The sequence below is a fragment of the Tasmannia lanceolata genome, unplaced genomic scaffold (genome assembly GCF_043159265.1).
Source record: "Tasmannia lanceolata isolate RefF3 unplaced genomic scaffold, GAP_Taslan_0.1 ptg000003l, whole genome shotgun sequence".
Taxonomy (NCBI): Eukaryota; Viridiplantae; Streptophyta; class Magnoliopsida; order Canellales; family Winteraceae; genus Tasmannia; species Tasmannia lanceolata.
In genome coordinates, this window is record NW_027518680.1 from 21,489,719 (window position 1) to 21,561,807 (window position 72,089).

At 39.7% G+C, this 72,089-nt stretch overlaps 4 protein-coding genes across 4 annotated transcripts; 2 read left to right on the plus strand and 2 right to left on the minus strand.

The window, feature by feature from the left end:
- Positions 1-2,450: 2,450 nt before the first annotated feature.
- Positions 2,451-3,924, minus strand: LOC143867288 (WRKY DNA-binding transcription factor 70-like). Its single transcript, XM_077376074.1, has 3 exons — positions 3,581-3,924; positions 3,329-3,436; positions 2,451-2,934 (listed from the first exon to the last, which is right to left on the minus strand). Exons 1-3 carry the CDS (start codon positions 3,922-3,924, stop codon positions 2,451-2,453), a joined length of 936 nt encoding a protein of 311 aa, XP_077232189.1.
- A 23,721-nt stretch (positions 3,925-27,645) lies between these two features.
- LOC143867348 (uncharacterized) lies at positions 27,646-41,479 on the minus strand. The gene is made up of 7 exons (XM_077376081.1): positions 41,391-41,479; positions 36,950-37,092; positions 32,560-32,802; positions 31,243-31,509; positions 30,530-30,670; positions 30,110-30,427; positions 27,646-27,686 (listed from the first exon to the last, which is right to left on the minus strand). The coding sequence occupies exons 1-7, from the start codon at positions 41,477-41,479 to the stop codon at positions 27,646-27,648; spliced, it is 1,242 nt and encodes a 413-aa protein (XP_077232196.1).
- Positions 41,480-46,788: 5,309 nt separating this feature from the next.
- On the plus strand, positions 46,789-48,618 carry LOC143867362 (uncharacterized). Its single transcript, XM_077376082.1, has one exon. The coding sequence runs from the start codon at positions 46,789-46,791 to the stop codon at positions 48,616-48,618; it is 1,830 nt and encodes a 609-aa protein (XP_077232197.1).
- A 5,907-nt stretch (positions 48,619-54,525) lies between these two features.
- Positions 54,526-57,459, plus strand: LOC143867378 (uncharacterized). Its single transcript, XM_077376083.1, has one exon. It carries the CDS (start codon positions 54,526-54,528, stop codon positions 57,457-57,459), a length of 2,934 nt encoding a protein of 977 aa, XP_077232198.1.
- Positions 57,460-72,089: the final 14,630 nt, after the last annotated feature.

Genomic DNA, 72,089 nt, shown 5'->3' on the forward strand with positions numbered 1-72,089 from the left:
GGTTAGAACTAACTAGGTTAATTTCACAAGTTCATGCTTTTGAATAGAAAATTTTTAAAACACCCAATTCTCCCCCTCTTGTGTGTTGCCCTTCGGAATTTCACTTATTCCTTTACCAAATTTCAGCCGAAATTACAGATATTTCGGCCCAAAAAACTTGTTAGTTTACCGAATTTCGGCCGAAATTTCAGGATTCCAGCTAAAATTTCGGTTTCGGCTGGGTCGGAAATTTATGCCGAAATCGAAATTTTAAACCATGCTTATGGCCATTCTAAAAAAAATAAAAATACAAACCCACTTATTAAGCTTACGGGTTATTTACCTTCTGTCAGTAATGATTTCTTTCTTTGTTTTGGTTTTTTGCCTCTTTTATATTCTATATTTGGGTGAGTGAATAAAGCTTTGTGAAGATATACATTTTTTCTCTACATATGGAGTTTTTAAACTATCATCTTTATGTTTCAGGTCACAAACTGAATGATGCCGTTCAAATATTTGGAGAAGGCGAGCGAGTATGGACTATGACCACAAGCTATCATATTTTAATCACTTATGTGAAATCTATAGGTTTTGTATAATTCAACCTTGCATTTTGTGGAACAAGAAGGGAATTTTGAGGGGCAGGTTTCATGAGTTGTATGACTTGCACTGTTTCTTTTTTCTTTATGAATTGTGCTAAGGAACAAATACATTGTGTTTTGTAACTCATAAGCGTTTTAGGCATTATTTGCATTTGAAGTACATCATTTTACAAATTCATTTTTTTTAAACTGCGTTAATGCATCTTTTATGATTTGTTTAATTTTTTCGGTCCCCAGTGCATTGCACGGGTACATTGTTTTTCTAATATATATCATATATAAGTTTGGGACAAGGAGATTGAAGGTAAGAAAACCCACGGCTCTGTTCACTTGTCGTCTCAAGAAAAGAAAGGATGGGAAAATAACTCAAATTTTCTTGGGATACCACTTTTTTGTACGTTCGCCTGCTTTCTCAAGAAAGTTGGTAGGAGGACGTGGAAAATGTAATTAACGTCAAAAAATGACGTGGAAAGTCAAATTTTCTCGCCGACTCCTTTGCAATTTTCCCACGAAATAGATGGGGAAAAGGGAGGGATAAACTCTCGAGAAAATCCGTCGGGCTCCCCTCCTCAAAACATTCGTTCTCGCTACAAACCCTCCGACGAAACCCACCGGCTCCGTCACCATCTCCGCCAAGCTCTCTCCTCTGGCGAGGCAAAAAAAAGTTAGATCTCCTCTCCCTCTCTCTCATTTACTCCTTTTTTTCCTCTTTCTTCTTCAAATGTGGAATGCCTTCTTGTTTTTTTCATTTCTGTGGGGTTTGTGCAGAATTGTTTTTAGGTTTTATAAGCTTTTAGGGTTGTTAGGGCTCCGATCTGTAAGCTTTTAGGGTTTATTCCGCTTTAAGGGTTCAATTTTGGGTTTTTTTTTCATTAGGATTTTGGTTTTAACGGGTTTAAATCGATGGTGGTTTAAACCATACTCATTTTTACATTGATTCTGGTTTAAACCAGACTCGTTTTTACATTGATGCTGGTTTAAATTGTTGCTGGTTTAATCCATACTCGTTTTTACATTGTGGCTGGTTTAAACCATACTCGTTTTTACATTGTGGCTTGTTTTTACATTGATGCTGCTTTAAATCGATGGTGGTTTAAACCATACTCGTTTTTTTAGGGGGAAATAGGGCTTGGATCTGTATGTTCCAGCTCCTCTTTTACATTGATGCTGGTTTAAACCATAGTCGTTTAAACCTTACCAGTACAAAGTATCCTGCATATTTTCTCCTGCTTTCTGGGCAAGTGAACAACGAGAAGGCGCGGGAAAATCACAGTTTCTTTTCCTTTCTTTTCCATTTTGCCACATCAGATTCCTTTTCTTTCTTTTCCTTTGCTGCAGGGGAAAACAAGTGAACAGAGCCCAAGAGATAAGTACGGGAGATGGAACTTTTTCTAGGGAACAACGTCATGGAGCTTACAATGAAAGGGATGTATAAGGTACAAAAGGTTAAAGGGGAGTGATAAATCGACTCCCCAAATTGATAAATCGACTCCCCATGTTTCTTTCTCTCTCCTCTAGGATAGACAGAGAAAGAGGAGAGAGATAGACACATGGGGAGTCGATTTATCAAAAGTTAAGTAGTCCAAAATATGACCTAATCATTCATGTCAATCAAGTAAAGAAGATTCCCATAGGCTTGCAAGGCTCTCTCTCTCTCTCTCTCTCTCTCTCTCTCTGTGTGTGTGTGTGTGTGTTGTAGACCATACATGTTGATGGTTAGGGCCGGTGACTACCAAATGTAGTGCAAAGGAAAAAAGTAGAGCGACAATCAAATCGAATGGGCAAATTTGAGAATATGCAAAATCCATCCGTTGGATAAATATGACATTGTCATATGGACAATCTTCTCATCTTATTGTTACATTGAACTTAAAATAAATATCCCTCACCAAAATTGAAAAAGTCATCAAACTGAACTGAATCCACCATAGGATCCAAGTCCAAGTTATTAGGACTGGTAGATGTGTACACAACAAAGGTGACATCACCGGAATCCGATTCCAACGTCTGCCCATACGATTCCAATTCCATTAAATCCGACAACATATGAATTACCGACTCGTTGTTGTGATGGAGATCAATCAGCTTCTCTTGAAAAGTATCCTGTTTAATTGAGGAAGAGGATGAGAAGCAAGGGTTCTCTTGTTTCCTTATGAAGGGTGACTGAAAATTCAGTAAAAATGGTTCCCTTTGAGGAGAATCGAAGACAAATTTAGGGTTTTTATGGAGATCTTTGCATGTATGTTGCCCCATGTAAGTGATCAGATAGGTGTTAGGATCGTCCGCTCTTCTTTGCACATGCTTAATTGCCTGGCATTCTTGGTCATTTTTATGGGTACATCTAAAATAGAACCTGTTATACAATAATAATAATCAAAAGGAATTAATTCATAATTGAGAATAATATGATTTTGAACTTAAGAATGATTTATTTGGAAAATTGAAAGATATTGTAAATTTGCCTTGGTAAAGCATAGATTGAACTGGTCCAGAAAACAAATCTCTAATCCCCCTCTTCAGTTACTACAATACTCTATTTCCCAACTTATTATTATATGTAATACATTTTTATGTAAGGAAATGATATGTCCACCATCTTGAGTTTACTCTTTTGCTTGAAATGATTTCATTATCAGGAAAAGACCTTGGATAGAAAAAGACCTTGGATATTTGACTCCACGGAAGGTGGGGGGAATGATATTTCCCTTTTCTATCCTGCAACAGTAGAAGGGAGTATAGAAAAAGACCTTGGATATTTGACTCCATGAATTTCTTTTTGCCCGTATTTTCTCCAGGCATAGCCATCATCAAGAGCTGCTGCTGAGACCTTTGTCCATGTCTCTGTAGTTGTTCTTCTGCAACCAAGAAAAATTAAATTAATTTTTCGTAAAATACATAAAAATAAATTACAAAAGGTTCCTCTTTTCTCTTTCAAAAATTCTACCAAAAAATGGGCAAATATTCTACCAAAAAATAAACTAAAATCAAAATTTAATCACCTTCTCTTTGTAGGTCTTTTCTGATCTTTCGCCGTCACCGGAATCTTCACGCTCTCATCGGTCAATTTGTTCATGTGTTCATCAGAAAATGACAAACATGCCTGAATATTCGCCGGATTCTGACCACCCACTCGGCCTTCGTCGGAATTCAGCGCGGTGTAGCTTCCTTCTATCGATTGTAAGATTTTCTCGACAAGGGTCTCCATCATCTTCGACTCCGAAACGCCTTGGAGATTTTGGACTATAATTCGAAGCTCCGAGGCGAACTTGTGACTGTTGATCAGCCCATGCTTCACCATTTTCCGGTCCTCGGAAACATATCCCGGCCAAGGTGGAGAATCCATTTGGCTTTTGCCTTAGGACTGTGCTTTTTTTTTTTTGGGTCTTGTAAGAGTTAGGTGTAGGGGACCGTGTTATCCGCTTTTGTGCATTGAGAAGAAAAAGGGATTGAAAATGCAAGGAAATATAAAGGAAAAGGGATTGAAAATGCAAGGAAATATAAAGGAAGCTGATAGGAAGAATTATCTCTTCTAGATTATTATTATGCAAGGTGGTGACGTCATCATATGACATCATATCATATGACATCATAACGTTTGATACCGCTTGCGTAGTTGTAAGTTAGTGGACAAAATGTCGTGAATTAGTGAACAAAATGTCGTGAAATGACGTGATTACCCTCATAGTGAGAAGATGATAGGAAGACGCGCGTGCGTAGTGGTTGTCCCAAACACCTAATTCAATGCCGTCCCGTGTACCTCTAGAGGTACACGGGACAGCAGTTTTTATACTCTTATTTTTAAATTTTTGAACCGTACGTTCATTTTACAGCAAACATATTGGAGATTGGGGCGATAACTGAACCGAACAAATGAATGGTTTAGATCATCCAAATACCCGTGATCAGTGGGCCGGGCCGGGTTGGCCCGGGTGCCCGCATGCTTACCCGTAAGTGTTAAAAATACCTAATAACATAGCAGATTTCTTTATTTTTTTTAAAAACCTTTTATTTGCCGGGTCTAATTTCTTGTACTTTTTCATTCAAAGCCACAAGGGATTTGCTAGGGGCCGCAGAAGGCATTTCGCAGGCCTGCAGTTGCATGAGAGAACAGGTACGTAGGCTCACTTTTCAACAGAGACAACCTAATTTCTTATTCATTAGGTGGCTGCTCTCTTATGCAACACCCTACAGCTAAATTCATTCTACAATGGTCCCTAACAGATCCCAAGCCACACTTTACAAATTCTCCAAAAAAATTGAAAATTCTTCTGGAAATTTTGAACTTCTAATTATCTGTTTTCAAACTTTAAAAACGCCTGAAGAATTTAGAAATATAGTTTTTTAATTAAATGCAAATTTTTAAATAAAACCCATTTTTCCTAATTAAACTTGAATTTGACAACTCCATCAGTTTCACATTTATTATTTGTAAATATGGTGAAAAATTCAAAGTTAAATAAACGACATATTATAGTAAAAATTCATCACAAGTGTTCTTCCATGCTTATTACTGTGCCTTATGTACAAAAATATATCTATAAAGAGTACAAATCTAGGCGGTTTATGACTCGAAAATCTTTAATACCAATAGAAATAAAACAAATGAGAAAGCTTGTGCTATGGTGAGCACATTCTCCTAGATTTTTAACACCCAATACATTTGAATCTCCCTATGTGGTAAATAATGCATACATTTAAACCTAATAAATGTTTCCTTATAGACATTAAACACCCTCTATAACTAAATGTAGAAAATCGACGGACAATGGTCCAATCAAAATCCACTTTCAAAAGCAAGAAAAAATAAACCACAAAATAGCAACCACAAAGAACACATAATCTTTACGTGGTTCGGCAAAGCCTACGTCCATGGGCGATCCAGGAGAAATATTCCACTAATCAAGAAGTGACAAAGATTACAATAGATTGGTTAATCGATCCGACACTTGAAAGATTTTCAAACCCTTCCCTAGTAACCCTTTACAAAACCCCTCTTGACTTTCTCTCTTGTAGTGCACACAAGAGAACAAATCTTTCTCCTACCTCCGTCTCCTTTCTTCTCCACAAGCCAAGAGAATATTTTCACAAACCCTTAGGTTCTCCTTGACTTTTATCCTTCTCCCAAAGAGGCACAAAACAAGAAGTTTTTCTTCACCTTTCTTAGCCAAGGAAATGTTACTTTTCTCTCTCTCCTGGAATCGTGAGATATTTGGAATGTTTTCAACTTTTGGTTTTTCAAAACCCGCAAGCCACTTCTCAGTTTCCTTACCACACGACATTGCTATATTTAATAATAGCAAGCCATGTGAAACAAGGAAACTTTCCACCAATCTCCACCTTTGACTTGTTTTACAGCCACGTGAAGATAACCTATACTGTGTACCCAAAAGATCACAGCTTCGCACCTCCTGCACATGAGGTGCCCCACTCGTTGGGGTGCCCCACCAATCATCAATGTCTGGTGGTATTGGCCAAGTCTGCAATGCTTGAACTTAGTCGTTGTAACTAGCTTAGTCAACATATCCGCTGCATTGTGATTTGTATGTACTTTCTTCAAGTGAATACTTTCATCTGCCACCCACTCTCTTATCTTGTGGTGTCTCACATGAATGTACTTGGTTCTGGCATGACACACTTGATTCTTCGCTAAATAAATAGCACTCTGACTGTCACAATGCAACAACACACTTCCTTGATTCAGTCCCATCTGGCGAACAAGACCACCCAACCAAATACTCTACCTCTGTCATAGACAAAGCAATCGTAGTCTGAAGCGTCACCTTCCATGAAATTGGTCCATCGACTAATGTAAACATATAACCAGTCGTAGACCTCCTCTCATCTAAGTCACCTGCATAATCACCATCCACATATCTTATTAGCTGTGTAGAAGTACAATGCCCATCAAACATGATACCAAGATCCGTCATTCCTTTCAAGTATTTGAGAATCCACTTTACCGCATTCCAATGCTCTTTTCCTAGATTGCTCATATACCGACTAACCACACTGACTGCCTGTGATAAATCTGGCCTACTGCATACCATAGCATACATGAGGCTCCCCCACTACGTTGGCATATCGAACTCGAGACATGTAGTCCAACTCCTCATCTGTAGTAGGACATTGCTCTGCAAACAACCTGAAGTGATTCGCTAGTGGAGTGCTAACTGGCTTAGCATTTGACATGATGAACCTCTCCAACACTTTCTCCACGTACTTCTTCTGCATTACCCATGGCTTCTTTGCTTTCCTGTCCCTATGGATCTCCATCTCATGGATCCATTTTGCAGCCCCTAGATCCTTCATATCAAACTCCTCGCTCAACTTAGACTTCAGAGAAATAAAGTCATGTTTGTTCTTGGCAGTAATCAACATATCATCGACTTATAACATCAAGAGAATAAAAGAAACATCTTTAGTAGCTCTAAAATAAACACAACAATCATACTTACAGCGTTTGTAGCCAATCCGCAACATGTAGGAATCAAAGTGCTTATATCATTGCTGGGAGATTGCTTTAATCCATAAAGCGACCTCTTTAGCTTGCAAACATATTCTTCTTTGCCATGCTCTTTGAACCCTTGTGGTTGCTCCATATATATTTCCTCCTCCAACTCACCGTGAAGGAACGCTGTTTTAACATCGAGCTGCTCTAGCTCTAAATTCGACATAGCTACCATCGCCAATAAAACACGTACGGATGTGTGTTTCACTACCTAAGAGAAGATCTCATTATAATCGACCCCATCTTCCTATGCGTAGACTTTAGCTACCAATCGAGCTTTAAATCTCTCTTCTTCCTTCTTTGATATAGCTTCTTTCTTTCGAAATATCCACTTGCACCCGATCACTTTCTAGTCCTTGGGCTTTTCAACAAGCTCCCAAGTGTTGTTCTTATGGAGTGATTCCATCTCTTCCATTATAGTTGCCATCCACCTATCATGCTGCACACTGCTAATAGCATCCTGAAAAGTAGAAGGGTCACCCATACCAACAACTAATGCAAAAGATAACATATATTCAAAACCATACATGACTGGTACTTTGGTATTTCTCATTGGTTTGCCTGTGGTAAGGCTCTCATGTTGCCACAGTGGCTCCTGGTTACTGTCAGACTGAGGTGTTACAACACCCTCAATTTGCTTATGATCTGTATCACTAAGCTCCACCTCTATCGAGGTTCCATTTGCATGGATTGTCTTCTTCTGAGATTCTTCGCCATTGTTTCCTTTCACCATGTGGCTCACATCAAACACCACATCTCTGCTGATGACCACCTTTTGAGCAACTGGATCACAAATCTTGTAGCCTTTAACTCCATCTTCATAACTGAGAAATATACACGGCTTGGACTTTGGATCCAACTTTGACCGTTGCTCACTCTGAATGTGAACATATGCTGAACAACCAAATATCCTCAACATAGAATGGTCGACTGTCCTCTGTGCAGTGATCTGTTCACTAGAAAACATGCCATATTAACTGCCTCTGCCCAAAAATGCTTTGGAAGGTCTACATTCAATCTCATGCATCTCGCTCTTTCCAAAAGTGTCATGTTCATGCACTCAGCTACACCATTCTGATGTGGACTACCTGGAGTAGTGAAGTGTCTCGTAATTCCTTCGTCCTTGCAAAATTTGTTGAATTCCCTGTTCTTGAATTCCAACCTGTTATTTGTTCTCAAGTACCTTACATGCCTTCCTGTCTGCTTCTCCACTTCCGCTTTCTACTGCTTAAAATTTGTGAATGCCTCTGACTTGTGTTTCATAAAAGACACCCATACTTTTCTGGATTAGTCATCAATGAAAGAAATAAAGTAAACTGCTCCACCTTTAGATGGTTTCTGTATGGGTCCGCATACATCTGAATGTACATAATCCAAAACACCCTTGCCTGTATGTCGCCCTCTCTTGAACCTGACCTTACACTGCTTTCCATACAAACAATATTTGCAGAAGCACAGTTTACACATTCTTACCCCCTTAAGCAATTTTCTCTCGTGAAGAACCTGCAGTCCCTTCTCCCTCATATAGCCTAAACGCATGTGCCATAGAGCCGTGTCATCTGTACCTGAGTCAACTGAGTCAACTGGAGTAGTAACAGCTGCCCCACCTGTCATTGTATTCCCTAGCAACCTGTATAAGTTGCCTTCTTTCTTTCCCTTCATGACAATCATTGCCCCCTTAGTTACTTTAAGGTTTCTCATGTTGCCATAAAACTGCACCCACGTGTATCTAAGACCCCTAAGGAAATAAGATTTTTCTTCAGATCTAGGACATGCCTCACATCAGATAGAGTTCTCACCATCCCATCAAACATCTTGATTTTAATGGTGCCTATGCCGACTGTCTTACATGCTGCATCATTCCCTATCATAACGGTTCCTCCATTATAGGGTTGGTAGGTGTCAAACCAATCCCTATATGGACACATATGATAAGAACATCCTGAATCCAAAATCCAGGTCTCACTCAAGTGATTTACTTGCGTGGAGACTGATAGGACATCTCCATCACCGTCTGAACTCCTAGCTTCAACACTAGCCTGATCAGAAGTTTTATTCTTCTTTTCCTCTATCTCTTGCTTATACTGTTTGTAGTTCCTCCTTATATGGCCTTCCTTGTTACAATGGAAACATCTGATTTTACCACCTTTTTCTCTCGACTTAGATCGAGATCCCTTTCTGACAGGACTTCTATCTTTTCACCTTCCTCTCCTCAGATCACTACTTTTCCCTCTTGCCACCAAGCCTTCACCTTGGGAATCATCCCCACTTGGTTTCTTACGTATATCATTTTCTAATAATACTGCAGTAACATCATCAAAAACTAAAGTCTCTTTCCCAAATAATAAAGTCGTAACTAGGTTATCATACAATAGAGGAAGGGAAGCAAGAAGAAGTAAAGCTTTATCTTCTTCTTCAATCTTCACCTCAACATTGAGTTATAATCTTGTTAAATGTGTTAAGTGGGACATAAGAGGAGTCCCTTCTTCCATTTGGATTTCATACAATTGTTTCTTAAGAAATAATTTATTTGACAAAGATTTAGACTCTCTAATTTCTTCCATAATTCAGATGCAGTTTTAATTCCAAGGACATTGTACATTACCTCATCTGAGAGACATAGCCGGATAGCACTGACTGCTTTCAACTGAAGTTCCTCCCAGTCTTCTTCTTTCATTGTTTCCAGCTTCTTGTTTTTCTCCGACAATGTCTTATATAACCCTTGTTGAACCAAGAAGTCTTGAACTCTTTGTTGCCATAGGCTGAAATTACTCTTGCCATCAAATCGCTCCACCTCAAACTTTGTGTTTGAGCCTTTCACAACCATCTTGGATCAAACCCACAAACTCATCAAGAAAACTCCACCTCGACAAGAATCCACCGCAAACCCCGAACGCTCCACGGTTCTTGCCCGGCTAGATCGATACAACAACTCTGATACTAATTTGTAGAAAATCGACGGACAATGGTCCGATCAAAATCCATGATCAAAAGCAAGAAAAAATAAACCACACAATAGGAACCACAAAGAACACACAATATTTACGTGGTTCGGCAAGGCCTTCGTCCATGGTGATCCAAGAGAAATATTCCACTAATCAAGAAGTAATAAAGATTACACTATATTCCTCAATCGATCCAACACTTGATCGATTCTCAAACCCTTCCCTTGTAACCCTTTACAAAACCCCTCTTCACTTCCTCTCTTGTAGTGCACACAAGAGAACAAATCTTTCTCTTACCACGGTCGCCTTTCTTCTCCACAACCCAAGAGAATATCTTCACAAACCCTTAGGTTCTCCTTGATTTTTCTTCTTCTCCCAAAGAGGCACAAAATAAGAAGTTTTTCTTCACCTTTCTTAGCCAAGGAAATGATACTTTTCTCTCTCTCTTGGAATCGTGAGATATTTGGAATGTTTCCAACTTTTGGTTTTTCAAAACCCGCAAGTGACTTCTCAGTTTCCTTACCACACGGCATTGCTATATTTAATAACAACAAGCCGTGTGAAACAAGGAAACTTTCCAACACTAAACTTTCCAAAATCTATACCCATTTATTATTGATAAAGGATAAGCTTTACCAACACATGGCATACCATTGTATTAAGGAGAAACAGCTTGCTAACGTTCTCAAAAAGATAGGTGATAAGGGATAAGCTTCATTGACACATGGCAGCCTGCTAAAGTTTCTCACAGAGATTCATTTTTGTTGGTCTTTCTTTTATCTTTGCAATTATCTTCTTGTATATTGTACATTTAACAATCTATAATGCGATTTAAATACATGCATAAAAAATGAAGAAGGTGGCTCTAGTTATAAAAGCATAGTAAACCCATTATAAGCCCAACGGTTCAATTGTCACCCATGTTTTGATTGATCACAAATCTAAATTGATTGCAACAAATAATCTAATGGTTTGCCTGTTAGTATTGTGATCAAAGTTCAGGAAATTCACAAGCAACCCACATGGATAATCTAACGGAAAGTGCACTCAAAGGACAACAAAGACTCATGGATGGCAAACGCAAGAGAAAAGCAACCTTGCAAGACCCACCGAACAATCAAGCATGTCGAGAATGAAGGCCAAAAGACTCAAGTGACGTTTTCACAACTCTAGAATGTAAGTCAAACCTTTCAAGGTCCTAATTGTGTCCAAGGCTCATATAAGACCATATACATACATAACACACCCTAAGGATCCATCAAAGGATCTTAAGTTTGACCGAACAAGGGTAAAAATTAATCATAAAAATTTTGCATGTTTAGACGCCCGAAGCCCAAGGATCGGGTGCCCGCATACAAAGATTTTTTTTAACCTGAGAGATCCAAATTCTCAGAGACGCCCGAAGGATTATCCGGGTGCTCGGAGCGGACGCCTGAAAAGACTTCCAGACGCCCGAAGCTAGTAAATTTTAAATTGTTTTTCAAAATGGCTATTTTCCGGGCTTCCGAGAGACTTCCGAACTAACCGTTGGAAAGTCCAAAAATGCTTGTTTTTGGGTCATTCTATATAAATGAGACACACTCCTCATTTATTCCTTCTTCCCCAAATTGATTATGAATTATTGATCTTGAAAACCACTTGTTAATCTATTCTCCAGCATTAAAGACTAAACAAACCCTCTTGAGCCTTGAGATTCCAACTTTGACTTTTGAGAGGATTTGATTTAGGTTTAGGTTATTTGTATTCTTATGAGATTGTGAGGGAGTGTTCTTCATTGTAAATCAAGCCTATAAGAGGCCATATCAAAGTTTATAGTCTTCTTCAACATTGTAAGAGTTTTCCAACTAGCTCAAAGAGTGTCTACGATTCGGCCCAGTAAGAAAGGAGAATCAAGCTTGTAAGAGGGCTCTTTGATTCGGCCCGATAAGAAAGGAGGATCGTTTAGTGGAAGTGCCAAAGAGCTCTTGGCAAGTGGACGTAGACCTTAGCAAGTGCTAAGGTTGAACCACTATAAAAATCACCGTGTTCATTCTTCTTCTTCAACATCCTTCTACATTGTGCTTGGTAACCTCTTTTCTTTACTTTTAAATATTAAGTTTCAAAGTAACAAAGGTTAGTTATCTAAATCATATAAAAATTAGAAAAGAAACCCAATTCAACCCCCCTTTTGGGTTGCCTAGTGTAATTTCATTTGGTATCAGAGCTCAAGGCTTTTATATATATAGTGGAATTCTCAAATATCTACAAGAGAAAAGATCCATAGCAACCAATCCCTCATAGCCACTCCTATGCCCATTGTCTCTTACGGCGGTACCGAAGGACGATCGACCTCTAGACCTCCATTTTTCAATGGACTTAACTATAGCTATTGGAAGACCCGTATGGTCTTTTATTTAAAATCCATTGATTATGAAATGTGGGAATTAATTGAAGATGGCTATACCATTCCCACAAAAGATAGAAAAGAATGGAGTGTTGCCGAAAAGAAGATAGCCGCATTGGATGCTAAGGGAGTGAACACATTGTTTTGTGCATTATCTCCTAAAGAGTTCAATTAGGTCTCTTCTTGTAAAACGGCAAGGGAAATTTGGACAACTCTCCAAACTACCCATGAAGGGACAACTCAAGTCAAAGAATCAAAATTAAACATGTTAGTTAGTTATTTTGAAGCATTTGACATGAAGGATGATGAATCCATCTCCGACATGTACACTAGATTCACTAACATTGTAAATGAGTTGCAAGCCATAGGTAAAACCTGCACAAACCTTGAGTTGGTGAACAAGCTTCTTCAGGGATTTCCGGATAAATGGGATGCCAAGATCACCGCCATTGAAGAATCAAAGGATCTTGAAAATCTTAAGCTAGATGAACTTGTGGGATCACTCATTACCCGTGAAATGAAGATGAAGAAGAGGAAAAGTAAGAAACTATTCAAGAAGGAAGAAGCAATGGAGCAAGGAATAGCCTTCAAGGCCAAGGAGGATAGTTACAAAGATGAAAGTGACAAAGAAGGAATCATACAAGACTTGACTCATGAAGTTTCTCTCCACACCAAGAATATTAGGAAGCTAGGAAGGTTCAATCGAAAGAAAGGGAGAAGCTATAGAAGAAGCAAGTCACCGAGATAAGAGAGGAATAAGCATGAGAAGGACGATGATCCAATGTGATGTTATGAATGTGGAAAGGTTGGACACATCCGCCCCGATTGTCCAAACTTGAAGAAAGAAAGAGAGCAAAGAAGAAAGAAGAAAGAAAAGAAGAAGAGCTTGAGTGGAAATTGGAATGGGCTTAGTTGCTCATCTGGAAGTGAATCAAGCGAAAGAGAAGAAGCCAACATTTGTCTTATTGCATTTGAATCACAACAATCTGAAGTAAGTACAAATTTAAATGCTCTTGATAATTGTTATAGTGATAGTGATATAGAACGTCCTACTATTGAAGATTTGATTGAAACATGTCAAAAAGTGAAAGAAGTATTGCTTCTTGAAGTTTCAAAAAATAAAAAACATAGAAAATCTCGTGAAAAACTCTCTTTAAAATATTTGTGTGGAAAGAACAAGCTAGATGAAATCTTGAAAAGACAAATCCATTATGGAATGAATGGAATTGGCTATAATAATTTCCAAAAGAAATATATTCATAAAAAGAAATCTTTTGGAACCACTCACCATTCACATGCTAGCACTTCATATGTTCATTATTATGCTAGGACATTGTCATTCACTCCTACATGTTATTATTGTGGTATAATTGGTCATTATAACTATGCATGTAAAATTAGAAATTCACCTTGTTATGTTTGGGTTAGAAAAGATAGATTATATGAAACTAACATTGAAGGACCCAAAAGGTTTGGGCACCTAAAGTTAAGAATTAAAAATCTTTTTTGAAGGTGTGCTTGAGGTCAAAGTCCCAATTGAGTAAATGGTACTTGGATAGTGGTGATCAATCAAAGTTTAGAAGCCTAACAATGGGAGAGCAAGGAACCGTGACTTTTGGTGACAATACCAAAGGAAGGATTATCGGTGAAGGTACAATTTCCATAAAAGACATTGCTATTAATAATGTTTATCTAGTTAGAGGACTTGTTCACAACCTAATTAGCATTAGTCAACTCCTTGATGTAGGCTATAAAGTTCTACTTGAAAATAATCAATGTATTCTCAAGAATGCTAATGATAAGGTTATGTTTACGGACTCTAGAGATGGAAATGTATTCACCATGTATCTAGAAGATCTTTGTCAGCAAAACGTGAAGTGTCTCTCTACTCTAGTAGACAACTCATGGGTTTGGCACAAGAGACTAGGCCATGCACATATGGATCTCATTTCTAAATTACTGTCTAAAGAGATTGTTGATGGTTTGCCTAAACTAAAGTTTGTAAATGATACTGTGTGTAGAAGTTGTCAATTGGGAAAACACTCCAAGAACATCATTTCTACATCTAGACCTCTCCAACTCTTGCATATGGATCTATTTGGTCCTATGAAAACTTTTAGTCTAGGGGATAAGAAATATGTGTATGTCATTGTAGATGAATTCTCTAGATATACTTGGGTATCATTCTTGGCCAATAAAGATGAAGCATTTGAAAATTTCAGTAAGATATGCAACATGGTTCAAAGAGAAAAGGGTTTTGCAATTAGTAAAATTAGAAGCGATCAGAGAACCGAGTTTGAAAATGCTTCTTTTGAAAACTATTGCATTGAAAAAGGAATTGATCATAATTTTTCGGCACCTAGAGTTCCTCAACAAAATGGTGTAGTTGAGAGAAAAAAGGGTCCTAATTGAAATGGCTAGAACCATGCTTCAAGATAATAACATCCCTAGACATTTTTGGGCCGAGGCTGTAAACACCGCATGCTATATAATCAATAGAGTTATGATTAGACCTCACTCCAAAAAGACGCCTTATGAATTGTGAAACAAATGTTATATCTTGAATATAAAAGATAACTTATACAAATTTGATCCTGAATTGGATGAAGGAATCTTTTTAGGATACTCTTCTAGAAATAAATCATATCGAGTATTCAATAAAAGATCATTGACTGTCGAAGAAGCTATTCGTGTGAAGTTTGATGAGTATAATGAAGAGAATAAAATGGTAATTGAAAATGAAGAAGAAGATCTAATTCCTCAAAATGTTGACAAGATAGAAAATGTTGTTGATCCGTTAGAGAAACTTAACTTAGAAAGTGAGCCCAAAGGTGAAGAACCAATTGAGGATCGTGGGAAAGGAAAAAGGATCATAGTTAAGGTGATACATCACAAGGAGTGAAAACTTGATCCCAATATATAAATGTATGTGGATTCTTAGCATTCATATCCCAAGTAGAGCATAAATCAATTAAAGAAATCGAGAAGGATGAATTTTGGCTGATTGACATGCAAGAGGAGCTTAGACAATTTGAAAGAAATAAAATTTGGAAGCTAGTTCCTAGGCCTAAAGATCACCCAGTTATAGGAACTAGATGGGTGTTGTGGGAGCCGATTTTTCTTGCACGCGTGAGGTGGCAGGAGATCACCACATCTGGTTCTCTGGGAGTGCTTAGTTTGATCTGTGTTTCTTGTGGACTCGGGACCGGGGTCCTAACTTCACAAGAAAGAGAAACTCAGAGTCGCCATCTAGGTTAGGGCCTAGGACCTGTGCCTGTTCTTCCGATGAAAAGGGGAGTGCTACCGAGTTTCATTGGGAGAACAGTAACCAAAGGGGTTCTTTTGCTCTGGGCTTAGAACCTTATAATTTTGCTCTGTTTGTTTTAAGGCATGGTCCTTATAGATATCTGGATAATGGTTATGGTTACAATCAGGGAAGGTGTTAGGCACCCCTCTTGCCCTGATTAATCCGGTCTCTTGACTTGAATTGGCATTTTTTGAAGAATTTAAACAGGATAACTTATCATTTAGTACTTTATTTAGATTATACTTAATCTCAGGATGTAAATAAAAGTGAATTTACAAAAATAAAAATAAGTGGTAGTTATCCTAATTGAGATTGTATGTTGTAGAATAAGTCTCGAAAGATCTCGTAACTGATCACAATCAGGTTAACTTAAATCTAATGGAAAAGACAATGCAGAAAGTAAAAGAAAGGTAGAGAGATTTATATTATAAACCGTAGGCAATAAGAGCCGGGACTTAATAATGTCACCACCTCGTACCTTACTTTGTAAAGCAAATTACATAAAGCTGGTAAATAAATGTAAATTCACCAGAATTTGTAGAGAGTTGGGCAGCGTAACCGCGCAATGCAGACGAAAAGAGCCCTGAAGTTACCTAGATTTCGGCGGCGTAACAACACTGTGTTGATGAAGGGACTTCGGTTTTGCCGAGATTTTGGCAGAACAATGGCACTATTTAGATAATAGGGTATCGCGTTCTCTTAAATTCGGCGGCGCAACGGTGGTGTGTTGGCAAAGGGGCTTCGGCTTTGCCAAGATTTCGGTAGAACAATGGCACTATTATTGAAAAATAGCTCACGGTTCTGTGAAATTCAATAGAACAGTGGCGCTATTCGGCAGATGTCGCTCCGAACCTTCAGAATTTCGGCGGAATGCCGACTCCTAGTGTGAGCTGCCTAGAGTTTATCTACTTTCTCTCTTCTAGAAATAAAGCAACTAGGGTTTTTTCTAGAAATTCAGCAGGGGTTTGGACTGGACTGGCTAGAAGGGGAGTGAAATAACTAACAACAAGGAGAAAGAGGGGAATTTTACCAACCAAAACTCTTACCTTTAACCTTACCCCCCTATTTATAGTTTTTTTTTTGGGGGGGGGAGGCTAAAATTTGGTAATTTCGGCAAATTTCCTTGCCAGCGAAATTTGGTGTCATCTAGATGACATCATATTTTAGGGGGCACGATGCCTCGTCTCCTCTGTCTCGAGAAATGTGATTTTTTGTCTTTTATTGGTGAGTTTCGAATGTCCATAACTTGTCCGATTGAATTCGGAATCACGCGCGGTCAGATCCATTGGATTTCTCGTTCTGGGGACTTTCCAATGAATCTCATATCGCTTGCTTTCAAGAAATGAAGTGTCCTTTGGGTAAAACGCAAGTTTTTCACTCAAAGTTAACCTACCGGTTGAAATGCCGTGTGACAACAGGCTTACCGGTTTATGCCGTAAAAGGCGGGTGCTGTGTAAAACAGGCTTTTTGGTTGCCGAAAAAGGCGGGTACTGTGTAAAAACAGGCTTTCCGGTTTCATTTCTAAGAAAAAATGGCTTTTAGAAATCGTTTCCTTTTGCAAATACCCTAAAGAGAGATCTAGAGAAACCAAACTGGTGCTTTGGGACTCGTCATAAGATTCTTCCTCGCGACACCTATCATTAGTACCGCCTTGACAAAATTGGGTGTCTACATATGCCCTTCTTTGGTAGAGAGTACAAGGCACCGACATGCTAAAGTAAGGAGACAACAAAATTTTGTCATTGGGGACTAATGATAGGTTTGCAAGACTCACATTGGATCCTAAGGCGTACAACCCTCACCGAGGAATCTTGTTGTCAGGTCATCGAGAGGAAACCTCTCGCCGACGGTTTTTTAGGTTTTGAAAATACCACCATTAGAACGAGTCTTGGGTGAATGTCGTTACTACCAGCAGGGAGGGTCATCAGAAGTCAGGTTTAGGGCCTGACTTGGGGAGGGACCTCGAGGGATGTCATATTTACATCCAGTGCGGATACTGATAACAGAAATGCCAAAATGGCTCCCAGTAATTAGTACGACGGATCGTATGCGAGATTAGATTCGGATAGAGCAGATGCATGATCGTCATTCACTCTTGGATTTGATAGGTTGATTTGATTGGATGCAGTATCGTGTTTTAACAGGTCTTGTTCTTGGAAGATGCCTTATTGGCATCCAGGATTGATTAGTCTTAAGGGTTGGCTAGAAGACTAGCACTTGTAAAGACACAAACACTTACAAAGTTTATGAATTTTGACGAGTTACCGTGTACAAACGGACTTACTTGGGTTCAGAGGGCTACCGCGTAGAAACAGACTTACCCTGAAGAGATACCGTGTGATAACGGGTCTGCTCTGGCTTACTACCGTGTAATGACGGGTTTACACTGATTTGGAGGGCTACCGCGTGATAACAGATTTACCCCAAAGACCTACCGTGTGATAACAGGTTTGCTCGGATATGGATATCGTGTAATAACGGCTTTACACTAATTTGGAGGGTTACCGCGTAGAAATGGACTTGCCTTGAAGAGCTACCTCGTGATAACGGGTTTGCTCTGATAGAATATCGTGTAATAACGGGTTTACACTGATTTGGAAGGTTACCGCGTAGAAACAGACTTACCCTGAAGAGCTACCACGTGATATCGGGTTTGCTCTGACTGGATACCATGTAATAATGGGTTTACACTTATTTGGAGGGTTACCACGTAGAAACGGACTTTGTGGTACCCGGATCCCGCGAGAGGGGTGGGGCGCGAGCCGCCTCGCACTCTCTCTTGGTCTCTCGTTTCCACGCGATTGGCGTGTGCATTTTAATGTTGATTTGAATTAATCTTTCCTGTGAACTTGGGATCACTAAGGCAATCCGAATTCCACACGAAAGAGACTGACAGAGTCGCCACCTAGATGTGAGATCTAGGACCCGTAATTAACCAGAAATCTAGACTCGCTACCTGGTTACGAGAATGGAAGGTATGGGGAGTTATCCGCCACATGCACCATTCCTGCCCGATAATCGGTCTTCGATTCCAAAAGCTAACTCTTTTAAATTTATTTTAAATGGCTCATTCAACTCTATGTTAATGTGCGAACTAAGTGACATGCATCCTATGATCTAATTTCAATGAGAATCCTAAATGTGTATCTTGATTTATTAATTTGTCTGGATTCAATCTAAGTGAAAGTTCTCCTAGAATTCTAATTTCATGGAAAGTCCTAAGTGATTTGATTAAGTATTTACGAGAAAATTAATATACAAAACACCACAATTTGTTTGTGGTGCCGACTCGCGGGTGGTATGCCATCAGACATCCAAGCTGCCTACGTACCCAAGCCTTACTGGGATCAGAGTCGACGTAGTTCGGTGCACCTAAGCTAAGCTACTTATGCCTAACTCAACTAGGACACCGACCTAGACGGGATTGACTGTTTCAACAGTTTTAGGAGAAGTTATTTAATTCAAGTTGAGGATTTTATTATCTTAGGATTTCATCTAAGATGCTATATGATTCTCATCTAAATGCAAATGGTCCCTTAGACTAATGCAGGTTTGCCTACATCCTAGTTTACTAGGCTTGTCCTAGGGAAAGATTGGGTGACTAGTGTAACTAGACCTATGGCACGGTTGCTATACATAGCAAACGTCCGTGATGAGGCTGGACTCCTAACTCTAGGACTCCCTAAAACCTAAGACTCCCTAAAACTTAGGACACGACACGACACCGGTGTTCCTAAATTGGGCTCTAAGGGTCCTTACGACGGAAACCATAATCCAATGGTTCCGAGAGACACGAGATGAATCGAGATGATGAATAGTGTGAGGGAATGGGAAAGATAGAGAAAGGTGCGACTGAACTTGGGAGTGCCAAATTGCCTACGTACCCCGTGATGGGGATCAAGCCACACGTAGTTCCACTGGGGAGGTTGCTTGGATTTTGGAAAACAGGTTTGGTATTTGGATCAGGAATCGGGTTTGTATTTGAGCATTGGACTTGAGATTCAAAAACATTGATATAGCAATGGGATTTTGGAATTGGGAATTTGCATCAAAGAATTGAGCATATTGGAATCATCAAGGGTTTGAATTTTCGGAATTCAAAGTGGGCGGGCTTATGAGATTCGGCCAAATGGATTCAGACATGCGACTCGGATTGTGTTGGGATATGACTTGGTTGGATTGGGTTAATGGTTAGGGTCAAGTGAGTCGGGTCTAAGTTAGGAGCAAACCCGAGACTAGCCATGGTCTAACTAGGAGGAAGCAGGGTACAAACCAGGGTGCGGACCAGGGTGCACCAGGGTGCGAACCAGCAGGGAACCAGGGTGCGAACCAGCAGGGAACCAGGGTGCGAACCAGCAGGGGAATCAGGGTGCAACCAGCAGGGAACCTGGGTGCAACCAGCAGCGAACCTGGGTGCAACCAGGGTCTAACCAGAGTGCGAACCAGCAGGGAACCAGGGTGCGAACCAATATCGAACCAGGGTGCGAACCAGTAGGGAACCAGGGTGCAACCAGCAGGGAAGCAGGGTGCGAACCAGTAGGGAACCAGGGTGCGAACCAGTAGGGAACCAGGGTGCAACCAGCAGGGAACCAGGGTGCGAATCAGTAGGGAACCAGGGTGCAACCAGCATCGAACCTGGGTGCAACCAGCAGCGAACCTGGGTGCAACCAGGGTCTAACCAGAGGCTAACCAGGGGGAAAACAGACCCTACATGCTTCCTAACATGGTTTTTCTTTTAAAGTAAAAGATATGCATGAAAACAGACCCTACATAGAATTGAAATAAATGCCTACCTCTTTGGAAACCCACTTTGTGTTTGATTTTTCTTTGATGGTAATTCCTTGAAGATGATTCCTTGCTTGATAATGACTGCTTTTGATATATATCACCCAACGTATAAAATCACCCGATCCGGCAAGGATGGCCGAACCCTTGAAGAGATGAGGGAGAGGGATGAATTTTCTAAGAGAGGGGTTCTTTTTCTTCTTTTGGATGGTGGGATGAGAGGGTATTTATAGGAGAATGGGATAGGAGGTTAGGTGAGGTTAGGTGGTTTTGGATGGTTAGGATGAGAGGATGAGGTTAGGTAAGGTTAGGTGGGGTTAGGTAAGGTTAGGTGAGGTTAGGTGAGGTTAGGTGAGGTTTGGATGGTTAGGATGAGAGGAGAGGTTATGTGAGGTTAGGTGAGGTTTGGATGGTTAGGATGAGAGGAGAGGTTAGGTGGTTTTGGATGGTTAGACCCAGGTCAAGATCTGCCATTGATCTAACGATTTACGGAAATCGGGTCTCGGAATGGAATCAGGGTCCGGGCTATGAAGTGACCCTAGCTTATTTTGTCCCGATTGATGATCCGTAAAGTCAGATCAAGATATTAATGACCTAAAACATATAAATCAATGATAGAGGGGGTTCTCACATGGATTTAACACACTAAATTCACCAATCAGGGTATTTTTCAATTTTTCGGATCTAATCATCTCACCAGGTACATCTCTTTATCATTTTGTTTTTTCGAAAAATTTGAGGATGCATACTTTACCAATGAAATTCTACGGATCAATATATTAGGTTATTGTTGGTTAAAGTAAGGCAAAATGTGGGTGTCTACAGACTTCCCTTAAGAGCTACCGTGTGATAATGGGTTTTCTCTGACTGGATACCATGTTATAACGGATTTACACTAATTTGGATGCCTCAGGGGACTCTCACTGGAGATGATTCAAATATTTTTTGAATGGTTATGTCGGGATTGGTTATAGACTCCGCTGGGGGTTTGGTTATAGACTCCGCTGAGGATTTGGTTACAGACTCCGCTAGAGAATCTGGGAACGTACGTCCTTTGTTAGGGACTGGGTAAGAACGACTCTTTGAGGATATGAGGTGTTATGACAATGTGTCGTCTTGACCTCAGTAGGGGAAGACCGTAAGAGATAACGAAGTTAGCAAGGCCCTTTGAGTGCCTTAAATTGGCTGAGATTCAATCGGAGTTGATTCTGATGAAGGGGATCCAAATATGTCGGGGGAGTCGATGTTATACCGATGAAGTGAAGAATTGACTCTGAAGGGGATGTAAGACATCTGTGAACAGTGTTGGAATTGCTCGTGTTCGACCGAGTTTTGATGAATCCGTTGACGGCCGGATTGTTCGAGCAAGGGCCTTCATTCAGGAAAAACCTGAAACACATTTGTATGCCTCGACTCTACTGGGGAGAAGGAATGCTCTGTTGGAGAGGCTTCAGATGGCAGTAAATTGCCTTAGAATATTTCCAACGATGAGTGGATGTTGATACACTCAGCTAGGGAGAGATCAGAACAATTTCGTGTCTTGGATTAACTTTAACACGATGGGGGACTCCTTTGGAGTGATTGGACCCAGCCAGGAATGATGCAGGAGATATTGGATTGTCTCTAAGGATCTCAGTGGAGAAGGCTTTTGAAAGGCATTGGCTGCCTTCAGTAATCTTTACACAAACTCTGCGGGGAAGGATACACAAATCCCTGGTTATTCGGGAGTACAGACAGCTTAACTCTGACAGAAGGACACTGAAAAAATGTGCCTGGAAGGTTTGGGGTGTGCCCAAAGAGTTGATTGATCCATCGTTGAAAGATTCTAGGAATCCTCGGGTGAAAGAGACGAAGCCAGGGAAATATTCCCCCAATTTTGCCCCTGGTGAAATTGCATTTCGCCCCCAGCGAAATTGAATTTCGTGGGGGGCGAAATTGGCTATTCCAGCCATTCATCGTATGGAAATAAATATCCGTACAACGTTCATTTTTCTCATTTTCGACTCATTTTAGGTCGTTTTTCGCTCTGAGGTTTTTAGTTCTTTTTCGTGCCTTTTGTGCGTCTCTAAGTTCTCTTCGTTTCTCAGTTGCTATGGCACGACGGCTCCATCTACGAGGGAGGAGGGACATAGGGGGATAGTCCTCTGGGGATGAGGATTAGGATCGTGCTCTGTGGTACCAGGTTATGCTTCTGACGCGTACGGCCGAGCATCTTTCGAGGCTATTTCGCGATGGAGAGATATGTCCATTGGACTTTGCTTTTACGATTCCTAGATTTTAAGATTGCATTTAGCTTTGAAATTTACTCCCATTTAGGTAGTATTGCTCTTATTTTGCTTCTAATCTTTTGCATAGGCTCTTCCCAATATGACCTCGAGAGGGTCGGTGAGAGATACGTGGACGAGATGGGATAGCTTGCATGTCAGAACCCAGATGTAAGTCCAGAGGTCAGGGCTAGACAGAGTCATCCACCTTGAGTCAGAGGGTGTGGGGGAAGGCTTTGTGCTGGATCTCGCAGAGCGATGGTGAGACATGACCCAGACTTTCCACTTCCCATTCGGGGAGGTCAGGATGAATCCTGTGGCTTTCTCAGCGCTGACAGGACTTCGGATGGGAGGGATCCCCATGCAGCTGACATCGGTTACAGAGGAGGAGTTGAGAGAGACTTTGGGAGTGCCAGAGCATGACCCACTGGACCGGCCTGAGGCACCTCCACACGCTTCGTCACCGAGGCTATGGATGTCTCGATTAGATCACTGGCTAGTGAGACCAGCAGAGCCACACGAGAGATACTATCGCCAGCTCGCGATTAGCTTTGTGATGTCCCTTTTGGGACGCACCCTGTTCAGTGGGACAGGGAACACAGTCCACGTGGACTTTCTGAGCATAGTTTGCCATATCGACAAACTGGCAGACTACGATTGGGGAGAAGCAATATACGCCTTCCTAATCAGAGAGATGGACGTTCTGTCATGAGGAGGGACGACATCCTTGTGCGAGCTTTGGTACATATGGGTGGTGCGCTTCTTACCCTTTTCTTTTCAATTCTGAATTTGTTCTGCTTGCTCTTTTTAATTCATTGCTTATGATATGAATTGATTAAGCAATTTTGCTTTGGATTCGATGACTCCTGTACGGGCATGGGCCTATGAGTGCTTTGGCTGTATGTATCAATTCCGATACACTTTATCTTCTTCCACTCTTGCCTTTGAAGGGAGTTTTAGTCATTTTGCCTTGGAGACATGGCCCACAAGTTGGAAAGGGTTCCACTTGGATTGAATCCAATGGACCTTCTTTCACTAATCTTGTGATCTGCTTTAGGCCAATATGACCTAATCGAATATGCCAAAGATGTGTTGGAATTACAGTGTCCCTTGCCCTTTTGAGGTTTGGAACATCAACACTCGAAATATTCTCAACATTGCTCGCATTCTCTAAGGCGTTGATTAAGTATAGGCCATGACTCATTGTACCTTCCACAATTAAGGAATTTTCCTTCTTAATAAAAATGAAACTTTTATTAAAACTAATAGAATATCCATCATCAAACAATTTTGAAACTGAAATTAAATTCCTTCTTATTGAAGGTACATAGAGACAATCCTTTAATATTACATAACCGCCTAAGAATGTCAAAACGTAATCTCTTACAGCTTTGACAGCAACTGTTGGTTCAGTTCTTACCTGTAAGGTGAGCTCTCCTTCAGTCAACCTTTTGATTTTCCTGAACCTCTGCAAAATATTGTAGATGTGTGAGGTCGCACCTGCGTCAACACACCAGGAAAATACAGGACCAATCATATTAGTTTCAGCAACAAAAACTTACAACATGCCTGAGGTAGGCTTGTTGCCCTGTTGGGTAGCTAGATAGCTCCTGCAGTTCCGCTTCCAATGTCTAGCCTTTCCACAATGGAAGCAACCGTCGTTGCCCTTGGTTGACTTCTTTTTAAAGTTCTTCTTGTTCTTTACGACTGGTATTTTCTTCTTAGAGCCTTGGCCTTTTGCTCTTCCTTTTCCTTTACCTTTCGGCTTAGGTGCTGAGGGTACATTACCCTCTGATAGGAAGGCACTTTTCTTATTTAGCATTATATCCGAGGCCGCTACCATTCCAATATGTTGCTGCTGCAGCACTTTGGACATAGAGCGAAGGATGTAACACTTTGCCATCTCATTGTCCTCAAGCCACTTAGACTTTCTATCATGGTCTGCTTGAGGCACATCAGGACCAGGTAGTTCTAGCTCCTCAGTGGTAAGAACCCAATAAACTTTAGGTGCCGTGAGTACTATCATTAGGTTCCTTTTCCAATCGAGGTAATTTGGACCAATTAACTTATTTTCATCTAGGATCTTAGCTAATGGGTTGAATGAAGCCATGGTATCTACGCGAAAAGGAAAGAGGCATAATTAGTAAAACTACCATTTTAGTTAATCTCATGACATGTCCATCGGATCTGGGATTTTGATCTACGGTGGAACTGCCCATTGCACGTCTCATTCACAGGCCCCTCAACCTCGTGAATCAAGAGAAATGTATAATTTCTCCAATGGGCATCGAAAACTTATTCAACAACAATGAACAAGTGGATTCATCTAATCCTATGAGATCCGATTTATGTTCGGCTTCCAAGCATTGAAGTATGTATATCCTTTGGGCGTCAATACCCTATGCTTGGTTAAGTTATACCCAACGCCTAGGAAAACTATACAATCTACAATGGCTTCTGCTTTGGCATGTGAACAAGTGGCTTCTGCTTTGGTTGGATTGAATCCATCTCTATCTGCCAGTCAATTTGGAGCATCATCATGCCACAATTTTCACTATCCATCAATTAAGCACCAAGAGAATGATCTCATCTTCAATTGGTCTTGGACAAACAAATATAAACTAACCTAGTGTCATACACTAGCCTAGGTAATCTATACATCATAATCAATCTCCATGGGAAACCAGACGTCCGCCCAACTGTCCAGAGGGAGTAATAAAAAAACTGAAATAATTAAATTACATTGCAGACTTTAATATTATAAATCATGAAATAAATCATCACATCAGATCTTAACATCCATAAAAAGATCATGCATATCATGCATGAATTGAGGTCCAATCTTCTTTTTGCCCATCTTTCACCAATAACGATTAATTCGCACAAAACCGGGTTAATTCAATTTTGATCAACACATAAACATCCTGATTTTAATTAGAAACATCATAGAACCTTTTTATATGGTCTAATAAATAAGCGTACAAAATTTTGCTAGAAAACAAGATCGTTAAAAACAAAATTGTTCTATACTGGGAACACAATCCAGATAGCATGACCTTTCGAGTAACCTTGAGTGGGATATAGTTACTCGAATGCTTTCTCAAGGATCTGATCATGCTAAAAACACCCCAAGACATTATTATAAAAGTCTATGGCAGGGTTATAGGCTTTTCAAATCGTTTGGGGTGGAAAAATAAAATTCCAAATCAATTTTCGGAATTAATTTCCTGAATTCCAACAACTTTTTCTAAACTTTGAAAAATCTTATCTCCTAAACCGCACTTCGGATTATGATAATTCTTGATGCGTTGGATTCGTATTCAAGTCTACTTTCCAACCATGAAAAGCGATCAGTCCAGAAACCCACCATGCGGTTCAGTTTTGCTGTTTTTCGACAAACAGCCTTTTGTTTATTAAAAACACATAGACTAGGAACCTCGGATATCCGGGATAAACGTCCGGACTCACAGCGGATCACCGCATGATCTATCTTTGGTTTTTTAGCCTCCTAATCTATTCCCTAGTTAGCTCTGATACCACTTGTTAGATTGGTTGTAAAAACTCCGAGCAAAATCGCTACACGTTGCGGAAGAATAAACCGTGTAGAACAAAAATTTTGCTCTAACCGAGAATTCCTAGGGTCTAATTGATTTTATTGTGATTCAATAAACATAAATATAAATACCATTATGTAAAAAGGAACTCGTCCACTTGATCTACTCCTCAAAATTTTGTCGGCGATCTAATCGATGCAAAACCGCAAGTTGAATCGATGGATTCTTTTGATTGCGTGAAGGTTCTTGTAAACAACTCTTTTTTTACTTTATAATCTGATCTAAATCAAATTATAATATAGGAATATATGTTTAAATCAATAGAGCTTGGTTGGATGTTTGTCTTTAACTTAGAAAAGACAACACTAGTTGATAGAATCGAATTAGAAGAAGATAAAAACTATTCCTTAGTCTTGTATTTATAGAGTTTACAATTTTCATATGCACAATCCAAAGTTTCTAGAGAAATCCCACAAACAATGGAAACTAGCGATAATTGGAAGCTCCAATTTGGAAACAAGCTATTTTGCTTTTTTAAAAATAGAAATCAAACAATGTGGGGAATGTTTTTAGAAACTCTTGGACTTTTAGAAATCCCTAAATTGAGGTTTTTATAAGGTAAGAAAAGGTGGATTACTTTATTGGATAAAAACAATCCCAAAAATATCTCACACATTGTTTCTTTTTTTCAACATTCCCGCTATAAGCCTGTAGGTCACATTTCGACCTCATTTTTGGACAATTAAATGGCCTAATTAGAAAAAGTCATAAACTACAAAGTTGTAGATCTTTCAAAATCCTTCGAAAAGAGTACATGAACATTAAGTTATGATAAGAGATATGTAAATTATGATTGTTTTAGTAAAACGGGTCTATAAGCTAAACTTACAATTGTTTATTTAATTTTTTAATTAAATAAACATATTTCCTCCCAATTAATGAGATAAAAGCTCCATCCATTTTTTTCTATAATTTCTAAATTAACCTTATGGTTAACACTTAACCATTTCGGTATTGATAATTGTCATGCCCCAAACCCCCACCCTGGGTGTAGGACATGACAGCACCGTACACCTGCAAGACAAGTCCCACAAATGTACAAGGCTACATAGCAATAACAGCAATAACTTAGCATTTCATAAATATAATATTAAAGTCTCAATTAATGCGGACCCAATAAAGTCAAATCAAATCTCAGCTCTCCCCTGAGTCAAAACAAAATAAAATAATAAGGTATTTACATTTTATTCAAAGAACTCGGTTCCTAATGAACTGAAAATAACTAATCTAATCTCCAACCCAAATTCTGGTTCAAGTGCTAAGCGTCTTGTTCCTCGTTAACCTCACGAGGGTCAAGACCTGAAAATGTTATATAACCACAGTCAGCTGAAAATCTCAGTACATAATAAAACACTACTCTGAGTACAGGTCTAAGCATGCCAAGGCTCAATATGGGTCAAATAGCAGAATCAAAGCTGAATACTGAGGTCTCAACTGAACAACAGGCACATAAATAATTATAGGTGCATATCAAACAAATTTCTGAGTTATAGGTGCATTAGAGCAATTCAATATTAAAGTTATGGTCAAAACCAAAAACATGTTCAAAATTCAAATACACTTTAGAATCGTCGGCATGGTCTAGAAGACATGTTATTGCTTACACCGACAATCCACTGTGTTGGAATTAGTTCCGCAAAGTTCATATACAAGTCGACAGGGCCAGTGTTTTATCCCACGGACGGGCCAGAAGTTCCAGTGTACTACCCCCACGGTGGGTTTCAGAGTTGCCAATTGTACTACCCCCATATGGTAGGGTTTCAGAAATACCCAAGCCTCCATAGAAGTGTCCAGAAATAGGTTCAAAGATTCATATTCAAATAGTTCCAAAGATTCAAAATTCAAACCGATAGTTTCAAAGGATCAGAGTCTAGGACAGTTATTTCAAAGGTTCAGAGTTCAGAATAGTTATTTCAAAGGTTCAGAGTTCAGAACTGTTATTTCAAAGGTTCAGAGTTCAGACCAGTTATTTTAAAGGTTCAGAGTTCAGAACTGTTATTTCAAAGGTTCAAAATAGTAACAGTATCACACAAAATAGGCGAAGCATAAATAGGCATGCTAGACCTAAGGCTATTTCAGAGGTTCCAAGGTATCAATACAAGGTTCCAATGTCAATATCACTTCAAAGTGCATAGGGTTTACGAAATACCCAAAGTAGTACGTTATTACGTACCTTAATGACGAAAACTTTTCCTTTTTATTAATCACCTTAGTTACCTGCAATTACCAGGATAGATATTCTCCATGAGTTTCATTATTAATTTCACTCTTACCAGAAATATTTGTCCTCCTACTAACATAAGACACCTTTTGGTGTCCCTTCGGAAAAGAATCGGTAAACTATCCTAGGGTTCTTTTCGTATTTTTAACATTTTATCACTGTAGATTCTCCAAAACTTTTTGAAAGTAGTTTTAACAGAAAGAACACATTTCCGGCATATCCGTAGAGTGCAATAGCGTCAAAAACGGATAAGAAACGAATAAGTTATGAATTTTTGAAGTTTGAACTGCCGAGGGAAAAACTATCGCACCGGACGTCAAGGAACTTTGCCTAACGTCTGGGAATCTCTCAGTTTTCCCAACTACTTTCAAATGGACGTCCGCCCCATGTGCGAACCTAGTTTTCCCCGAAACATGATTTTTCACCTTTTTTACACTAAAACGGCCATAAATCATTCGTTTGACATCTGATTCACGCGTGGTTGGATCCGTTGGACTCGTATCGACAGGAGGAATCCATAAAACCCAATTTCAAGCTCGAAGGTCCTCTGATCTAATTACCAAAAATTAATAAAATCTTTTAGGGATCGATATGAACCCTAATTATAGTTCTAAAATCAAAGTTCTCTTAGGGATCCATGAATTCATCCCTTAGGCTCTGTTCACTTGTTTTCCCGAGAAAGGAAAATAAAAGGTTTCCCGGGAATCTGACATGGCACTAGGAAAAGAAATCCAGGGAAACTGTGCAGGAAAAGGTTTCCCACGCCTGTTCACGTGCGCAGGAACTGTGCAGGAAAATGTTTCCCGAGAAACTGCTTGCCCACCTTTTTTCACTAGTTTTCCCGGGAAAGCAAATCCGACCAAAATAGTGGGATTTGGTTTCCCACACTTGTGAGAAAAGAGGCATCTCCGCATCATTTTTGGCAATTTCCATGTCATTATTTGACATTTTCCACCTAGGCTTGTTACTTTCTCAGGAAAGCAAGTGAACACCAGAATTCTATCTTGTCAAGGTCTTGTCAAGGAAAAAAGAGGCTATTTTCCAGGGATTTGCTTTCCCGGGAACCCAAGTGAACAGAGCCTTAGATCAATCATACACCAAGTTCTAATCGATTTAAACTTTATCAAAATCTATCAATCTTGTTTTTAGTTTGTATCAAACGAAGAATACTCAAAGTTCTTACCCTGATTTGCGGTCGAAGGCTCTGCGATTGCTTCTCCAATTTCTTGGTCTTGATCTTCTTCTCCTTCAATCGAGTTTTCTCTTTCTTTCTCTCTAATTTCTTTCTTTAGGGCTGAACAAAGCATTTAGGGTTTGTTTTAGCCATGAAACAAAATATTTATAGACTTTCTTTAGAACCCCTAATCAAAGCCAAATTTCTAACTAAGAAAAACGCCCCTCTAATTAGAGGGGACCAAAATTTTATAAGGGGGGTAGTTTGGGTATTTACATTCTACCCTCCTTACAAAAATTTCGTTCTCAAAATTTACTTATCACGTACTTGAATTCTCAATTAAGAACAGATATTTTTCCCGCATTTTCTCCTCCAGCTCCCAGGTGGTTTCACGTTCAGAGTGATTCCACCACTGAATTTTCACATATGGAATAGTCCTTCGCATGAGGACTTGATCCTTACGATCCACAATACAGATAGGTTGCTCTTCGAATGAGAAATCTTCTGTTAGATTCAGAGATTCCAATTGGATTTCATGATTCGAATCCGGAACATATTTTCGTAACATAGACACATGGAACACATCGTGCACTCCAGACAACGATGGAGGTAAAACCAGACGATAAGCCACTTTTCCAATCTTTTCTAATATTTCATAGGGTCACACAAATCTCAGGTTGAGTTTTTCTCTAATCCCAAACCACATCACTCCCTTGGTAGGTGACACTTTCAAAAGTATCTTATCACCGATCTGAAATTCCAATTTTCTTCGTCTGACATCTGCATAGCTCTTCTGTCGAGTTTGTGCCATGCGAAGATGCTCTCTAATCAATTGAATTTTATCCACTGCTTGCTGAACCAAATCCGGTCCTAAGAGACTCCTTTCTCCTACATCATCCCAACATATAGGTGATCAACATCTCCTCCCATAGAGGGCCTCAAAAGGTGCCATCTGAATACTGGCCTGATAACTGTTATTGTAAGAGAATTCAATCAACGAAAGATGATCATCCCAAGATCCTTTCAAATCCATAACACAAGCCCTGAGCTTATCTTCTAAATCTGGATGGTCCTTTCAGATTGTCCATCAATCTGAGGATGAAAAGTTGTACTGAACTTAAGGGAAGATCCCATTGATGAATGCAAACTGTTCCAAAACTGAGAAATAAACCGAGTGTCTCTATCATCTCCTCTCACTTCCATTCTGGGATGGGAAGTGGTTGCAGTGTTCCGGGTGGTCTCTGATGTTCTGCCTTAATCACTTGACAAGTTAGACACTAAGATACATACTGAGCTATTTCCCTTTTCATATTATTCCATCAGAAATTTTCTTTCAAATCCTAATACATTTTCGTAATTCCAGTGTGTACAGAATAACACGAACTGTGCGCTTCCTTCAAATTTTCATTTTTCAAAACAGTCATTCGGAACACAATTGCGGTTATTAAACATTAAGGTACCATCATTGGGAATTTGAAATTCAGATCCTTCTTCTAACTTATTTCTGATTTTACAAAGTTCTGGGTTGGATTCCTGAGCTATCCTGATTCTTTCTTGCAATGTGGGCCAAATTTGGAGTGCTGAGATTATTGCACCAAAATTTGGACCACGAATTGCTATTTCTGCTCTTCGGAGGTCTTCCAAAATATACTTCTCAGAAGTAATCAAAGTTGTCAGATTCACAGACGACTTCCGACTTAGAGCATCAGCTACCACGTTAGCCTTTCCTGGGTGATAAGTTATGGTTAAGTCGTAGTCCTTCAACAGTTCTAACCAATGCCTCTATCTCATGTTAAGTTCTTTCTGAGTAAAAATGTATTTCAAACTCTTATGATCAGTAAAGATTTCACATGGTTCTCTATACAGATAATGCCTCCAAATGTTTAGAGCAAACACAACGGTTTCCAATTCTAAATCATGGGTCGGGTAGTTTTCTTCATAAGGTCTCAACTGGCATGATGCATACGCAATCACTTTGTCATTCTGCATTAACACACACCCTAAGCATTTCTTTGAAGCATCACTGTAAATCGTAAATCCCATTCCGCTAACAGGCAGAGTTAGGATGGGAGTTGAGATTAGCCTCTTCTTCAGGTCCTGAAAACTCTTTTCACAATCTTCTGACCAAACAAACTTTGTCCTCTTCCATGTCAAACAGGTCAAAGGGGCAGCTATACCCGAAAAATTCTCAACAAAACGGCGGTAGTAACTCGCCAAACCCAGAAAACTACAAATCTCAGGAACATTATTTGGTTTATTCTACAACATTACCGCCTCAATCTTCTTTGGGTCTAGGGATACTCCGTCTTTAGAAACCACATAACCCAAAAAGGAGATTGAGTCGAGCCAGAATTCACACTTCTTCGGTTTCCCATATAGCTTCTCTTTTCTTAAGGTCTCTAAGACAACTCTCTGATGATGCTCGTGGTCTGAGCGACTTTTAGAGTATACCTGAATGTCGTCAATAAATACAACCATGAACTGATGTAATAATGGTCTAAATATCCTATTCATCAGGTCCGTAAAAGCTGCAGTGGCATTAGTTAATCCAAACGGCATGACAAGAAACTCATAATGGCCATACCGAGTTCAGAAGGCCATTTTCGAAACTTCTTCTAATTTAATTCTAAGCTGATGATAACCTGATCGAAGGTTGATCTTTGAAAACACACATGCCCCTTGTAATTGATCAAACAAGTCATCTATCCGCGGAAGCGGATATTTGTTCTTTATGGTAACTTTGTTTAATTCTCTATAATCTACACATAACCTCATACTTCCATCCTTCTTCTTAGCGAACAAGACTGGTGCTCTCAAGGTGAAACACTGAGTCGTACAAAACTGTTTTTCTAACAGTTCCTCCAACTGACTTTTCAATTCTTTGATTTCCAAATGTGCCATACGATACGGGGCCTTAGAGATAGGCGCCGTTCCAGGAGCCAAATCAACAGTAAACTCAACTTCTCTGCTTAGAGGTAGACCTGGAAGGTCTTCAAGAAATACATCTGTAAACTCCCTGACTACAGAGATATTCTCAATTCATCCTCACTTACTTTAACTACTGATGCCAAGAAAGCTTCTCAACCTTGTCTAAGAACTCGACAAGCTTGCATTTCAGGCAAAACCATAGGAGTCGAGTGAGCTCCATTCCCTTCAAATAAAACTTCTCCTCTCGGGATTTCAAAATTTACTACCTTCTTATTACAGTCTACCAAAGCATAATGGGTTGACAACCAGTCCATTCCCAAAATCACATCAAAGTCAGACAACTCAAGCAAGATAAGATTTGCTAACATTTCTCTATTTCCAATTCTAAAAGGGCACATCGTACTAATTCGGTAAGCCGTATTCCTAAATCTAATAAAACGCATATCGGAAAATTGTATAAAGCATTGTTACATACATATATTGTATTCATATAGTAATACAGCACATTCCCAAATGGAACTAATATCTGTCACTTATATTTCTTGTGATTCTTACCCAATTGCAAACTCGCATACCCCCCAAGTGTCCCCAGGTGCATTTGAATTTTTAATTGGGCCCTGATTGCGCGACTGATTTATGTGTTGTCAGGCATCCCCGAAAGAGACAAACCCATCAAGCGCTTCCTAAGTGCTCCTTACCTAAATCCCAAATTCTCACAATCAAAGTCCTTTGTTCAAATGATTCTACCTAGGACCTAAAGCCTAGGCTCTGATACCACTTTTCTGTCACACCCCAAACCCCCACCCTAGGTGTAGTAGGATATGACAGCGTTGTACACCTGCAAGACAAGTCCTACAAATGTACAAGGCTACAAAGCAATAATGGAAATAATCTGGCATTTCATAAATATAATATTAAAGTCTCAATTAATGCGGACCCAATAATCTTAGCTCTCCCCTGAGTCAGAACAAAATAAAATAATAAGGTCTTTATATTTTATTCAAAGAACTCACCTCCTAATGAACTGAAAATAACTATTCTAATCTCCAAGCCAAATTCTGGTTCAAGTGCTAAGTGTCATGTTCCTCGTTAACCTCACAAGGGTCAAGATCTGAAAAATGTTATACAACCACAATCAGCTGAAAAGCTCAGTATATAATAAAGCACTACTCTAAGTACAGGTCTAAGCATGCCAAAACTCAATATGGGTCAAATAACAGAATCAAAGCTGAATATTGAGGTCTCAACTTAACAATAGGTACAACAATAATTATAGGTACATATCAAATAATTTTTTGTGTTAAAGGTGCATTAGAGTGTGGACCTCGATCCGAGAGAGGCGGGGGACGGGCCCCACACGAGACAGAAGAAGTCTCTCTACAGATCATCCACATGAATGGAGAGCTCTACCAAGGAACTCTCGAAAGAATGTGCCTCTCACAGCATGAGTGGTGATACAAAGGGAGATACCTCTCGATTCGGGGACTAGCCCAGATTCGAGGCGTACCTTAAACAAAGAAGAGTCATCATCCAAGGAAGTGGGCCATGGATCCCATACTATGCTCTGTTGCAACGGATAACCAGAGATATAAAAAAGAAGGTTCGTGCCTGGTTACGAATTTAGAAGGTCCGAAGAGCACCTCGTCCGCCCAAGTGCTAGCACCTGGTCTCTTATGCCATTTGTTATTGATTTTGGAGAATTTTGAGCGAAAGTCATATGAAATGGGAACATATATCTCAGAGAAGACGTCTACCTAGTCATGCATGTCTCCGAGATGAATAATAACTACACACAAAATAAACGAAAGAAGTGTCACTTGAGAATAACTAGGTTATGAATGTCAAACTTAATTGGTGTCTAAGTTCTGGTGTGCAAACACATGCATGCTATAGCTAAAGGCATAGGATCTGTACATGAAAGTAAGAAAACACAGCAAAACACACATCACAAATCAATTCTATACATGACTAGACAAGACAAATCCTAAAACTCTAATGCAGGACTTGACTCGGACCAGAATGGCCATCCACCCTGGCTGCTCTACGTATCCCGGCCTCGGGAAGAATCAGAGTCGACGTAGTTCGATGACCTATTCTAAACTGCGATGCCTAACCATCTAGAACCGCTATCCTAGACTCGATCCACTACACTCGACTTGTTTTTAAAGCTTTTTGTACGATTATTTAAGTTCAAGTAAATTGTAATTTTTAGGACTCTCTATATGCCCTAACTAATGCAAATTTATTAGCCTTAAGCTAATGCAGGTGGGCCCTACATCCTATGTGTAACTAGGCTGTGCATCCTAAAGAAAACCATGGGCTGACTATATGCTTCCTAATCTAGCCATCAGTTCGACTAAATGTCTAACCGATCAACTCGAGGCCTCCTAACTCTAGGGACACTCACACGACAGGACACACCATATCAATACAAATCAGAATCACGACTCTGCAAGGGTTGGACAGCATCCTATACCTTGCAAGAGTGGATAAAAATCACATGATTTGATGAGAGTTTGGAAAGAATCCTAACCCCTATGATGATAGGACTGACTCCGGAAACTGAAGGACTGACTTTCTAGCTAAGGAGAGATTCCTATGCTAAGGACTGACTCTGAAATTAACTCTAATGAGACATGACATGCCTCCTAAAATAAAAAGATAATTAGGGCCAATGAGACAAAGCTTGTCTCCAGAGGGTTTGAATTTTCGTACATGAGACATAGCCTGTCTCCTCAAAAAGGGGTGTGGCGTTTCTACACGAGACATAGCTTGTCTCCTAAAAGGGTTTGATCTTTCTGTTGAGACATAGCTTGTCTTTCTAGATGGGAAAGCTCCAGATAACTCTCTTTCATTGCCTTTGCAATCATAAGGCTCCTAATGTCTTAAAGGATATATATATATATATATATATATATATATATATATATATATATATATATAAAAGACTGAACAAGTCTTAAAAAAAAATGAGGGGAGTGCTACTTGGACTAAGCGAGTCCCCTATGGATGGGCTTAGGCTATCGCCTTCATCGCTCTTGCAATGGATAGGCTACTTAAAGTGTAAGGGCATCTAAAAAAGATTGGGGAATCTCTACCTAAAGAAGAGGAAGGGAAAGGAAAGAGGGTACTACCATGATCCGGTAAATTCCTCTAAGGATGGGCTTAGGCTAACGCCTTCATCGCCCTTATAATAAAAAGGCTCCTAATGCTTAAGGGTATCCAAAAGACTAGGCTAGTCTTCCAAATTAAAGAAGGGAGTGCTATTTGGACTGAGCAAGTCCCTAAAGGATGGGCTTGGGCTAGCGCCTTCATCGCCCTTGCAATGAAGAACTAAAGGTCTCAGAGTATTTAAAAGACTGAGGATTCTTTACCTAAATAAGAGAAAAGAAGAGGAGAGAGGGTATTATCATGATCCATAAATACCTCTAAGAATGGGCTTGGGCTATCGCCTTCATCGCCCTTGCAGTAATTATCCTAAATACCTTGGTTTTTGTATAAGAAACAAAAGGTTTGACTATGTATATATATTTTAACTATCTTAAATAAGAGATTGATTGCTGAGAAGATGTCATGCCAAGTCAAAAAATAAAATAAAACTGCCAAACTATATAAATAATCCCCACATGATACACAGCAACTTTAGCTTTCAAAATTTAGACATGACAGTTAACAATAGAGTAAGTGAAAAGTTAAATCATACCCCATAATTATAAAGGAAATACAAGAACAATTGGGCTAGGCCTAACTGTACAAATGTAAATATCAAGACAGTAGGTGACCAAAAATTTCTATTTATATCATGGCATTTGAACAACACTCTACTCGTTTTATGCCACATGTAATTAAAATTTGGATAACCAAGAAAGCATTATGCACATGTATGACAACACTATTGCAAGTAATATATTGAAGCATCAACAATCAAAATCCCAAGTAGTGTCATTATCAAGATATAATGGTGCAGCTATTATTAGTTTTCCATAAGTACTTTAGAGAAATGATATCACCATCACGATTCTAAACTACATATCCATAGCCCAAACATGACAGGCATGGCAAAATATTTTCAGACAACTTATGGAAACCATGTAATGGTAAATACCGGAAGCTAGAAAAAAAATTATATATATATATATATATATATATATATATATTGAGCTACCCGAGTTATCGATAAATTAGGAACGAATCATAATTCCTTCTTTGGAAGCCCCTTTGCAATCCATACATGCTCACCTTTGAGCTTCTCCTTTAAAGCAAGGGCAAGAATTTCTCTCCATGCATCCTTATGAAGAACAAAAACCTTCTTCGTACAGACCTTGGATAAGGCCAAAGTAACGGTGGCAGAAATGATAACTCGGATATCCAATGAATAACGACTAACAGGGCGAAATTTAATGGAAACAATAATGAAATTGGTATGCCAATAGCGAAATTGGGTTCAAATAGTGAAGGAACTAGGATTCTAGTGATGAAATTCTTGAACATGAAGAGATCCAAACCCTCCTCCAACGCTTCTTCTTCTTCTCAAAATCAAATCTCCAAACCCCAAAATACATTCCTTTTCCTTTTCTTTTAAAATGAACCTTGATCTTAAGAGACAAAGCGACAGCCTTCTTCTCAAACCCTTCTCAAGAAAATCACTGAAATACGCAAAAATTACCGGAGCTTCCAATTTTTACCAGTGGTAATGTAAGTGGATTTTCAATAGGGTTAACATCAATACTATAACAATTACACTAAGTCATCTTACCTAATATACCAATAAAGAACAAAGCCAACAATAATTGGAAATTATGGAAGCTAAAATGAGCATCACTACATTTATTCATTGCACATGATCAATTCTGCACAAACATCCTCAAATAGCTTAAGGATCACAAAACTACTTTCTTCAACCAGTTACATAATTAATCTCAGTACATTATGACTGACTGTATTGGTAAACATAAATCATGTCCTAATTTCTTTGCATCAGCATAAATCAAAACATTGACCATCGTTTCATCGATTTATAATCATACGTCACCAAGATTAGCAATATATTTAAACTAGCATCAAGCATAGAAATCAAATCCAAAATTTTATAAACACTGAAAGAGGGGGAAAAAATGGAACCTTAAGATCATGAAGGTAAAGTTTGACCTAACTTTCCTGTGCTAGATGACTGTGAATTTCTCCTTCTTTATGAATCCTTCTTATTCTCTTGATTATCTCCGATCTTCCTCTCTTTTTCTTTTAGAATTCCTCCCGATCTCTCAATTTCTTCTCAAAATTAGTAACTTCTCTGCAAATCTTTTCCCCTCAAACTCTACTCAACCTTAGATCTCTATCTAATTCTCTCAAATCTCAGATCCAAAACTCTAACCCTCTCTCCAGCTAGGATTTTAGGAGATGGATCAGCAATGGCAGATTGTTGGATTCCGGCGAAGCTTCTTGGAGATAGAAAAGATTAGTGGTTGAAATGGCTTTAGATCTAGTTTTTTTTTCTCAGATTGATTAGGGTTTGGTGATGAAATTAATGGTGGATCTAACAAAGAAGAGAGACAAGGTTGAGTATGGCTGAGAAAAGAAAATCAGAGGTGGTAATGGTGATTCGGTGGAGAAGAAGATGGGGGACAAAAGATCTAGAGTTCGGAAGAAGAAAGGGTTTGAATCTAGGGGTTTTTTAGAAAGAAAATGGAGATCGCTATAGTGTAGACAAGGGTGAAAGAAACAAGAAATGATAGGACGATGGTGGGCCGGAGCCGGAGCTCGGGTTGGCCTGCAGGAATGGGCTGGACAGAGAAGATGAGCGATGGGAATCGAGCTCTACTCCTTTTTTTACAACTCCAAATGAGATCCCCCCTTTTCCAGAAACCCCTATTCGATAGCTTTGTAATGGGAAATGATAATTTTTCACCCCTTTTCTTCATACAGGCAGCCCCCTCTAGAGAAGATGCCGTCCATTCATCCCATTGACAGCCCTTTTTAGCATGCTCATTCTGAATTTTCCATTCATAACAGGTGGTCCAGGTAATAATAAAAAGAAATGATATGTACTACCCCTTTTTCTACTTGCAACCGGTCCCCTTCCATCTCTTTTCAAAAGGGGTATCCACCATGCCTTGATATTGACACACTCATTTTGCCTTTTTCTCACTCTTGATGCAAAATAGAGGCTGATATCCGCACACCCCTATTTAATGAAGGCACTAACCCAACTAGCTTTTCTTCTCTAAATGATTTATAGATTGATGCTGACACTCCCTTGCTCCGATAATGCACTACATTTCAATTTCTGAAGTTTATCATCCTTTTCTTTTCGTCTTAGAAAATAACCATAACACACCCAAGCTTTGATATTGACACCAACTCATCTGCCATTACTTGCCTAATTCCCACTGTACTCGAGGATTCGAGTAGTAGGATGCTACTACCATCACAGCTCAGGGTACTTTGAATTTTTGCAATTTAAAAGAAAATGAAGAAGAAGACCGGGGCTTCTTCTTCCAGAGTACAAACAGGATTCTGGGGTTTCTTGAACTACAACAATGCTCAATAAGCTTCATAACAGGGATTTTTTTGGATTTTTTAGGACTAATATTTCAGGAGCTTTATTCGATTTTGGGGATTTTGGTTCAATTTTGGGGAATTAGGGTCCGGTCAAAATGGGGTGTCTACATAGAGCAATTCAATATCAAAGTTATGGTCAAAACAAAAAAGATGTTCAGAATTCAAATACACTTAAGAATCATCGGCATGGTCTAGAAGACATGTTATTGCTTACACCGACAGTCCACGGTGTTGGAACTAGTTCCTTAAAGTTCAGATACAAGTCGACATGGCCAGCGTTTTATCCCACTGACGGGCTAGAAGTTCCAGTATACTACCCCCACGATCGGTTTCAGAATTGCAATTGTACTACCCCCATATGGCAGGGTTTCAGAAATTCCCAAGCCTCCACAGAAGTGTTCAGAAATAGGTTCAGAGATTCATATTGAAATATGTAAGCCCAAGGGTGCACATGGGTTCAATCATTCACCTTACCTTCTTGCTTTGATGTTTGCACACACAAATTGATTAGCATTGTCAGACTAATGTGTTGCTTTGAGAAGTCGTGTTGTATACAAAAATTTCATGTCATAATCCTCATTACACAACTCGTCACAGCACATGACTTGTGGATCAAGAATCAAAATAACCAAGAGCTTGCACCTACAGTGAAGACATCCTCATTTGAAGATGTTCAAGTAAAGAAGCTCATCATTAAGAAGATCTCATAAGTTCCTAAGCAAGTGTCAAAAAGAAGCTTGGAGTTGAACAAGTCATTGGTGACACCTCATGCACCTCACAACATGCAGTGAAAATTGGAGGATGTCACAAGAGCCAAGACAAAGTCAAGACGTTCACCCAAGCCTGTAGACACCCCATTTCGACCTGACCCCAATTTACCAAATCGAATAAATTCCCGAGATCGAATAAAATTCTGATTCCCAAATATCCCAAAACTCGAGTCTTAAAGTCAACTTCAGAATCTCCTGGAAGCCAAGTTTCAAATTCCGAAATTCGCAAAGAATCAAACCCAAATGCGAAGAAACACCAAAATTTTATTGACCCATAGTGTTCACTAATTGACAAGCAGGAGTGCAACTATCAAAGCAGGGTAGTGTTGATGTTATCTCTCTTTATTGCAGAAAAGGGGGGTGAAACAATCAAGTGAGAGTGCCCATTGATGAGAGGAAAAGGTGAAGTAGAGTGTAGTGGCAAGAGGATAAAATCGTCTTACCCTTGGGGCATTTTAGTAAAATTGGCTTTGCTTTCTTTACAAGCAATGGACATGGGTTGTTGGATCAAAACAGCTGAGGTTAGGGTTAGATTGGATTAGAACATTCTAGTGTTTAGGGCTTCTACGATAGAATGAGGGTTGGGGAAATAGATCAAAGACTGACAGCAACCAAGAGAAAATAAGTGGTAAATGGATGGCTAGGATTAGAGTGAAGGATAAAACCCTAAATATAAAACCTCAAAGAAGAGCTCGTGAGGAGGCAAGGGGGCTCGATCATTTTCTGCAAAAGAGAAAGAGAGAGAGGCAGAGAGCAAAAAAAAAAAAAAAAGGAGGAGGACTTCCGGTCATCTTCCCCGTCAACTCCACCGGAGCTCCGTCCCCTTCCTGTAGCAATTATCACCCCCTTCTTCTTCCACCCCATCTCTATCTACCAAATCCTTCTTCCACCGCAACCCTCACCTCTGCAATTTCAGTCGCCACCTCCATCTTCAACCTCACACCCACCAAACCCATCTCAGCCATTTACCATCAACCTCACCATCATCAACCACACCCATTCCATTTTTTTTTAAAACCATCTTCTCCGGCCGAAATCCGGCAAACCCCATCGGAATCCAAACCCATCCTCAACAAATTTCAGTAAACCCTCTTCTCCTTCCACCTTTATTCCAACCCCAATCAAACCCATCTCATTCTCTATTAGCCTAAACCCATTTAGTTAAACCCCATTTTATTATAATCCAAAACCCCTCCCAACCGAACCCTAATCACCCTCACCTCTGCAATTTCAGTAACCGCCATCATCTTCCCCGGCCATCCTAGCCGGAATCCGGCAAGAATCCGGCCCTAGCCACCATTTCCACCCACCGACACCTTCTATCCGAACCACCTTCGCCGCCCTTCTCCAACCTTCGACCACCATGGAATCCGGCCATCACCATCATCTCCACCAGCTCTGCAACTCCTCGATTACCAAAATCCACCTCCATCTGCACCATCTTTGAGGAAGTAGTCGGAGAAGGCAAAAAAAAAAAAATCAAGACATCCTCGGAATTGATCGCATCTTCGAAATTCCGGAAAGAAAGCAAGACCAAAATCTCTTCAGCCCTTCTCCGGTAATTTGTTTTAATCTCTCTGTCTTTCTCATTGCTCTTCTTTTGTGGTTGTCACTTCTTACTTAAGGTTTGATTCTCTTTTATCTCATAGAACTGCATGAATTGAGTCTATGTTTTAAGCCCGTCTTACTTTAATTTTTGGATTGAAGACGATTTCTGATAAAAGCTTTTTAGTGTCGGTGCCACTTATCAACTGAAATTGCATGAAAACCAGATTGCATATTCTATTTTAGTTGATTTCTCTCTTAGAACAATGCTAGGCGTTTGATACTCTTTTAGGATCATTTTGGGGAAAAATAGCAAGCCGATTTCTTTGCAGGTATTAAAATAGTGATTCTCATGTTAATGTCTTTTTCTTGCTTCTTTCGGACATTACTTAGCCTCCATTATGATCATCTAGTTATTCCTATCCATATGGAGTAGATTTCCTCCGGATAATAGCAGGCTTCATAAGAGCTTAGCGGCAAAATGAACAAGGCAAGTTTGATATGATTATTGAAAATTGTGATATCAGTATTAACACCCCTAGTTGCTAATATTGATCTTATCATGCTTTCATGGATGAACAAATATAGCTTGTTCCCCTTTTTTTTCTCTACTGAATTATGTGTGAGGCCATCCTTCAAAACAATGAAGGTATTTTGAATGAAAAGAGATAAGACAGATGGTCGAAAAAAAGAAGAAGAAGAAGAAGGGTGGGTAGGAGAGTTTAGGCCATGTCCTGAGACCCACCATAGTTGGATTTTTCTTAAATTTTGTTGTCTTCTTTCTCATGTGATTTTGGTGTCTGAGCCTTTAAGAGACAAAACTAATGCCGCAAAGAGGAGTTCTCTAACTTCCTGTTGAATCATATACTTTAGATGTGTGTGGATCCAAGGGCATAGTGTGGTGCATTCGGGTTCAGCTTTCTCATGATTCTTCATTTGGGCATTCGTGAATTTAAATTGCTATCATCAGGAGTGATCTTTTGAATTCTGATTTTGGCCTTCCCTCTCGATATTTGTGCTCAAAAATCCAGAAAAGGCTATCTTATATTGGAATTGAAATTTTCCCATATTAGTTAGTAATTCCTTGTTTAAGATGTGAAGTATAAATTATGCTTGCCTTTTGAGCATAGTCTAAGCTCTCAGATATCGTTTAGCTTCTGATCGTCTTCCAAACCCTTGAAAAATCAGTGATTCTTAATCCCATGTTCTTGCTTAATTGCTCTCTTTTATTCCTGCGTGAAGATAATGACACCACATCACTACATGTTCTTAATTGTGTCCCTTCAATATATCTACAGATCAAATGAGTGCTTGTGTTCATATTCGGTCTTCAAGCAACTCGATTTGTCTCGTTCCATTCTAAGTAAAGGGGCTACGATGAGATTACCAGGAGCTCCTCCTTTTTCTTTTTTCTGTCTCTCCCATCAACTTCTTTGTCGATTTTGAAATTGTGTTTCGGAGTCTTAGAGCTTGCTCTTGTTGTCTAGATCTTCATTAGAGTATTTGGGATCATCACCAGCGTTTAATCTTTTCGTCGATTTTCGGGAATCTCCTCTCGAACTCGGACGATGACCTAATATTTCTTGAGCCAACCCCTTGCCCTTCCTCTCATTTTCCCCATCTCAAGGTTTTCACAGGGTTTGAGGGGTTTCCTTTCTTTTCGGGACTACTCCTTGCATGTTCCTCGAGATCCTTTTCGAGTTTCGGGATTCCATCGATTTTGGGAACGTCTTCTCTCAGGTCAAGGCTATGACGGACGGCAACCTCTTGAGCCAAACCCCTTTTTTCAATCAAAAGGGATAAAAAACACATAAAAAATCAAATAGTAAAAATCCAAAAACAACATAAAAACATCAAAAACACCAAAAATGTTTTTCGAAGAAGCTGTTTCGAACTACGTTGACTTGATCCCTTTCCACAGGGTACGTAGGTAGCTTGGGTCCACCCAAGTCCAGTCAAACCTTTTTAATAAATATTTTCAAACATTTCAAAACAAAAACAAAAATGGGCAAGGATGGTGATTGCCAGGTCACTCGGAGCCCTCTTTTCATTCTATTTCCGGTTTTCATCGTGGTTTTCCGGTTTCTATCGGTTTTCTGACGTTTTATCGGGTTTTGGGACGGGCGATGACGTAGCGTGGTCCCTTCACAGGGATTGTCCTCGCTGAGCCCAACGATAGGTCATGACGATCACGAGACTTGTCCGATCTTCAGCAGATTAGGATCGCTAGGCTTGATTCTTTTTTGAATCACCCTCTGAGCCTATCGTGTGTTCCATCTTCTTTCCCCTGGCATTTTTTGTTCTCACATGCCGTTGATTTTCCGATTTCTTTCTTTTCTTGCACCTTTTAGCTTGCTGTGTGCTTATCTTAGATTTCTTATGCATTCTAGTTTGTTTGTTCTTCTAGCGTGCGATCGATTGCCATTTTCTTAGTCTTATCTCTTGCATAGGCTCGCATGCTAGTGTGTTTACTTTACTGCTTTGATTTCTTAGCTATAGCATTTATCCATTCGTCTTAGCTTGATTATCTGTCTAAACTTAGATATTTGCTTTCCTAATCTTATTATATCTATCATTATCTGCTTAGCTGTAGCTATGCATGCGATTGTTTATTTCTTTCTTAAGATGTGATGAGTTAGGATTAGATGCGATGAGTTAGGATTTGGATGTTCATTTTCTTTGCCCATCCCCGGGTCATGCATGCTTAGATAGACGTTTTCTCGGGGATGATTATTCCCATTTCACATCATTTTTGCCCAAAACTCTTCAAAGTTAATTAAAAATGGCATAAGAGACCAAGTGCTTGTACTTGGGTGAATGGGGGGTGCTCTTCGGATCTTCCTCATTCGTCACCAGGCACGGACCTTCGCATCTCTGGTTATCCGTTGCGACAGAGTATTTTATGCTGTTCCAGGGCCGACTCCCTAGATGGCGGAGTTATTTTAGGTATGTCTTGGTTTTGAGGCTCCTGTATCCGGATCAAGATGTATCTCATACATATACATCACCACCCATAATGTGAGTAGCATCTGTTTCGAGAGTTCCTTGATAGAGCTCTCCTTCACATTGTGGAGGTCTCAGAGGATTGACGGGGGATCTCGCGTCCCTCACTCACCGTCCTCGGGATCGGGGTCCACAGGCTGGCGACTCTGCTAGGGAGTTCTTGAAACATTGCCTAACTCTGTAAATATGCCATTTTTACTAATTTTAAAGAAATTTGGGCCAAAATTAAGTTAAATGGGAACTTTTTTGCTTAGAATCCAGGGGCACCAGATAGGTGCGTAAATAAAACGAGGGAATCACACACTGCACAGCATGTATTATCATATTCTTTGTTTCTTTTATTGATTTTCATTATCATTGATTCCATGGGATAGATACAATGCGTGCCCGACTGGGATGTCACTACCCTGATGGTGCTGTTGGATCTATTTCCAAGCTATGCGCTGGTGCTGCAGTCGTAGACATTGGGCGTACTTTTGTCTACAGCAGCCGATGAGCAATGAAGCATACTATGTATAACATTGGGCGTACTTTTGTTATAAATATTAAGTATGGTTCATATGCATAGTGCCCAATAGATTGAGTCTGGAACCCTACTTTGTTTTATATATTATGTATATACTTACTGACTTAGTGAAACCCCACTAGGAAGTACCCGTGTTTATGTATGTATATATTGCATTCATATAAGGACGAACATGTGTTGCTTACACATGTGAAGCCTAGAGTTAGGAGCCTTGTCCCATTTGTAGACTAGGGCAGTTCACCTTATGTGGCTACAACACGGTCCTAGTACACTCATCAGTCTGTCATCAGTCGAGACCTCCTTGACTCCGTTAGGCTGGTGCACCTGGTTAGGATGTATATATATGTATACGTATTTATGTATATATTTTTAGATTAGGGTCTATTTTTTTACGTTAGATTTCCCTTCCTAACCTAATCTGCTATTCTTATCTATCCGTCTTTCAGATTATGATCAGATCATTGGTTTCACTTCATCATCTTTATAGCCCGATTTATCTTCTATGAGCCTGATCCTTTCTTCGATCCTCATCAAATCCCATTCTACATGTCGATTGTGAGTCTATCTTGCCATTATTGCTACCAGAGTGTGTGTTCTTGTTGAGAGCCCTGCTTTATATTGACCATGACGGCGTACTCTTCATGTTTAGTTGCTGAGACCCTCCTAGTACAGTCGTTATGTTGCTGGATTTTCATTAAAAACCTTGGAGTGATCATTATTCTTTTAGGTTTGTTGACGAACCATGTGCTTATCGTACCACATCTCCTAGTATGGCCGTCATGCTGCCGAATTTTCTCTAAATACCTTGAGTGTGGTCATCACCCTTTTAGGCTTGTTAACAAATCATGTGCTTATGTTACCCTGTCTTCATGTACTGTCGTTAAGCTGTCAGATTTTAGCTAAAAACTTTGAGGGTAATCACTATCCTTTGGGGTATTGATAAACCATGAGTTTGCCATGCCATGATCCTTTTGTAAGACCGTTATGCTGTCGGATTTTTCTTTTTATCCGACACACCTTGAGTGTAATGGCAATTCTTTTAGGTGTGATAGGCCGTCGTGACCCTTCTCACGATTGCTATGCTGCTGGCTTTACCCAGGGAAGGGATGCATTTGTATAATCTTTTGTTTCAATTTGCATGAAATATTGTTATATGATTACCTCTTATTAAAACCTAGTGTTTGTGATGTCCATGACAGTAGTCTTGCCCGATCGTTTAAACATCGCTCCCCGAAAAGTTACCGGTTCTAAGCCGGTTTGGTCTCGTCAAACATCGAGACTAAGTCGTTATTCTGCTTCACCAGTATCTTCTAATCCTGACCTAATGGCTGAGTCTACTGAGAGTAGTTTCATGACTGAAATGAGAGAAATGATGATGAACCTTACCAGACAGGTGTCAACCCTCACTGAAAAAGTGACACGTCTGGAGGGTCAAGCAAATGAGAAGTCTTCAACCTCGAAGGACCCTGTACTCTAGAATCCTCCAACTGGAGTCCATATCCCAGTCAGATCCATGCAAGTTCCTGCCTTTGATTACGATGATGAGCAGTACGCTGAGGAAAATCTTCCACCATCTCCTGCTAGGGTCGAAAAAGAGAAGGAGTTATCTGAGAAAGTAGACCAGTTGGCTCTCGAGCTTCTGAATTTTGAAAAATCACAATCCAAGGAAAATAGACATGTCTGAATTCTCAATCTTCCCTGGCGTCACTCTCCCTCCCAAGTTCAAAATCCCTGACTTTGCCAAGTATGACGGATCTGGGAGTCCTAGAAGTCATCTGAAGATGTACATCAATGCGCTTGAGCAGTACGGTCTGAATTCTCAACAGATGGCTAAATTGTTCCAAATGTCTCTATCAGGCGTGGCGTGTAAATGGTTTCTGACTTTGGATTCAGCTTATACCAAGACTTGGGAGGACATTGTTGAAAAATTTATTGAACAATTCCCTTATGATGATGGGGTTGAGGTCACTCGTCGAGATCTGAAAATGCTCAAGCAACAGATCCATGAGCCGTTCAGTACCTTTGTTAAGAAGAGGAGGAGAAAGGCAGCTCAGATGACTAACCGCCCATCTGAAGAAGACCAGCTCAGCATTATTGTCAAAAATCTCTCCGGCCCTTATGCGCAGTATATGGCTACTCAGTACTATCCTGATTTTAAGCATTTCATCCACACTGGGAACATGACAGAAGATGCTTTAGCACAGGGTGTAGTTCTGAAGCATTACACGAATCCGAAGGAGGGTAAAAGACCTATCACTGCTCCCAAAGAAGTGAATCAATTGGGGACTTCTCGCCCACCTCCAAGAAATATAGTAATGGGAGGAGAAAAACCCATTCAAAAGCCAAGGAAGGAGTTCACTCCGTTGCCTTACACCCCATCATCCATCATGAGAAATCTTATCAGAGATGACGTAATTGAACTCTTACCACCAAGACCTCCCCCAGACCCTCTTCCCAGAGGTTTCAGAGAAGACCAGTTCTGTCAGTACCATCAAGGTCCTGGACACCATACTGATCGTTGTATAGCCCTGAGATACAGAATCGAAAAACTGCTAGCGGTGGGTGACCTTGTTCTACCTGAACCTAACGTCACTCGAAATCCCTTACCCAGACATACCGCTCCCCCTCCACCTGAGATAGGAGCCATCTCTGATGACAAGCCCTTTGTTGATCCAACATCTCTTATTTGTGCCATAACTCCTGCAACTCCCTATGTCTTAAATTTCGAAGAAGAGGAAGAAGAGTGTCTTGCTGAGCCTGTCATCAATCACACCGCCCGAATTCCTTATGTTTTTCAGCCTAATGAGGAAGACCAGGTGATTTACCCATGTGTCTATCAGAATGTTGAATCCACTGTCCATCAAGTAGCACGAACTCCATATGTTTTCCAGCCCGATGAGGAAGATCAGGAAGCCCGAATTCCTTATGTTTTCCAGCCTGATGAGGGAGATCATGAAGTTCGTCCTTATATTTTTCAGCCTAATGAAGAGGATCTGGAGATTGTTTGTGATGAGGTCCGCCATGTTACTCGCGGTGAGCGTGTCTTTAAACCAGCCGAGTTAAGGGTTGAGAATCCCGCTGAGTTGGCCAGAGCATTAGAGTTGTTTAAGTCGAAGTCAGATGAAGAAGACGAAAACCTCCTTCGGCAATTAAAGAAAACTCAGGCAAATATTTCAATCTGGGGTTTGCTTATGAACTCTGCAAAGCACCGAGAGGTTATACTTAGAGAGTTGAATGCCGCTAAAGTGTCTGTCGATATCACTCCAGATCAGTTGGTCGGACTTGTAGCTATGGCCCGAGTTTCCAAAACCTTGTCTTTCACTGATGAAGACTTGACTCTCGAAGGTCGCAATCATAGCCGCCAGCTCCGAGTCACCGTTTTCTGTAATGAGAAGAAAGTTCCTGAGGTTTTAGTTGACAATGGATCCGCTTTGAATGTTTGTCCTCTTAGTACCGCTACTGCCTTATGTGGGACCCGATCCCGCGAGAGGATTGCGTGCGCGTGAGGCGTCACACTCTCTCTTGGTCTCTCGTACCCATGCGATTGGCGTGTGCTTTTTATTATTGATTTTAATTACCCAACCAAGCAGGCAGCAACCAAGCCATAGGGTGCAAACAAACGTGCAACCCAGTACCCATAAGGGCAGGGGTAAGCCGCCGAGCCTAGTAAGGTGAGATTTAATTCATCTTTTTTGTGAACTTGGGATCACTAAGGCAATCCGAATTCCACGCAAAAGAGAGTGACAGAGTCGCCACCTAGATGAGGGAACTAGGACCCATATTTGACCAGAAATCTAGACTAGTTATCTGGTTACGAGAATGGAAGGTATGGGGAGTTACCACCACATGCACCATTCCTGCCTGATAATCGGTCTTCAATTCCAAAAGTTAACTCTTTTGAATTTCTTTTAAATTGCTCATTTAACTCTATATTAATGTGTGAACTACATGACATGCATCCTAAGATCTAATTTCAGTGTAATTTCTAAATGTGTATCTTGATTTTCTTAATTTGTTTGAATTCAATCTAAGTGAAAGTTCTCCTAAAATTCTAATTTCATGGAAAGTCCTAAGTGATTTAATTACTTTTAATTTAAGGATTAATATACAAAACTCCACCACTTATGTGTGGAGCCGACTCGAGCTTGGTATACCACTCAAGTATCCAAGTTGCCTACGTATCTCAGCCTCACTGGAATCAGAGTCGATCGTAGTTCGGTGCATCTAAGCTAAGCTACTTATGCCTAACTCATCTAAGACACCGATCTAGACTGGATTGACTGTTTCAACAGTTTTAAGAGAAGTTATTTAATTCAAGTTGAAGATTTTATTATCCTAGGACTTCATCTAAGATGCTATATGGTCCTATCTAAGTGCAAGACACCCCTTAGACTAATGCAGGTGAACCTACATCCTACGTAACTAGGCTTGTCCTATGAGAAAGAGGGTAACTAGTGTAACTAGATCTATGGCACGGTTGCTATCCGTAGCAAACGGTCGTGATGAGCCTGGACTCCTAACTCTAGGACTCCCTAAAACCTAGGACACGACATGACGCAAATGTTCCTAAATGAGGCTCTAATGGTTCTTACGATGGAAACCGCAATCCAACGGTTCCGAAGACATGGAGTGAGCTACTTCAATTTGTTGAACTTGATGATTTTTGATTTCAAGAATTTTCGATTCCTAAACATCTAAGGAATACCAAAGGCTCTATGGTTCGCAAGTTTCGGCCTCGAATCGCAACCATAGAAGGGAATCGTACTCTCAACCCTTATATAATTTAGCAAGTAAGTTCTAGTATCTTATTGCCTGGCATATTTCTCAGGATTTCCATGAACAGTGGACCTCGGAGCCAATAACATACTATAATTTACGCACTCCAATTATGCTGCATCGATCGCAATTACTATACGATTATGGTTACGATCCCGGCATCTAAATTATCCTAACATGTTATTTTACAAAGGAAATCTATTACTCCTAAGATTTCTGTTTCAGATGGCTTAGTGATTGAATACATGATGAAAAGTTAGAGTTCTCTGAAAATTTTCAAGGTGCTTTAAATTAATTTGGATTTTTAAATGAATTTATCACAATTGGATCAGATTAATGATTTTACAAAGAAGCCTATAGCTAATTACGTTATCTATTCCAGAAATTTTAGGATATAATGTGTTCTTGAAAAGTATATTCTGCTTGAATTGTTCATGATTTTAAAGATTGAAATTCAATTTTTAATTGATTTTCCACTTTCGGGTCAGATTGATGTCATTACACTAATAAATATAGCAAATTAATTCCAAATCCAACCAAACTTTTACGAGACCATTCTCGGACAAATATAAAATTATAAGAAAACATTTAAACATTATTTCGATAATTATCTATTTTTAACAGATATATTCATATTCTGGTCAGAGCAATTAAAAATCAATAAAAACTATTAAAATATGGCCAAAATTTCCGAGAAATTCAGAATATGATTCTGACTGGTCAGTTCATTATGCTACCAAATTTCAGCTTTTAAGAAGTTCGTTTAATGATATGTCCTTCATATACATGAAAATCAGTGATTTTATCAAAACAATTCCACTAGAAATAATAAATCAACTCTAAATCTTTTGAAAATTTTGTATGACATTTAAACATCAAAAATCTACTGAGGACCAAATTTCAATAAGTTTCGAATTGTTTTGTTATACGAACGATTTTTAGAACCATCAAAATCCTATTTCCGAGTATTTTTTTGAACGAATTTTTGAGCCATCAAAACAAATGAAATCTACCGGAATTTTTAAATCTTTGGTGTTCTTTTAACCTCATTAAGACTCAGAAAACATAGCTTCACGAAAAACCCTTGGTTTTAAAACACTCACTTTGTAAAAACGATTCAAAAGCCACGAGATATCCCAATCGGTTAAACGCCCAATTTTCTCATATAACGATTCCCTTTTTTACCAAAATTGATAATTAAATAAACTGAACCATCAAAATCATGCATGGTAGATTTTACGAAAATCATGAAGAAAACAAAGAAGAAATGGTCCTAAGCATTCTTTTCTACCTTTGATATTATAAAAATGGATGAACCTACCGTTGATCGGGCTCCTTGTCTCTAGGGTGCGTAAATCCGAGGTATACGCTTTGTCGCACCCTTTTATACGCTCTAGAAAATCCCTTTTGATGATGCTTCGAAAATCTCTTCGAATCCAAGAACCGAGTGTGAGAGTGATGAGAGGGCTGCTATCATGAGAGAGAGAGAGAGAGAGAGTCTCGAAATCATGAGACGTGGGAGAACCGAGAGAGAGAGAGAGAGAGAGAGAGAGAGAATTACACCTCTCAAGAAAAACAACCTCTTCTTTTTTTTTTAGCCCAACTGTCTCTCTTTTTCTTTTTAAAAAATCGAAGCCCCCCTCCCTCTCGTCCAATTGTCTCTCTTTTTATCAATGGTCCCAGAGAAAAAAAATACTTGCTTTATTTTTATCCAAAACTTGGCTATAGAAAGTTACCGAAGTCATGAGAGAGTGCCAATATTCATCCAAAGCTGCACATATTCTTCATATGAGAAAGATAGCATGTTTCCAAAATTTCTCTTTCCTTTTTTAACCTTAAAAACAATTGCTATTTCAACTCCTTTTTTTATATACTTTCTTTGAAAACTGCTTGGGTGTGTTTCCCATACAAGAAGCATGCTTTCCTCTTTTCCTTTTAAACTCTAGACTAGCATTAATCTTGGATACATAATTTAGATGAGCATGTATCCAAAAAGAAACCCAACCGATCATATTTTATAAAGGAAAGAGAGGAATTGCTTGAGTTACAGATTACCACAAGTGAGATCAGCCTGCCTAAAACAAAGGGGAGAGAGAAAATCCTTGCTAAATGAGATGCTTTCCAATATATTAGAGAAAAAGTCACCAAAAGAAAATGCCCATGGATGGGCCCCACTCATTAATTACCGATTCTGCATGCTTTTTGACAAAACATGGAAGGTCAGACCATTAGGTTGGATTTAAAAAGCATCCCATGGTTACTTTTATTATCTCTAGTGACTTATTCTCTTTCCCTGTATAGTTATTAAAAATCTTTTATAATCTCTAATTCTTATAGCACATGCATGCTCTCCAATTATTTTCTAGTAAATAAAGAATCTTTCTTCTCAGACTAGGCGCTTCCACTCATGAATTCGAATTCCTCATTTAATAGGCCCCACTATTGTCGATATTTTGACCCCTAACCCATATTACCTCAGCATCCTTGTTTAAACCCAATCATGTACAAAAGTGATTTAAATAAACCTTCTTCCAAAACGGAGTAAAATTCCAGTCTTTGTTAATGGCGGGCTCCAATCCAAAATTCAATGTGAATGGACCCCACTTATTTTGAACAAATTCCTTTTTCAATTTTATTTTTTTCTAAACAATGATGGGCTCCAATATTAATCACGCCCCTGACCTTTCCGTAAGATGATCGAAACCATCCAATTTAATGGGCCAAAATATGAATTGGTCATGCTCCGCGAATCATTTCAATAGGATGATCTAAACTGTCCATTTGATGGGGCTGCTTGACAATCTTAACCGTTCAAATATTGGGCTGCAAGATGAATTGGTTGACCGCACCTTAACCTCTTCTATAAGATGATCCTAGCTATTCAATTGATGGGCCGCAACATAAATTGGCCGCCAAAATAATTTCCATTGAGTGATCCGAACTGTCTAAATGACAGGCAATAATGCGAATTGGTTGCATCCCGCAAGTCATTTTGTGGGCTGATCATAACCGTCCAAACAATATGCTGCGATGTAAATTAGTTGTGACTCCTAATTTATTTCCAGGGGATGATCCTAACCTTTCCATTGGAGATCCATGATGTAAATTGATTTACGCCTCACAACCCTCCGCCATAGGTGAATCCGAGCCATTGATCTTGTTAGGCTGCAATATACCTCAAAACCACTTTCAATAAAATGATCTTAAATATTCATCCGATAAGTCAGGAGACAAATTGCTTGCACACCCCAAAGTCATTTCTACAAGCAATTCGAATCATTCATTTGTGAGGCCACAACGGGATGTGCACAGAAATTAACCCCATATGACCCGAACCATAGATTCATTAAGATACATCAAAGAGAGTTCCCCCCCCCCATAACTCATTTCTTCCCTAAAACACTGCGCGGGTCCATTCGATTGACTCTGCCTGAAGGAAATTATTCCAAAGCTCTCTCTTATTTAGATTCCTGTGAATAACTCTTCTCAACACTTAGCGGAAAAATGCATATTAGGACGGAAACGACCGAAAAGATTGTAAGAGATGGAGAAGAAAATAAAAACACTAGAAAACCGATAGAAAGACACTAACCACTTCATTGATTAAAGTGGAGCAAAATGGGGGTGTCTACACCTTAGGATTTGAACCTGGTGATTTCATCCCTTCTGAACAAGGCATCTTAGCTTATGATGGTACGAGGCGTGATGTTGTTGGGACTTTAGCCACAAAAATCCAGATTGGAGGTGGAATGTTTGAAATCGAATTTCAAGTGTTAGACATCAAACCATCATTCAATTTGCTCTTGGGCCGACCTTGGATTCATAAATACGGAGTGGTACCTTCGTCATTGCATCAAAAGCTAAAATTTATTAAGGGTAACAGAGTGATAACGGTTAGAGAAGACCCAGACCTAGAAGTTGGCCAAATTTCTCAGGAGCTCATCATCCCGGCCACTTTAGAAAAGAATGAAGATGTCAGTCTGACTGGTTTCTCACTGGAGGTCACAGCTATATCAGTGGAAGAAGCTATGAATGAACCTCTCACTTTCCTTACAAGCTCGAATCCCGTAGTAGTCCGAATGATGCGCAAGCAGGGCTATGTTCCAGGAGCCGGGTTAGGTCGCCACCATCAGGGTGTAGCTGAGTGGCCGAACATGGGCAGAGCAATTGGACTGTTTGGTTTGGGCTATGAACCTACAAATGAAGAGATCAGTGAGATGAAGAAGTATATGCGCAGAAAGGTTGAACTTCGTCGTTTGGGGATAGATGAGCCGAGCAGGTTTTACAGTTTGTTGAGAAATGGACATTACAGGAAAGAAGGGGAGGATTTCGCCTTTTGTGGTTTTGTTGAGCCTTGGGTCGATCCAATAACCCATGAAAAGCTGCCAGGGTTTGAGATCTTCTTTGAGATGGAACTATCAGATGAATTCCCTTCCTTGCAGATCAATGAAGAGGAATCTGAATCAGACTGGGCTGACCTTATGGAACCATACCTTCTGGAGTCTCTGTTTAAGATCGATTCACCGGTTGTAGCTATGATCGGAGAAGATGCGCTGCTTCTGAACCCGCAAGCCATGATCACCTCAGCTGAAGGAGACCTCACCAACTGGAGTTTTTATGTCTTTCCTTAGGTTGTTATGGAGTATGATGACATTCTTGTCAATAAGTCTTCCAATGTTATGGAGTCTGGTTATGAGTCAGAGTCTGCTGATGTGTCAGAAGTTGAGTTTGAGTTGTCTGATGTCATGTCTGATGTAGCTACTGTTAAGCTCGAGTCTGCTGATGGGACCGATGCCGAGTCTGTTTCTTTCCTTATCGAGTCCGATGTTGAGCCTGAGTCAGGCGCGTCCGAAGATGTACTTGCAGTTTCTGATGAAATGAATATCTCTTCTGAGTATGTCTCTGCGTCTGCTTCTTTATCTGATGAATTCAATGATAATAATAATAATAATAATAAAGAGCCCTCCTCGGATGAGGATGCCGACGAAACTCCCCCTGAAATCAAGTATATGATTAAACAAGGGGAGGAGCGTCGAGCAAAGCCCATCGAAGAAAAAATCGAGACCATAAATATTGGCGATGAAACCGAAACTCGGGAAATACGAATTGGCAAAACATTATCCCCTGAGGAACGGGAGGAATTAACTGACCTACTTAGGGAATTCAAAGATGTCTTTGCTTGGTCCTATAAAGACATGCCGGGATTAAGTGAAGACATTGTCCAACATCGGCTTCCCTTAATCCCAGGTGCCAAACCGAAAAAGCAAAAGCTTCGGAGAATGAAACCTGAGTGCCCTTTGAAAATTAAAGATGAAGTTACTAAGCAGCTAGAAGTGGGTTTTCTCGAGGTGGTGGAATACCCTGAATGGCTTGCAAACATAGTACCGGTGCCAAAAAAGGATGGAAAAGTTCGTATGTGTGTAGACTTCAGGGACCTGAATAGGGCAAGTCCGAAGGATGACTTCCCTCTGCCGCACATAGATATCCTGGTGGACAATACAGCTAGTCATGCATTGCTTTCCTTCATGGATGGGTTTTCGGGATACAATCAGATCAAGATGGCGCCCGAAGATATGATCAAAACAGCTTTCATAACCGAATGGGGAACATATTGTTACAAAGTGATGCCGTTCGGACTTAAGAACGCAGGAGCGACCTATCAGAGAGCTGCTACTACCTTGTTGCATGATATGATGCACAAAGAAGTAGAGGTTTATGTGGATGACATGATAGTCAAGGCCAAGACTAGAGAAGAGCATGTTGTGTCATTGAGGAAGTTCTTTCAGTGTATCCAAAAGTATCAGCTTCGTCTTAACCCAAACAAGTGCGTGTTTGGTGTTACATCAGGGAAGTCATTGGGTTTCTTGGTGAGTCAGAGAGGAATCGAAGTTGATCCTCAGAAGATAAAAGCTATTCAAGAAATGACTCCACCAAAAACGGAGAAGCAAATCAGAGGATTTCTTGGCAAGGTGCAATACTTGAGACGATTCATAGCACAGTTGACTACTATTTGTGAGCCGATCTTCAAGCTTTTGAAGAAAAATGCATCAAAGAAATGGGATGAAGAGTGTCAGCAAGCTTTTGAAAAGATCAAGTTGTGTCTGACCTCGCCTCCAGTGTTGTCACCAATTACTCCAGGCCAGCCATTGTTGTTGTACCTGTCTGTGACTGATACAGTGATGGGATGCATGTTGGCCCAACAAGATCCAGAGTCGAAGCAAGAAAAGGCTATATATTATCTCAGTAAGAAGATGCTTGAGTATGAACAGAAGTACACCCTGCTCGAGAAAACTTGTCTGGCGCTGGTTTGGGCTACTCAAAGGCTGAGGCATTATCTGTTATCGAATAGGGTCTTGCTTCTTTCACGGATGGATCCCTTGAAATATTTGTTTGAGAAACCAGCTCTCACTGGAAGAATTGCAAGGTGGTTGTTATTGTTGTCTGAGTTTGACATCACTTACGTCACTCAGAAGTCAATCAAGAGGCGGGTAGTAGCTGAGCAGCTGGCTGAAGTACCCGTAGAAGAGGTTGAGTATTTGAAAACAGAGTTTCCGAATGAAGAGATAATGACCGTAGAAGACGAAGCCCCAGGGACGACCTGGTCTATGTACTTCGATGGAGCTATGAACAAGCAAGGTCGTGGTATAGGGGTAGTACCGGTATCACCGAGAAAGGAGTATACCCCTATATCAATCAAGCTACAATTTGAGTGTACAAACAACATGGCAGAGTATGAGGCATGCATTGCTGGGCTCGAAGCAGCTCTGGTTTTAAACATCCAAGACATCGATGTATTCGGAGACTCGATCCTGATTATTTGTCAAACCAAAGGATGTTGGAGAACAAAAGAAGATAAACGGATCCCGTATCACGAGTACTTGGGGTCTCTGGTCAGCAAATTTCGAAACATCTCATTTACTCACCTGTCTCGAGTGAAGAATTATTTCGCTGACGCCCTTGCTACTTTAGCTTCGATGTTGGAACTATCTGCGACAATGGAGGTTCAGCCTTTGGCAGTACGATTGCAATGGGCCCTGGCACATGTTAATGCAATAGAAATACCAGCAAGGTGTCCAGACGGCAAGCCATGGTACACAGATATAAAAGATCTCATTTCGGGCAAGGGGCATCCAACCGAAGCCTCGGGAAAAGAGAGGAGAACACTTCAGAGGTTGGCCTCTAATTTTATCATATGTGGTGGAGAATTATACAGGAGATCGTTCAACGGGATCCAGCACTTGTGTATAGATGAAGATCGAGCCGCTGAAATCATAGAACAAATTCATGAAGGTGTCTGTGGACCGCACATGAATGGAAAAATGCTATCAAGAAAGATCACAAGACTTGGGTATTACTGGCCGACGATGGAAGCAGATTGTCATGCTTTTGTAAAGAAGTGTCATAAATGCCAAGTTTATGCTAATCTCATCCACATGCCGCCATCTCAGTTGCATTCTCTTACATCGCCCTGGCCTTTCTCAGTATGGGGAATAGACATTATTGGGAAGATATCGCCGAAGTCCTCGAGCAGATATGAGGACATTCTAGTTGCCATTGACTACTTCATGTAGACACCCTCATTTTGCTACACTTTAACCAACAATAACCTAATATATTGATCCGTGGAATTTCATTGATAAAGTATGCATCCTCAAATTTTCTGAAAAACCAAAATGATAAAGAGATGTACCTGGTGAGACGATTAGATTCGAAAAATTGAAAAAAATACCCTGATTGGTGAATTTAGTGTGTTAAATCCATGTGAGAGCCCCTCTATCATGGATCTATATGTTTTAGGTCATTATGTCTCGATCTGACTTTACGGATCTTCAATCGGGACAAAATAAGCTAGGATCACTTCACAGCCCGGAATCCTGATTCCATTCCGAGACCCGATTTCCGTAAATCTACAGATCGGGGGCAGATCTTGACCTGGGTGTCTTTCCTTACCAAGAATTTGTGATCATTTAGTCAAAATAAGATCGATCAAGGTTAATCTCAAATTCAGATTAAACATTGTGTCACTTAATTGAGCAAAAACCCAGTGAAAAATCACGGATCAAGACATGATGAATGAGAACCGTCGAAATTATTCCATTAAATCATTAATAACAAAAAAATTTAAAGTCTTAATGTCATGGTTTAATAGTTTTAGCCGTTGATCCAAAATTGATCGAATCGGTTGGTTCATTTGGATCGCCGATTTGCTTAATCTTTGGAAAAACGATCTGCCGAGGAAGATCGACGGCTCTCATTCATCAAAAATTTGAAATCAATATTTCTATGGTAATATTGGGCTTCAACGAAAGAGGAAAAATCAAGGATTCCAAAGGCGAAAAAATCATTGAAAACGGACACCAAAATCTCCCGAAAATTCGCATTTTCTACATTTTCTATTCCCATTTTCTCTCTCCTTTATACACGTTTTCCCATGCATGAAAAAATCGTGCTCTTGCTGACATCATCCATATGTTTTAGAAATTTGGAGGATTTTGGAGATTTTTGTGAAGATATGTTGCAAATTGGAAGAGACATGTGTTGAAAGCTCATTAGTTCAAAGCATTGCCCAAAATTGAAAAATGACACTTGCCCTCATCCTATTGGGAGAAATTATTACTAGAAGTTCATCATATCTCTCCATATGGGACGTTTCCTTTTGCTTTCTAATTGTCTCTAAGTTGAAAGATTTTGTGGGGACAAGTGGCATCATCATAAACCTTGAAGTTGTTTCCCAATTTTTATAAGTAATCCTAGCCTCACAAATCCTTTCTAATTTTTCAATGCTCACGCCCAATTTGGATGTATGTGTGGTTATCAAAGGAAGTTGCCCAAAATAAAAAAGGAACATTCTACTCTTTTTATCATCCCACCATTGCCTTTATTTCCAAAAATTGATCCTTTCAATCACAACCCTTGATTTTCGTCTCCTCCTAACTTAGTAACATTGCTCACCCATTCTCCTATAAATACCCTCTCATCCCTCCATCCCAGGGAGGACGATTTCAATCTCTCTCTCCCCTCTCATAAGTTCGTCCAACCACCCCCACGATTTCAATCTCTCTCTCCCCTCTCATAAGTTCGTCCAACCACCCCCCCATCTGTCCATTTTTTTTCGGTTTTGGAACTCTACTTCGAAAGCCCTATCTTTTCGGGGTCATCACTGGAAGCGAGGATCGACACCAAACACGGGAAGAGGTAGGTTTTGATTAATTTTCATTATAGACCATTTAGAATCATAATTACATTACTCTAGGATTTATGTTTAGAGATTAAATTCATGTTAGTATAAATCCATGCTAGGAATATGCATGTTAAAGCTATATTTTTTTATGCATTTTTACCCCTACATCTTTCATTTTACTCCTCTCTCTACACCCAAACTCCCTTCTCCAAAACCGTTCTGTCTCCCTTTAGGCAGCCCAACCCTGCATCCTGAACCCGATCCCACACCCTGAACTGGCCTCAATTTGCACCCCAAACTGACCCGAATTGCACCCGGATTTGGCCCCACAAGCTGACCCGAATTGCACCCTGATTTGGCCCCATAACCAGACCTAAAGCTGCCATGTAACTCCACCCCAAGCTGACCCGAATTGCACCCTGGTTTGGCCCCACAAGCTGACTCGGATTCACCCTATTTTGGCCCCATAACCTGACCTAAAGCTGCCCTGTAATTCAACCCCAAACTGCCCCGCAACCTGACCCGAAATTGCCTTGCAACATGACCCCAAACTAGCCTGAAACCTAGCTTGACTCAACCCAGCCTCGTCAAGTTCAACCCGGTAAAACTCGGACCCGCAATCCAACCTTAAACCGGTGCAACCCAACCCAAAGCCGCACTCCACTCCTACCCGAGCCCAGCCCTCACTCCACCCATCTCTTTCATTTTCACAGCCTCTATACCCAACAGTACACTCTCACCTCCATGCCTCCATGATACCATTACATCCCATGTCACTATCCATGCTATACACCCCACTTAAGCCCACCTCAACCCGAGACAAATACCACCTAACCTGATCTAAGGTGAACACAAACCCACCCGAACCTGACTCAACCAAACCCCAACTTAGAGTCGCATCTCAACCCGAGTCTACCCTAACCGAAATCCATCCCCAAACAGCCCTCTAGATTTTGGAATCCATCTCCCAAACAGCCCACTGGATTTTGGAATCCATCCCCAAACAGCCCACTGGATTTTAGAATCCATCTCCCAAACAGCCCTCTGGATTTTGGAATCCATCTCCCGAACAGCCCACTGGATTTTAGAATCCATCTCCTAAACAGCCCACTGGATTTTGGAATCCATCTCCCAAACAGCCTATTGGATTTTAAGATCCATCCCCAAACAACTACTAGAATATAAAATCCAACCCAAACTTACCCTCACCCCAGTCTAATCTAACCCCACGCCATATCCAATTCCAAACCCCACTCAACCTAACCTGACCTACGTCCAACTCAATCCAACCAACTCAACCCAACCCAACCTGATCCGTGACCCAACCCCACCCAACCTAATCAAACCCAACCCAACCTAATCAAACCCAACCCAACCTGACCCGTTCCAGCCCCAACTCACCCCTGCACCTAACCCAATCTAGCACAAACCCGCACTCCTAGGCTACACCCTAACCCATGCCCAATCAGCACCCTAACCCAAGGCTATTCGGCAAAACCTAGAACCCATGCTCCATTTGGCCTAACCTACACCCCCACAGCCCATGGCTTTCTCGGCCACCTGATAAACATTTCAATGGAATATTAAGTCCACCCGAGACTCATTCGGCTTTGCCGTTCTAACCTATAGCTCCTTCGGTTTATGAGTCACACACTCAACCCATCATCAAGCATACACGTGTGACTCATCCCATGCCCATCATAATCCTCATCAGATTTCAAACCATGTCCCATCCCATAGCTAGCCATACCCTATTTCCCAAACCCATAGCCATGCCACCATAGCCATGTTCCCATAGTCGAACACCATCTCATATCTTTTACTACAACAGCCCATGGCATCACCCTACAAATCATCCGACCAGTACTTGTCCCCAATAAACCATCCGATTACCTATTCGGCCCATGTCTACCTAGCCATACCCCTACTCCGTAACTGAGTCATATCCCTAACCGAGTCGCATTCCATGACTCACCAGAGTCATTTCCCTTCTTCCTAACCAAGTAGTACTCCCATGTTCTTAACCAGAGTCGCACCCATCATTCTCGTTCCCCTACACCCTTCTTCATCCCTTCCTTTCCCCTATTCACCCTTTCCTTTTCCTTAAATCCTTTTTGCATGTTAGATGTTTTCTTTCGCTTAGTTGCATAATTAGTTGCATGTTTAGATCTCTTTAATTGTTCTTATCGTAAGCTTAGAATCACATGCTAGTTGTTTTGCATTTTAGTATGCTGGTTGCTTTCTTTGCATGATTAGTTGTGTTTGTTAAATTTGGAACTCAAAAGAATTCAAAAATCTTAAAGAATCTAAGAACTCATAATCATCTAAGATAAAAAATCCCAATCTCCAAAACATAAAGTCCTATGCTCTAAACTTAGGGATCACACTCTAGGTTTTCAAAATAGAATTCTTAGAATCCAAAGTTCACAAATATACTAAAAAAGTAACTTAGGTCCATTGCATTAAATCTAGGTTCATATAGCATAGGTCACTGCACCTCAAATCAATTAATCAAATTCAACTCAAATCAAATCTCATCAATCTCAAAACGATCACATAGGCACATAGGCATGTAGTTGCATGTAGGATGCACTCCTGGCCCGCATGAGTCTAAACTGTGAACGGCTAAAAAAATCAAAATACACACTTAGGAATTACACTAAAATTAGATCTTATGATGCATGTCATGTAGTTCGCACATTAATGTAGAGTTAGATGAGCCATTTAAAAGAAATTCAAAAGAGTTAACTTTTGAAATTGAAGACCGATTATCGGGCAGGAATGGTGCATGTGGTGGTAACTCCCCATACCTTCCATTCTCGTAACCAGGTAACGAGTCTAGATTTTTGGTCAATTATGGGTCCTAGATCCCTCATCTAGGTGGCGACTCTGTCACTCTCTTTTGCGTGGAATTCGGATTGCCTTAGTGATCCCAAGTTCACGGAAAAGATGAATTAAATCACACCTCGCTAGGCTGGGTTGCTTACCCCTGCCCTTATGGGTACTGGGTTGCACGTTTGTTTGCACCCTATAGCTTGGTTGCTGCCTGCTTAGTTGGGTAATTAAAATCAATAATACAAAGCACACGCCATTCGCGTGGGTACGAGAGACAAAGAGAGCGTGGCGCCTCGCGCCCCACCCCTCTCGCGGGATCGGGTCCCACAGTTTGGCGACTCTGCTGGGGATCACCTAACTTCATTACAATTCCAAAGGATAACTCATTTGAATTGATTTTAATTGGCTCATGAAAACTCTATCTTATATGCTTGGTAGATTAGTTTGTTTACTTTCTCACCACATCATACTCAAACTTAATCTAACAAAACTTGAAGGCTTCATAGATTGCGCAAACTTATTGCACACACTTACATCACTTGCATCTAAACTCTTGCATCTCACATGCACACACATCCTATTTTAGGAACCCGGAGTGTTATCTAGCATGGTTGACTGGGATTTCATCACCCGGTGCCTCTATGTTAGAGATGCATTCCACTCTTAGCCTAGTACCTTTATGGTACGTAAACGGATCTCTTGTTCACGTACTGATACGCCAGACACTGGTACAGTATATTGAGTACGGATTCGCGCTAAGGGAACTCTTGGCCTTACCCCTAGATTAACCCACACCTGCATGTAGTATACGAACACACGTGCATTACGTGTGTGAGCCTAGCTTAGGATATCCTCCCCATTTGTGTCTAGATTAGGCCGTAGTCCATCTTCCAATGGCTACGATCGGTCCTTAGGTACACAAACAAAGTCATCAGTCGAGATCCTCTCTCCACTCTGTTAGATTAGGATTAGTATTGATGCCTTCAGGTAACCCTGGTCAAAATGTAAAAAGATTAAAAAGCTTTCCTTTTAGGGTTAGGAAATAAATCCCATCTTTCCCAAGATCTCATAGGAGAGGTCTATTCTTGATCTATCTGTTGAAAGCAATCCTATGCAATCTCATCTAATATTTTGATCGTATGCCTTTTCATTCTTCTATCATGTGATTCGATCATGTCTTCATTCCCTTTCTCAATTGGCAGGAATTGTGTCCTGTAGACACCCCCATTTTGCTCCGCTCTAATCAACAAAGAAATTAATGTTTTGTTATCGGTCTTTTTCAGTGTTTTCCATTCCCGTGTCAGTCCCTTATGCTTTCTCGATCTTTTCAATCATTTCCGCCATGTTTCGCATTTTTTCGCTAAGTGTTGAGAGGAGTCATTCATGAAAATTCAAGCAAGGGAGGAATTTGGACCCATTCGGTGGGCCCGCATTGAACATTTGTTTAAATTCGGATCAACCGGGGGGCCCGCATATTGTTTTAATGAAAAATGATTGTTGAGCCTGCTTCGATCTAGTGCATAAAGATGACCATCAAGGGAACGGTCAAGATCTCAGAAAAATCATTTTTTACACCCAATTTGGTTGCGACCAACAAGTTGAATTATTCGGATAATTCTTGGGAATAATTTTTAGGCAAAAATTGGCGTGGATCATCCCATGAAGATGATTTAGAGGGGCAAGATCGGATTACTCTATGGAACTAATTATTGAAATGATTTGGGTTCACATCTTATGTATAATGCGGCCCACCCAATTAAGCGGCTCAGGATCATCATTGGAGGGGATTTAGGGAGGCCTGATTAATTTTAGCGGGACCCGTGTGGAGTGTATCTTGATTCAAATATACAGGCGGGGTTAATTTTAGCGGGACCCACTTGAGGTATATATATTTATTCGAATATCCAAGTGTGGTTAAGAAGAAGAAAATCTAGAGAAAATTAGCAAAATATGTCGTTACCCTTAGAATCTTTCCAATTCCTGGAATTATCACAATCTTGCTCTCTCTCTCTCTCCAAATATAGCAGATACACTATTTCTCTTATTTTTGAGCAGAGTCAGCGCAACTTTGATTTCCCCTAATATCACGTCTCTAAAGTGTGAAATAGTCAAGAGGGGGGGTGAATTGAATTTAACTCAATATTAGGCCTTTTGAAAATTACCAATGAACCCTAATTGGAATTTTTCTTCACTTAATTAAATATTTGGTTAGTGCAAATATAATTGAAAAACAAAATGAAATGCCAAACCAAACAATGATGGAAATGCAAGAGTGAGAAATGACACACCGATATATAGTGGTTCGGCCAACGGCCTACTCTACTCTACTTAAGGTCGCACTTGAGGGATTCCACTATTGGAGACCTCCACGATGCCCGGCTCCGAGGCGGTTACAATTCCAAGGGATATTAAACAAGGATGCCCTTACACCTTTACAAAGACTCTCCTTCTCCGCCGAGTTCTAAGCGGTTGCTCTCTAGGGAATTAAAAACGAAATGCCCTAGCCACCAATACAAGATATGAAAGATTGATAGCTTGGCTTCTTCTTGAAAGCTTGATGCCATTTGTAGTTCCTTGATTGCTCTTCAACAAAGATTTGCAAGTGATAGCTCTAAAATATCCAAACTCAATAGGTTCACAAGTTAAAGGCAAGTTTTGGGAAAAACCAAAAATCTTAAGCTTAAAAGGGTTGCAAGTTAGCTTGAGTGCTTAAGAGGGTTTTTCAAAAATCAAGAGAGAGAAAATAATCCTCTAGATGTTGTATAAATAGTCTCTCCTCAAAATATGACCGTTTGGGGGTGTAGATAACAAAAATCAACTTTTAAATCAAAATCCAACGGCTCTTTTTTGAGCTGTCGCAAGGTTCTCGGAGTTCCGAGAAATATTCTCGGAGTTCCGAGACAACGGCCAGAAGAAATAAAATTTCTACTGGACCATTTCTCGGAGTTCCGAGAAATTTTCTCGGAGTTCCGAGAAAATGTCCAGACGCTACTGGACCTTTTCTCGGAGTTCCGAGGGAACTCTCGGAGTTCCGAGCTCCAGTCTCGGAGCTCCGAGAAAAATCTCGGAGTTCCGAGAAGCCTAAGAAATCTGATATTTTGATGTGTGATTTTTGGCTTTTGGAACTTGACTCCTATGATAATTTTGGAATGTTTATGAGGGTCCCAACATGTTGGTCCACCACATAAGCATTCACTAAACCGTTGAAGTTCTTTAAGTGTTATTTGAAAAATAATTTTGAAAACACTTAGAAAATACTTTGCCTTGACTTGAAACTCTAAAGAGAAAGGATGTACAATGATACCTATGCAATCTTCGATCCCTTTTTAGCTTTGGTCTTCAAATGATCTTCCATCTTTGGATGCTTGCTTGAGTGATGATGTGAACTACACTTAGCTCCTTTGGCTCTTGTTTGGTACATCTTCAAGCATGACCAAGTTGAGTGTTGGTTTCTTCAACGATCAATCCTATCTTAAACACAACACTTCAAAGCAAATTGATTAGTATTCAAAAACACAATCAATTATGTTTAGAATCATCAAAACAAGATTGGAGAGTAGACCCTTGGGCTTACAATCTCCCCCTTTTTTATGATGACAAACAAAATTGATTATGAGGTGTGTGTGGAGTGACATAGTAGGCAAGTGAATACTAGAACTCCCCCTCAATATATGCACACATATAAATGATACAAGTTATAAGCATGTGGTGCATATAGTAAATTTGAATAGATAATCAATTTCAAACCTTCTCCCCCTTTTGTCATCGACGGAAAGGGTGTAAAAACAAATTTAGGAGTAGATAACTCCCCCTAAATCAATGCTTATGGTATAAAAAAAATATATAACCAAGTAATGCACATATACCTGTTCATGATCGAGATGTTGACATATGTCAAAATGTTAGGTATTTTAATTAAAGTGAAGATACCTCTCCAACTTAGAAAACTAAGAAGGCTAAGAATATCAATTGAGTGATTTTTAAGATTAAAAATTTGACATCTCATTCATGCAGATACTACCAAACAAAGATTATATATATAAATACTATATAGATAAGCTGGTTAAAGGCACAAAGTATTTATTTGGCAATTTCTTTAATTTGATCCGTTCTCCAAATGTTTAAGGCACTTCGGATATAACAAATTCTATCATCACTAAGGGGTTTTGTAAAGATATCCGCTAATTGATCTTCAGTGTTGATATATTTTAAGCAAATATCCCCTTTTTGTGAGTGATCTCTGATGAAGTGGTGCCTAATCTCAATGTGTTTTGTTCTTGAGTGTTGTATGGGGTTCTTTGTTAAGCTTATAGCACTAGTATTGTCACATTGGATGAGAATATTTTCCATTTTGATTGCATAGTCCATCAATGTGCTTTTCATCCATAAGACTTGAGCACAGCAAGCTCCAGCTGCCACATATTCTGCTTCTGTTGTGGACAGAGCTACTGAATTTTGCTTCTTGCTAAACCATGAAACAAGTGATTTACCCAAGAATTGGCAAGTCCCACTAGTGCTTTTCCTATCTACTCTACATCCAGCAAAGTCTGCATCTGAATATCCGATGAGAGTGAAGGAAGATGATATTTCATACCACAGTCCTAGACTTTGGGTTCCTCTTAAGTACTTGAAGATCTTCTTAACTGCTGATAGGTGAGATTCTTTAGGATCCGATTGAAATCGAGCACAGAGACAGACAGTAAACATAATGTCTGGTCTGCTGGCTGTCAAATAGAGCAAACTACCTATCATACCCCTATACAATTTCTGATTCACAGATTTGCCAAATTCATCTTTTTCTAGCTTAGCAGTAGTACTCATGGGAATTCTTGATGTCTTACTGCTATCCATGCCATACTTCTTTAATAACTCCTTTGTATATTTTTCTTGATTTAAAAATATTTTATTTTTGTATTGTTTAATTTGGAGTCCTAAGAAGTAGGTTAACTCTCCCATCATGCTCATTTCAAATTCATTTTTCATTAAGGTTGCAAATTCATCACACAATTTTTTATTAGTTGAGCCATAGATGGTATCATCCACATAGATTTGGACAAGGAGGATATCATGATTTTCTCTTTTGATAAACAAGGTTTTATCCACCTTTCCCATCTCGAATCCTTTTTCAACTAAGAAAGTGCAAAGCCTCTCATACCAAGCTCTAGGAGCTTGCTTTAATCCATATAAAGCTTTATCAAGCCTGAAGACATGATTTGGATGTTTGAAGTCTTCAAAACCTGGAGGTTGCTCAACATACACTTCCTCTTGGATATAGCCATTTAGGAAGGCACTTTTGACATCCATTTGATATAGTTTAAATCCTTTATGAGATGCATATGCCAAAAGTATCCTAATAGCCTCCATACGGGCAACAGGAGCAAATGTCTCATCATAATCTATCCCTTCCTCCTGATTGTACCCTTGGGCTACAAGCCTAGCTTTATTCCTAGTGATAATTCCATTTTCATCCAATTTATTTCTATACACCCATCTCGTGCCAATGACTGGATGATCACTAGGTCTAGGCACTAGCCTCCACACTTTGTTCCTTTCGAATTGACTTAGTTCTTCTTGCATGGCCATCAACCAATATTCATCCTTTTCAGCTTCCTTGATGGATTTTGGTTCTAATTCGGATAGGAACGTCAAATTGTTACTCACACTACGATAGTATGATCTAGTTCTTACTGGCAATGTGGCATCACCTAAAATTTGGGATTCAGGATGATCTACCAATGTTCTCCTATCCCTAGGCAATGAGTCATCATTTTCATTTTCTACTTCCTCACTAGGTAATGTATGACTTGTTGATGCATGAGGAGGAGCACTCAATTTTGGAAAAAGATGTTCAATGGGTTCATCCTCATCATGTGCCATTTCTTGTGGTGTTGGCTCTCTTTCATCAAATGTCACATGCATGGATTCTTCTACTATTAGGGTTCTCCTATTAAATACTCTATATGCCTTGCTATGAGAAGAATACCCTAAGAATATTCCATCATCCGATTTCCTATCAAATTTGTGTAGATTATCTTTGATGTTTAAAATAAAGCATTTACATCCAAACACTCTAAAATAGCTTATATTTGGTTTCAAGTTTTTCAAAAGCTCATAAGGTGTTTTCTTAGAAATTGGCCTTAAATATACCTTGTTTATAATATAGCAAGCGGTACTAACCGCTTCCGCCCAAAAATATCTAGGGAGATCATTTTCATGCAACATAGTTCTAGCCATTTCTTGGAGAGTTCGATTCTTTCTTTCAACTACTCCATTTTGTTGAGGTGTTCTAGGTGCGGAAAAATTATGTTTTATGCCATGTTCATTACAATAAGTGTCAAAATGTACATTTTCAAATTCCGTTCCATGATCACTTCTAATGTGGGAGATGGCAATACCTTTTTCATTTTGAATTTGATTGCACAATGTAAGAAAGTTTTCATAAGTTTCATCTTTATGTCCTAGAAATATGACCCATGTGAATCGTGAGTAGTCATCCACAACTACAAACACGTACCTCTTTCCACCTAGGCTACTAGTCTTCATTGGTCCAAAAAGATCCATATGAAGTAGCTCCAAGGGGTAGGAAGTTGAAATCATATTTTTAGGTGCAAATGAGCTTTTCAATTGTTTTTCTAATTGACAAGTTCTACAAATGTGATCCTTGATGAATTTGAACTTAGGCAATCCTCTAACACTTTCTTTTGAGGAGAGGGTCGAAATGAGATCCATTCCGGCATGACCCAACCTCCTATGCCATAGCCAAGAATCCTCACTAATGGCATTAAGACAAGTCACATTTTGGAGTCTAAGATCATCTAATCCAATTGTGTAAATGTTATTGTCTCTAGAACCTATGATTTTGACTACTCCATCTATCTTATTTTTAACAATGCATTTATCGGGATTGAAGACAACTTCAAAACCATTATCACATAATTGACTAATGCTAATAAGATTATGGGACAAACCATCAACAAAGAGTACATCATGTATGGGAGAGGTAGAGTTACCTATGGTGCCTTCACCTTTGACTTTTCCTTTATTGTCATCTCCAAAGGTAACTTCTCCACCATCCTTGAGTGATAATGATGCGAATTGAGTGAGATCTCCAGTCATGTGTCTAGAGCATCCACTATCAAGGTACCATGTGTTCCTCTTGTTATGGCTTTTAAGGCATACCTACATATGAATAGGCAAGTGAGATCCCTTAGGTACCTAAATCCTCCTAATCTTGCTATGTTCATTTGTTTTTACTTTAGAGTTCAATTTGATTTTATCTTGTTTAGCATGTAAGCAAGCAACCTTGTAATGACCTTCTAGACCACAATAAAAACAAATTTTGGTACCACTAGAAGAAGCATTTTCAAGTTTGTTTTTATAGTTAGATATGGTAGTATTCCATTTGTGTCCAAGTCCACTTTTATCACTTGACATTTTTTGAATATTAACAAGCCTATCCAATTTTAATGAACTATTTTCAAATTTTTCAAAGAGTTTCTTGAGTTCATCATACTCAAAAGATAGTTTACCGTTTTCATGCTTTAGTTTGTTATTTTCAATAGAAAGATTTTGTCGATTTTCATTCAAAGTCTTAATGGTAGCATTTAGCTCATGAATTTTTACTTTGCATTTTTCATTTTCATCATCTAAAAATTCATGATTCTTTTTTAACCAACCAAATTCTTTTGTCATGTTAGCAAGAGAATTTTCAAGTGATGCAATTTTATCAAATTGAATTTCAAGTTCATCATTTGCATTTTGTAAGGAATCTAGAACTTCTTTTAAGACAATAACATCATTTAAAGTGTTTACCTCATTGTTGTCGTTTGTTGAGGCCATGAAGCATACGTTCCTTGCTATCAAGCAATCTTCGCCATCATTTTGTTCGCCTTCGCTTTCAATTTCTTCATCCCACGTGGCGGTCATTCCTTTCTTGCCTTCTCTTCTCTTGAAGCGGTTGTTTGAAGTGGGTTCATTGTTGAGTGGACAATCCGGGCGAATGTGTCCAAGCTTCTTGCAACCGTAACATCGTGGTTGAGAAGATCCATCATCGAGTTCTTCTTTCTTCTTAAATGGAGGGTTTGTCCTTCTATTTCTCATCCCTCCCATGTTCCTTTGCAAGAATTTGATCCTTCTTGTTAGGAGGGCAACTTCATCTTCCATGTCTTCTTTTGCATCTTCATTTTCACCTACATTACAAGCAAAAGCAATTCCTTTTCCTTTTTCGATTTTAGTTTCGATTTCGGGTGCTTTTGTTTTGAAAATCATTTCATGGGTGATCAAGGACCCTATTAGTTCATCTAGGTTCAATGTGTTCATGTCCTTGGCTTCGGTGATTGCAGAGGTTTTGGATTCCCAAGACAAAGGTAAGGACCTAAGGATTTTAATCACTAAATCTCTATTGGAAAATTGTTTTCCAAGACCCCTTAATCCATTTACAAGATTGGTGAATCTAGTGTACATGTCAGCAATTGTTTCATCGGATGTCATTTGAAAGAGTTCGTATTGCCGAAAAAGATGGTTCATTTTAGATTCTTTTACTTGATTGGTTCCCTCATGGGTGACTTCTAAAGTGTCCCAAATTTCCTTAGCCGAATTCAAATTTGATACTCTATTGAATTCTCCGGGAGATAGAGCACAAATAAGAGAATTCATGGCTTTGGCATTATAATTCGAAGCTTGTTGTTCGGCTTCGGTCCAATCATTTAAATTTCTTGTGGGTAAGATGTATTCATTATTAATTGCTCTCCACATTTGATAGTCTTGGGTTAAAAAGATTTTCATTTTGGTTTTCCAAAAACCATAGTTTGTTCCATCAAAATAGGGTGGCCTAGTGTTTGAATAACCTTCATGGTGTTGAGGGTAGTTTGCCATTTTAGAATCTTTACTCTAGACCGGTTAGGGTTTTCTAAAAATTAGAGACGAGGCTCTGATACCAATTGAAATAGTCAAGAGGGGGGGTGAATTGAATTTAACTCAATATTAGGCCTTTTGAAAATTACCTATGAACCCTAATTGGAATTTTTCTTCACTTAATTAAATATTTGGTTAGTGCAAATATAATTGAAAAACAAAATGAAATGCCAAACCAAACAATGATGGAAATGCAAGAGTGAGAAATGACACACCGATATATAGTGGTTCGGCCAACGGCCTACTCCACTCTACTCAAGGTCGCACTTGAGGGATTCCACTATTGGAGACCTCCACGATGCCCGGCTCCGAGGCGGTTACAATTCCAAGGGATATTAAACAAGGATGCCCTTACACCTTTACAAAGACTCTCCTTCTCCGCCGAGTTCTAAGCGGTTGCTCTCTAGGGAATTAAAAACGGAATGCCCTAGCCACCAATACAAGATATGAAAGATTGATAGCTTGGCTTCTTCTTGAAAGCTTGATGCCCTTTGTAGTTCCTTGATTGCTCTTCAACAAAGATTTGCAAGTGATAGCTCTAAAATATCCAAACTCAATAGGTTCACAAGTTAAAGGCAAGTTTTGGGAAAAACAAAAAATCTTAAGCTTAAAAGGGTTGCAAGTTAGCTTGAGTGCTTAAGAGGGTTTTTCAAAAATCAAGAGAGAGGAAATAATCCTCTAGATGTTGTATAAATAGTCTCTCCTCAAAATATGACCGTTTGGGGGTGTAGATAACAAAAATCAACTTTTAAATCAAAACCCAACGGCTCTTTTTTGAGCTGTCGCAAGGTTCTCGGAGTTCCGAGAATCATTCTCGGAGTTCCGAGAATTCTCGGAGTTCCGAGAATTCTCGGAGTTCCGAGAAATATTCTCGGAGTTCCGAGAAATATTCTCGGAGTTCCGAGACAACGGCCAGAAGAAATAAAATTTCTACTGGACCATTTCTCGGAGTTCCGAGAAAATGTCCAGACGCTACTGGACCTTTTCTCGGAGTTCCGAGGGAACTCTCGGAGTTCCGAACTCCAGTCTCGGAGCTCCGAGAAAAATCTCGGAGTTCCGAGAAGCCTAAGAAATCTGATATTTTGATGTGTGATTTTTGGCTTTTGGAACTTGACTCCTATGATAATTTTGGAATGTTTATGAGGGTCCCAACATGTTGGTCCACCACATAAGCATTCACTAAACCGTTGAAGTTCTTTAAGTGTTATTTGAAAAACAATTTTGAAAACACTTTGAAAATACTTTGCCTTGACTTGAAACTCTAAAGAGAAA

What these genes read in the sequence shown, in the direction of transcription:
- LOC143867288 (XM_077376074.1), bottom strand. Translation starts at nt 3,924, where the DNA reads ATGGATTCTCCACCTTGGCCGGGATATGTTTCCGAGGACCGGAAAATG. An exon ending in AAAAGACCTACAAAGAGAAG is followed by an intron (nt 3,437 to 3,580) that starts GTGATTAAATTT and finishes TCTTGGTTGCAG; the next exon opens with AAGAACAACTACAGAGACAT. An exon ending in CATGGAGTCAAATATCCAAG is followed by an intron (nt 2,935 to 3,328) that starts GTCTTTTTCTAT and finishes ATTGTATAACAG; the next exon opens with GTTCTATTTTAGATGTACCC.
- LOC143867348 (XM_077376081.1), bottom strand. Translation starts at nt 41,479, where the DNA reads ATGGTGCAGATGGAGGTGGATTTTGGTAATCGAGGAGTTGCAGAGCTG. An exon ending in GGATTCCATGGTGGTCGAAG is followed by an intron (nt 37,093 to 41,390) that starts GTTGGAGAAGGG and finishes TCGCCCTGTTAG; the next exon opens with TCGTTATTCATTGGATATCC. An exon ending in ATTTCAAATTCCCAATGATG is followed by an intron (nt 30,671 to 31,242) that starts GTACCTTAATGT and finishes GGGATGATGTAG; the next exon opens with GAGAAAGGAGTCTCTTAGGA.
- LOC143867362 (XM_077376082.1), top strand. Translation starts at nt 46,789, where the DNA reads ATGTCTGAATTCTCAATCTTCCCTGGCGTCACTCTCCCTCCCAAGTTC.
- LOC143867378 (XM_077376083.1), top strand. Translation starts at nt 54,526, where the DNA reads ATGGAGTATGATGACATTCTTGTCAATAAGTCTTCCAATGTTATGGAG.